This window comes from Struthio camelus, chromosome 7, assembly GCF_040807025.1.
Source record: "Struthio camelus isolate bStrCam1 chromosome 7, bStrCam1.hap1, whole genome shotgun sequence".
In the NCBI taxonomy this organism is placed as follows: Eukaryota; Metazoa; Chordata; class Aves; order Struthioniformes; family Struthionidae; genus Struthio; species Struthio camelus.
Genome location: NC_090948.1, coordinates 26,069,431 through 26,141,519, shown reverse-complemented (window position 1 = coordinate 26,141,519; position 72,089 = coordinate 26,069,431). Strand labels below are relative to the sequence as shown.

The following is a 72,089-nucleotide window of genomic DNA, read 5'->3' as shown; positions in this document are numbered from 1 at the left end:
TCACATGTCCATCTAGTTCTATTAGATAAGATTTTCAATAGTGATTTGAGATTTGAAGTTCCCACTTGGGGACTCCCTTGCTCTTTTAGGTTCAGGCTTTTCAGGATATAGCCCACACGCAGTGAAAAATCAGGTTTCTTCCTCTTGAGGCATTTTGAGGTAGACGTTAGCTGGTTATGTATAACCTGCCCCTTGGTCTCCATCAGCAGAGCATCCAGATAATAAGCTTTTCTATTAGCAAATTGGGCATGTCTATACTGCAAAGTAGCGCAGATACTCAACATAGCTTTCAGTTTAGACTGGCTACCAGCATTAATACAGCCGTGCTGTTGCAGAGCATTGCAAAAAAGCGTTTACCTGGATTTCCCTGTGCTGCTTCAGGTAAACAGCTTCTGGTGCCTGAGCAAGCCCTGATATGTCCATGCTATGCAGCAGTCTCAACCACCTACATATTCTACATAATTCCAGATGAAATAACTGTCACCCGCAGTGCCTGTTCAGATTTTGTTTTGAGCCTAAGCAATGTGCACTGCTGTCAACAGAAAAGTATTAGAAATTGATTTAAGAGTTGCTCTTAGTTATTATTAAGAAAAAAATCCCACTTTATAACAGCATGATAAGTGAGATGGCAGAGAGAATTAAAGACTGAAAACAACGCGAAGGTCCAAAAATTCACATTTTAAGTGTTAATTAAAAACAAACCAGGAGAAATTTTTCATGAAAAACAAATTCAGTTACAACAAAATAAAAGTTCTCAATCAACACAGAGTAAGCTATTAGCAAGCTATTAGCACTGAGGCTCAAGTACTACGCTGAGTATCAAAGCACTAGCGATAAACTAAGAGTATAGGTGAACAAATAAAAACCCAACCATCCACTAAGTTCCAGAAATCCACACACATTAAAGTGATAAAGGAAGCCACATAACAGTCTTAGACTAGTAATAGAAAAAAGAAAAAAAAAACCCACCATCCACACATTTTTCTACTAGGGTTTAAATTCTGACACTTTTCCAATACAGCTTAATACTGCTTTAAATACGACCAGAAAGGTACATGATAACTTGCAAAATACAAAGTAAAAAAAAGAAAAAAGAAAGTTTTCCTATCTCTCTCTCAGTGCTTATGCAGAATTTAGTCAGACCTGATTATTATACCTTCTTTGATATATTTTCCAAGATAAAACAGATAAATGAGAAATCTTAGGAGAAGATCTTTCATTATTGAAAGAAGATCAGATTATTCCCTTACCCAAAAATACTTCTGCATGTGTAAGAGGAGCCCTAACAGAGCACCCGCTATGTTGTTCTTCCACAGTAGGAACTGGGGTTGCTACCTCAAGAAAAGGAAGAAGGAGTCACCTCCCCCAACCTCACGAACCTCGGGGAATAGCAGGGGCGGGCAGCATCAGCCAAGTGGGGGCTCTACATGCTATCAGTGCTTCCACCTGTCCTTCCCAGTCACGTAATTCCTTCCTATTTCCCTTCCTTCTAGGAGGGCTGCCTACCGTTTCATAAGAAACTAATACAATTCCAGATTATGTCTCCATTTCTATAGAGCCAAGGAAGAAGGATATACTTCAGTTCTTCTGTTATTTTACCAAACTACCTTTGGAGTGGTAGGAAAGACAAATAAAGATGAGCAGCTGCTGGGAGACAGTATACACCTTGCCAGGCCTTGTTAAGTGCAAGATCCACAGATCCTGCTGGGCCACGAATCAGTCAGATTTAGAGTGAATGACAGACAAAATACATTATTTTATCAACGCTGCCTGAATCTGTCACCTCGGAACAGGATTCCTCAGAGAATTTCCGAAGAATTCCTTTCAAAGATTATTTTGTTTTACAGAAATAAAACCGAGATTGTTAAATCTCCACTAAATGACAGAGTCTTAACATTCAAATAGCTTTACTTACATCTTCAACTGTCTTTATGACCAACAACTAGCAGGTAGATAATTCACTTCACAAACCAAAGCACTCACAGGTGACTGAGTCAAGCTTACAAAGCTTGGGGAAAACGTGAGCAGAGATGGACCCAGGTTTCCATCCTGAGCTACAGCTTGAAGCCTTGTGTTAACAGGAGTTAACTGACTGCTGTCAAAGGCAAGCCTTACTCACGGTGCTTCAAACAGTTGCTTCATGACACAGACATCAAAGATTTAACATTGCACTGTATCAAGAATGAGAGTGGGTTGGGATTTTTTAGGGGAGGGTGGGGGATTAAGATCTCTCTTGGCCAGTTCTCCAGCTGTTCCCCATAAGCTATCTCAGAAGCATTATGTCATTAGTTAAATAAGAATCCATCATGTAAAATTTAATCTGAAGTTCTGAGTACCCAAATTATGTCATAATGAGAACCACTGTCATCCTTAGTTGCAGCCTTTCAGAAACACTATTCTGTGAATTTTATTATAGCAAAAAGGATCGTGTATATCATCATGTTTTCAAACTGGCAGGACCCTAAATGAATGATCTCAGGCAAATCAGTTGACCTTCCTATTTTCCCAAGAAAGCACTAGATGAAAAGCGAGATGGCTGAAGCACTGCACCAAATCAAGTTTCTTGACATCAGAGCCAAACATGATGACTAATCTAATTCATCATAGGATTTGGATTTAATTCACAGCGACTCTTACCAAGTCTAAAAAAACGACAGAAGCTTCCTAAGAGGTGCTCGAAAGATTCAGTTTAGAAGGAAGACAGACAGTGATGAGAGGAGTTAGGATGCAGAAGGAGGCTACAGGATACTGACCGTACTGTTTTCAGGTTGGTATAAAAGAAGGATTACTTCAGTGCCAGATTTCACAATTCAACTAATATTTACCCATTAGAAGATTTAACAAAGCAATTCTGATCCATTATACAGGTACAGAAAGAAGATTCAAGGTAAACCTTTAAAACAACAACAACACTGTTACACTGTAAATCAACATAGCCATCCTGACAGCGAAGAGAAACATTCTTGTCTAAGCTCTACTGCTGTCTACTGCAAAAGGGAAATTTCTTTTGAAGACTGTGTCATCAGTGGTTCAAGGGAGGATCTTATTTCCAGTATCAGGAGAACCAAACATGATTATGAGTCTCATCTATTAAAAGGGAATTGGATTTCATTTACAGCAATTCTTCCCTGGTCTTGAAAGATGAACTTGCAGATTCAAGTTCATGAATTCAGTTCCTCAAGAACCCCTAAATGCTCAAAACAGTATTTCATACTTCTCCATTTGCCCAACTATCCACACCTTTTACTTGACTTAAGGAAGCAAAAAATGTAAAACGAAGATGACTGATCTAAGTATGTCAGCTTCACATGCTTTAGCATGAGAAATAGTGAAACCATTGCAGATGTAATGCAGATAACTATCAAGCACTTAGCAAAAGAAATGAATTCCACTATATCTCCCATAAGGATTTTTTCTTAAAGACTATAGATAAGGATGACAACAGCACTAAATGAGACATATCTTATTTGGAAATTTAAAAATCCCTAGATTTAATAAGAGTCTATCATATGGAACCAGCAAAAAGATCAACAAAACGTAAAGCATGCACACAGGAAAGAGGAGACCTAAGCGACTGAAGCAGAGGAGGAAGAGAAATAGAAAAGGAGTCTCCAAATAGCTCAGTAAATAAAAATATATCCAAGCTGTCAGGATTTCTTGTTTGTTTTATTTCTTCTTTGTTCTTATTTAAGGGACCTAGCTACTGAAAGTAGAATCCATTATATGGAATTGAAGAATAGTAACTAGATGTAGTATGTGAGTAAAACTCTTTTAAAAACAACAACAAGAAGCAACATGCACCCACAAAAAACAAAAATCCTACCACTCTTGCATTATGAGAAGTTGGAGAGAGACAGACAACTTAAAACTGCAAGTCAAGATTATCCAGATCAATTTAATACCAGGGACTAAACATGGTAAAAGAGGAAAGCCATTAAATTTGTCTTCAAAAGTGTCATGACAACATAAACGTATGATTTAAAAGTCAGATAATGATACGATAGCTATCTCATGAACAGGGAAGGAAATCCAGTGACTTCAGAGTTATTTTAGATTTACACTAGTGAAGCTTAGATTAGAATCCATCCTTCAGTATATTGGCTGCTCAGGCATAAATCTACTCAAAGAGAAAAATATTTATCTTCAGGAAACCATAGAGCAGTCCTTAATACCATTGGTGTATTTTTAAAGCTGTATGCAGGATATGAGTAACATTGCTTCCTTTAACTTTTAACGATTTGCCGCATAGCTCTGCCCTGCAAAGTCACTGTAAAAACGCCATCCTGAGGTTCTACGTTTAATGTCTTTCAATAACTTTAGGTAACAAATTTGCAAAGACAAGAAAAATATTTTTTCTCCCAACCACCAGAGCTGAAAACTCACCCCAAGCTGAGTTTGCTCTTTTTTTCACTCTTCATCCTCATTATTAATAAAGATCCCACAGAGCAGGCCAGGACTCTGGTAAAACTCCACCACGTTCCCATTGTCCTCTGTAGGTTTATACAGGTGAAAAAGATCAGCCCCATGACAGGAACTAACTAACCAGTTCTGCAGATGCGCATGAGGAACCCACTCTAGCTAGCTCCTCTCCCCACCACCCCGGTTGCCTTGGCTCTGCAGTGATTACAGGACTGAAGAATAAGAACTTACTTTCCTTATCCATGTCAACAGATACAACTGCAAATGCAGCAGCAGGAAGTAGCTGTTTGTATATGGCTACATAATACAGTTACATACTCAGTAGCCTCAAGTATTGGATCAAGCACCTTAACAGATGGTTATACTTGTTCTTTAGTATATACAGTTCTCAGGTTCAAACTAGACATAAAATAAAAAAACTTGAGCATGTTCTGCTCATTTTTGTTCAACCACTACAGACTTCTCTACTGGACCACCCCTGCTGCAAGGTATTCCAAGGGACCATCTGGTAGTCAACGGCAGCCCCTACAAGCAGCATTCAGGCATCGCCTCCAGAAGTAGGAACTTCAAGGCCACCTTTGCACAGCTCAAAGTGGCCCAAAGGAGCTGCAGAACCTGAAATTCTATAAGCTTTCAAAGAAGGATCTCAAAGCACCCCAGCACATAAGGCTACTCTTCGCTGTCAGGTAGACAGCACTCAGACAACAGATTAGAGCTTCTATTTCAAAATACTTCAAGGTATGTCACTGACAGACAGCTCTACTCACCAATTTGAGTAGAAAAACAGACTAACCTTCCAAAATGGTTTTGGTATATTCTGCTGACACCGAAATTGAGTAGAGAAGAATGCCTTAGCAAGTTTGCAGATTAGAGAGCTTAAAGAGCAAGATATTTTTTGCTGCTAGCAAATTGTATATTCCTACATAAATCTAGAACAAGAAATATTTCTGCACCTATTTTCATTTATATTTCTGTGGTACGTGAACAGTCTTGAGATAAAACTTTCTGGAGTAGTACAGTTTATAACACCTATACAAAACTTCTCTCAGGAAACCTGGGAAAGGCACCTCACTTAATTCTAAATAAAAGGTCGTCTGCTAATGATGCTGTTAAGGACAGTATGTTATAAATGTAATTTGACTTATAACTTCTGTTATAAGATACAGAGTTATGAGATCAGTTAGCTGCAGGGTATAAAAAATTTGAAAGTGATTGCTTGGTTTGACAGCTCTGCTGTATCTTAACCTATGTAAAATTCCTGAGTTTCTGTAGAGGAAAGCACATAAAGGGTTAAGTGGTAGTGTGAGCGATAACACTATTTGGTCAAAATTATTTTCTTTTTAATTTATTTAGAAATTCATGTTTGCCATTAAAAAAAGAATTCATTACTTTTGCAAAGTACTGTCAATATGATAAATGAGAACAGAAAGATGAGAACATGGAAGAGTAGTATGAAAGTATATAGGTTATATAATATGGCTTCATCAGTAATGAGAAAGAAACAATTTTCATGAATCAAAAATTATTTAAAACTTTCCTGCTAGGTCTGTGACTTTATAATCCTGCACAGTTTGGCAATTCACTTAGAGTGAGAGACAGAGAGCCTTGTCTCATAGCCCCATCTAATTAGATCCATCTTGTAGCTTCTGAGTAGTGTGATATTACAGCTAACATTGATGAAGGAATGAAATACTTTTAAATACAAAATAACCTTCAGTCAAATAGGTCTTTCCTTGCATGATATAAACATGAACAGTTGAGTAATAAAGCATACAGTATAATTTGTGCCAATGTGCATGACACAGCATCGGAGTTATAGTTAGAAATGGCAATGAGAAACTTTAAATAAGAATGGAAAAGGTGCCTCTCTAGCTCATGAGTGTAAATGTTTCCCAGTAGCCAAACTGCTGATTCTCTTCAAAAAGATCTGGAAATGAGATACAGCAATCAAACACTAAGCACAGAATCTCCAGGCTAATCATCCCAGACAACTTGACGTCCCACTAGACTATGAATTTCACTGCAACAGGAATTGAGGAGCAATTTAACAATAAAACTAGCTAGGAATCTGTTCTTCTTTAACAGATGCTAACGTAGGACCTACAAAAATATCTGAGGGAGCATTTAAGATTTGCAGACAGTTTTGTGTCATTAGACGAGATAGTTTAGCAAAATTTTCATTAATAATGGGTTGTCATCCATTTTATTAAGGCAAGAAGCCAATATTGCTCAGTGTTCCTGGAAGGCTGATGTTTTTCTTTCATTAAACAATGCACGCTGGTGCAAAGCTTTAAAATAGACAGCGACTGACCTAATGCTACAGGGTAAACTAATGAAAATAAACTTTAGCTATTTTGCCAGGCATAAATGTTTTTATTCTTGGGGCAGACCTTGTACAGAATGCTGGTCCTGTAATAAATTCAACTTCAGAACGTTACTATTTGAATGAAACCCAAATCTACTGTTTGCATTGGAAGATTCTAATGAGACCTGTCATCTAAATGGATAGGATTCAGAACGGAGACCCAGAAAAAACATTACTTTTGGTTAAAAGCCATGTTGCCGATGGGAGTTCCAACCAAATCAACCAAAAACTAGTTGAAAGAAAGATGCCTTACACTATCCAGTGAACAGAAAAGTACCAAAATAATCAGCTACACCACCGCAACTGGAACACTGATACTGGTTTCTGTGATTTACGGTAATATGCATCTGTGCACATGTAAGCAAGCAAGAAGTTCTGGGAAGTGTCACTAACATGATTTTTGCAGCGGCTATGAAAAAAACAAACAAACAAACAAACAAAAAACCTTTCACATTGGGAACCAAATATTCCTCTACTGAATGGTCTGTTTGACCTCAGTGGAAACTGAGCCTGAGCGAAGACTGCAGGAGGAAACTTCTGATATTACAGTGAAGGCAATGAGCAGGCAAGACAAAGGAAAAATTAAAACATTTGGTGACAGTTTCCCAAGTATATAAGTAGAACTAGCAGTTGGATATACAAGCCCCCTTTACTGCCTTTGAAACATCATCCCTTAAGAAACAAGAACTTTGATAGCAGACTCCAAACATGACACACGTTAGTACTAAAGAAACGCAGGAGCTTGTGATCAATGCTAGATACAAAAGAAAAGTAACTCTGATTTGACAACTTCTATGAAGGGTAGCTAGACAGTAATAAAGACGTCGAGATCTTTGTCATATGTCAACAAAGAATGGATGTGTTCCAAGGTGCCAAATTCCTAAATAATTCTGTTCATCAGAAAATATTTTGAAAAACCACTAGCAGAATCTGGTACTATTTTTATATTACCTCCCTCCCCCTCACACACCTTTTACACGTACTTGGGATTTTAAACTTTAACATTGCTCTCTTGAGACCTTTAAAAACTGGTAAGAATTTCTCAAAAATTAAAAAAAAAAAAAGGAGAGGGGAAAATAGGCAGTACAAAAAATTCCTTGCCTATTTTGCTAATTTGGTTTTCCACGTTCTCAATGGCATTTAACTGATTGTTTCTGAGCCGAGTAAAGTAGGATCCACTCTCAAACTAAATGGCAGCAATCCCCAATATTAATAGCTAGAGCCAGACAAACCATTCACCTAGTAAACCTCATAGTTGCATCAATTCTTAACAGTAACTGTCCTTTATTAAAATTCTGATCTGTTAAGGGTTTGCAAAGTAACCTGAAATTTGGAGCATCTAAAGTTAAAGTTACTCATAATGTTTCAGAGCAATTTAATTAATTCACCACACAAAGCAATGGATGTGTTATGGTTTTTAATCAAGAACAAAACAAACCTAAGTTCCCAGGACTAGGGCTTTTTTGTATAATAACAAGAGCATAAAGAAGCCCTACCATTTGTGCACAGGGGACAAAGTACAAACAAGACTTCAACTCAAGGACAAGTTTGCCTGAAGACACTTACACTGGCAGACCTCAGTCTTGCGCTGTAATTCTGTGCCTTGGTGTTTCTTGTCTTTCAAGCAGAGGAACCTCTGCTTCCTTCACCGTCATGCTCTGAAGACACATCTGTACAATGTGAAACCACTCTATTCTCATTAAGTATAGCCAGAAGAGAATTCTTCTCATCTGTCCTAGTGAAAAATACAACATGAGCCAGAATAGACCTAGCTTAGAAATTTGATATTGGGTACAAAGCAATTCTCTTCTAAATCAGTGTTTCAAATCCAGTTCAACACATTACTGATGAAGATTCATCAGCAAGTGGCTTTTTAGTGGTTTTCCTGAAAAGAGTTGACGGTCTGGAACACAGTACTGAGCAATTCACAATTAAAGCTAGTTAAAAGATGATTCAACCAGAAGAAAAAAAAAAAAAAAGGTTTTCAGATGGGAAATACCATTTTGTCAACACTGCAAATTTCTGAAATATTGATTTCAATGATGGAATATTTAAATAGAATATTTAAATTAACTTCCTTGGTCTTAGCTGTCTGGTTATATTTCATTCTGACTTTTAATTTTGTATTGCATTTTGAATTACATTTTATTATAATATTGGCATATATGTTTTCATGTGATATTGGAATGTTCCAAGACGAAAGCATTCTCGTATTTTTTGAATGAAGTGTTTCTGAATGTTCATGCTGTGTTTAATTGCATACCCTTTGCAGGGGGTGGAGGGAGCCACATTTCAAAATACCACATTTACCTCAAGGACAGAATTTCTTTTCCCAGTCAGGTATATTCACCAAGAACAGTGACTATATTAGCTTACTAGTTCTTGATACACAGGAATCCATTGAAAAACATGCCACTATTTGCATGCCCTACTGACAAATTCCAGAATCAGGGATCTGGAAATGAAATAGTACTCTCCTTCTTTCTAGTGATGGTCTGAAGTATTATGAAGTATTTTGCTCATTTTGTATCTATTCTCACTAGAGAGGATTTTGGAGAGGTCTCTAGGACCTTTCTCCAATAGCAAAATTCACTTTACGAGCATAAGGGAAGAAATGACCTTTGCAGGCAGAACATGTTGAAAGCCAATCCTTTCAAAGCTGCACATTACAATTTTGTCAGCTGGGGAAATTAAAAGACATTTTCTATGCTTTGTGGAAGCCAGTGCCCAGTGGGTGTCTTCCAGCTTTCAGTGAAGACAGTCATCCACATGATAACACAAGTGTTACATTATGGCTCAGTAACAGATCTCAAACATATATTTGAATGAAGTACAGTAGCACATACTGTGACCACCATTTGTCAAGCAGATGACAAAAGGGAGCATCAGAAAAACAGAATTTCCTCACACTTGCTACTATTTCGTAGCCTTACAAAGCCAAGACTCCTCAGAAAGGAAAAACTCAAGTAACATACTCTTATGAGCAGGCTGATAAACGACTGTTTCAGATGACTGAATTCCTTGATATTACTGGCACGTTCATTTTCAGAGTCAAGACAAAATGAGCTTTTCCCAAAACTGTTAGTAAGGGGTTCCTGCTTTGGAAACGTATACTCAGACACTGCTGCAGACAACTCTTGGAAAAATAAAAGAAAACATTGTCCAGTTGCCACCTAAAGTGTGTTTTATGAAAACAGAAATTCAGTTTCAATGCTGTCAGCTACAGTATATTCATGGCATTGATGATATTTCCCTTGAACTAGAAGTCTGCGAATCACCTTCCTGGGGACAGAGTGGCATGGGCTGTACAAGACAGCAGGAGTGTCATTCTCTGCTGGAGGAACCCCCTTAGACTCATAATCAGTCAGACAACAGACTTGGCTGTCTACAGATAAACATATCATTATTCTAACAGTCCACATCATACATCTTTGTGTAGACGCTGCCCTTGATTAATACACAAACCTTCAGTAAGTGGTGACAACTTTACAAGGAAGCTTTTAACAGCTGTTGTCCTGATATAATGGCCATCTTCTTGGCACGGGGGCCTCTATAAAGTAATAAAAAGATGCAAAGAATAAAAGTCACCTACAGTAAAGAGTCAAGGAAAAGCAGCTGAAATAACTATCTTAACCCAAACTACATTATTTGGTATTTGCAAGTTCCTTGGTTGAATATGGGTGAATTGCTGAGCTTCTCCTGAGACTCACGCACCACTACTGATAAACTGCATTATTTTCTTTTTGCCTCAGATTCTACCATGCACAGCTGAAATACCTTCCCCTCAAATTACTTTGCACTGTGCTATTACTTAGGTTATTTTTGAGAAGAAACATATTAGACATCAATTACATTACCTTAAGCCAACAACTCTGAAACACAGTAAACAGATTTTTTATTATTTGGATAATTAAAAAATCCAACCCTCTGCCATTCCATGAACTAGCATGTTGTCTGAAGGCAAGTATAAGTTTCTTTAAGACCCCGTGAAGAGTTAGAGGAAACTATTCCACTTGGTGGCAGCAGTGGTCTAAAATACAATGAAGTTCCATGTCCCAAAACTCCAAGAGTCACATCTTCTTTGCATTCATTATACAGAGACAGAAAGAGAAATCTTCCTTTCCTTGATAACCTCCCATACCTCATTCTGTCTTTTAAATACTAATAAGGTTCATGACCCCACTGATTTCTTCCCTATGACTTTGAGCTTCAGGATAGGATTGGAAACAGCTTCCAAGAAAAACCAAAGAAGCTTTCTGCTTCAGTAAGGTTGGCAGAGACATAAAAATAGGCTCAACAGTAGTCTCTGTGAGAGGGAAGTGACTTCATTATCCAGTACATCCCACTACACTGCTCTGTCAAAATTTTTACAGGGACAGAAATATGGAAAAAAGGTCACCTTCTCAGAATACTCAGTGGATTAGTGTTCTGGCAAGAGAAGCAAGACTGACAGTGGGCTATACCGTTATATGTTCTTTGACACCAGCTCCCAGACGAGTGGTGTTATGGGCCAAATCCTTATCCCTAGAGCAAATCCTGGGTATGAAGAAAATGTGCAGGGATTCCTGCCTGTCAGCAGAAAAAGTACAATACCAAACTCTGGCATATTAACAAAACCATTCCATGATAACTATAGCAGCTCTCCATAGCACCGTGTTTCCTTCAAGGTACATATAACTTAACAGTAGTTTACACAGCTGCAGACTAGTGTAACACCTTGATTTTCTCCTCACTCAAAAAAAGACAACTCATGCCACGCAGATAGCCCGTGCACAAGTAATCTGCCTTTTTCACTGGGGGCCTATCTTTGCTTTAGCGCAGGTTTTTTGAAAGTAAGTCTCTACACTAAGAATATAGAAACTAATCACTTTGCATCTTTAACTTTATTCTCTTGTAAATGAACTGGCTCTAGGAATTTGCTGCCCTAAGCAAACGAGGAAATGAGCACCATTTCTACTTCAGCGGCTTGCACACTAAGCAGTCACTAAGTATTTCTCTGCCCTAGGCAACCACCTGCTCTGAATGCATGGCAGTGCCAGTCTAACCCTTGGAAGAGAAAATACATGGCACTCGCAAAAATCTCTTCCGAGACGTACACCACATATTACCTATGGTCTTCCAGTCATGAGACAGAGGCTGAGGAAGGGACAAAAGTTTATTAGGGCATAGGATTATTGATATTTGGCTATTAGGCAAAAAATCCCCCCCAAACTGTTCTCCATACTTAAAGGACTTGAAGTAATCAAATTGCAGAAATAAGGCTTTCCTATATAGACTTCAGTATGAGAGAAGAGAATGCAGAGTACTGGAGAAAAAGTGCTTAAACCAGGCCACATTTAGCCTGGGCAACTACATGCTCTTATAATTGTGGTCCTTGTACTTTGTCTTTCCTTGGGCTTCTTACACCTGCTCTTTGTCAAACTTGCTCCTTGGGTTTTAACTTAAATTGGACCACCCTGATCCCCTGAAACACTTTATTAACTAATAACAGAAGTCTGCCACCTTGAACAATACACTTACGACTGAAACAGAGCTCTTTGCTCCTGAAAACACAAGCACCTACAGCCTGAGCTGAAGAGCAAGCCTTTCTGAGTCCAGGGCAGCTACTACTTTTACAGATAAACACAGAGGAGAACCCATAACTTCTAAACACCAGGGGGTGGGTGCAAATGAACAAAGTGAGGTGCTACATACAAATGCAAGCGACAGTAAAAGCCTTGATGAAGGATCATTGTTCTTCTCTGCACCTGCAAAGACCTCTGGACCAACGGGACCTTGATCACATCCTCCTGGGACTGCTGTGACACAGTTCCTTCACAATTACTGAGAGGTTTCACAAGTGGAACTTTTCCCTAGTTCGTAACATGAGAACATCCCTATTCTCCGTTACATCCCTGCATTTAATTAGCCTGCAGAAGTTTTCTTTCAGGATGTGCAAACCTGGAAAAACCTCAGTTGTATTGATTACTTTTCAGGTCGGGGGTGGGGGAGAAGAGATCTTTTAAAAGTTTAGTAAGTGGTTTCAAGCTCATTTTCCCTTTTACCTTCATACTGGTTTGTTCAAAAAAGCAAAATCCATTTGTTACCCCCAATTTATCATCAAAACAGGCCTGACATTAATTGCATTCTGTTATTACAAGCGGAGGTCATATGTGCTTTTCTTAATAGAGTTTGCAGCTCTTATTTTTATAGATATTCCATGTGGGCTAAATAACATTAAGAAAGCTAAGGTCAAAGCCCAGTCATTTCAAAGGAATAAAGGGAAAGATTTACAAGACATCTGGTGAGAACAGTTTATAAGGGGAAGCAAGGCTTTTCTTCTGAGATTACACCATTTGAAGCCTAAATTGGGGAAGAATTCCCAAAGGAAGACATGCTCCACTTTGTAAATCAATATTGCTCAGAGATGCAACTGATTTGATCTTGAATTTTAAATTGGTAGTAGCTTCTCACACTCCAGAAAGCTTTTCTACAAACAGGAAGTTTTGATTTCCACAAAGCACTTTGGGGATTTTTTTTCCCCTCAAGCTTAGCAACAAAGCCGCAGTCACATGTCCCGTTCAAGGGCCTTGAAGCCCACCCCAGTTGTTTGTCACCAACTCATACCTGTCCTCATAGGCACATCTCTCTGATCTGCTGGCCTAACTGCTTGTGAAATTGTTTCCTGCGCCAGTCCAAACAAAACGATTTGTCTGGCTTTTTTTTCTAACCTAACTGATTTTAACCATGTTAAACTATATGAGCAGTTATGCCAGCTGATCATAGGGAGGGATCCCCCATGGCAAATAGCCAGCGATAAGGAGATAAGGATAGCTCCGTGGTGGTAACTTGTCCATTTAGTATGGATTAAGCCAAAACTGGGCTGAAAAAGCCTGATCTTGCAGTGCCAACTTTATTTCTATTATCACAAAGCAAACAAACAAAGAACATAAAATTTTTTCTAATATCATTAAAAATGACTTCTTGCTTTTAGAGCTTGTTACACACTACCCATTTTTGCTCCTAGATGCTACTGATTGCTTGCCCATAAAGGGCAGTGCAGGTACTGGCCTGAATAAAGGCAAGCACTTAGCAGATGCCTGACCTGGGATCCAGAATGAAGTCAATGGGACCTAACTCGTGGTTCACCTTACAAAGAGATTTTGTGCTGTTTTGTTTCTGTAAAGGCAGAGCAGTCCCCTCACCCAGGTCACAGCACTTCCCCCTGAAACAGCTCGGCTGGTTGACGAATGGCAGCACATCTTTTCTGTGGCAGCAGCCCTGGTTTAAGCAACTTACCCTCACATCAGCTCAACGCTGTTATTCAGCAGCCTGGATTGGGGCACTGCTCCAGCTGAATCGCCGCTCCGGGAAAGGGCTAGGGTGTTTCTCAGCTGGATCAGTTAAGCCAGCTCAAGTGGCTCTGCTGCTGAACATGAATCTACTGCTGAGGCAGCAGTGAACCATGGGTGCAGCAGGAGTAAGTGACCAGCCCATAAGAAACCCAGCACTGCCACAAATATTTGTACTGTGTAAACAGAAACTGGACACACAGAGTCCATATACACTTTTATGAGTCACTGTGTCTGTCATATTTTCTTGATATAATACAGCAAGTTAACAAACAGTCAGAGAAGAGTTTAAGTGCAAAAACATCTTTTTAACAAGCATTTCTCCTATGGCTTTACATATGGGCGCCAGACAAAATCACAAGCAAAATCCTCAGGTTATCTGAACCTCAAGTAAGCCAGTGCAATCTTACCTCCACCTTGGGCTGGAGGGTCACAGTGAGAGAGACATGTTGCTATCCCACCCCAGGAAGCAACACAATCCTTTTGCCCCAGCTTTCTTGCTTACCTACAAATGCCAAGAGGTAGGAGTGGATGTGATGATGTGGACAGCTGCTTACTGAGAAGTGCGCCTGACATACCAAGCTCTTAAAACAGAACCCTGAAACAGTCATCAAGTCGTGGTAAATTTTAGCTACTGCTGAACCTGAGCTCAGCTGAAATTTGTGCACTAACCTGGAGGTGGCAAGGTCTATCCATCCAGCTAGTATTTGCTCTCCTCACACACCCTGCAGGGGGTAGTACTGCTCCCAAGGCCCCTGGTATCTGACCCAGAAACAGCCATCAGCACTCAGCTTCTCACCTCTGCAGCCCACCACCTGCAATGTTGCACCCCATGAGCCCTGCACATGCATTGGCAACGCCGTTGTGTACAGTTTCTGTGGCAGGACAGATGCTAGATGGCAGGTTGATGATAAACGGCTTGATTTGGGCAGTCCTAGGATACTGGCAGGGTGAGCTATGGGTGAGGGGAGCAGAGTACTTACTCAAACTATATTGCCCAAAAAAGCTAGTCAACAGAAAGGAAGCTCCAAACTTTGCACTAATTCTTATTAAAATTGAAGGGGGGGGGGGGCAGGGATGACTGTGCCTGAGCCATAGAAGTCTATACACAATAGCTCAGGAGCCTGCAGTGTAAGGTACAATTCTTAATTTGTTGAAATGCTGTATGCAGCTTTATATTTTGGTTAGGTGGAATTTAGTATTGCTGACGAGGCCTTCCATTACTTTGCCTTATTTGAGAGTCATAACATTAACCCTGTCTCTAATCAGACCTCTGCGCCTTGGCACTCTTCAGCTCCTCCTGCAGTGTCATCAGCCTGGTCTCTATTAAGAGAGGTCATAGTATCTTCTTTGTTCTCTCGTAAGTGGCACTATAGGGATGGGAAAAGAAAAACAAGAACAAACCAAAACCAAAGCCAAAGTCTGGTCTGTATGACACAAAAGGAAAATGAAAAGCAAAGCTGTTTTGAGCTGCCAGCTTTTTCCTTTTGTCTTCCTCTTCCTATTTGCTTTGAAAATGTTGTTCCCTCTTCCCTATCCGACACCTCCTCTCTAGCTGCAGGAGAGGATTTTGCCCTGCAGCAGCCCTCCCCAGAAAAAGCAGTTCATCCCCAGAAGAAAGGGAGTTTTGCCCATTAGACTTCATTTGTCTTGGTAAAGCTAAAAATTGCTGATATTAGTCCTCAGTCATTACAAGATCAGGCTTCAACAGGGTCCATCTAGCAAACCTGCATCATCTGCTTTAATTACCACAGTTTGATTGGTTCCCTCCTCTGGGGCTATGCCCCTGTAATATTTCCCTTGCAGTAGAACCTGAGACAATTTCATGTGCATGCTCAGTAACTCTGCAATTCAATATCCTGGGATAGCATCTTGCCCTATATAAACTACGTTGTTCCACTGGCTTCATAACACACACAGATGCTAAAGATTTGGTGGACAACTCCTTTTCTCCTCTCAGATACCCATTCAGCTATTACTGTAAATCTAGTGCATTGCCTGGCTCTCTTCTTTATAGCACTTATTTCAGTATAGCAGCCAAATATCTATTAAAGACTAAGAACTGCTATCTTGCCTGGCTTCAAGTTTTTCAATTTCAAGCACTGAAAAAATTTCAAGCACTGAAACTGTACTTGGCCAGCTGAAATACTTGTAGCCTGTGGATTTGCCTCAGGCTAAACCATCTCCAGCGTAAGTAGTCAAAATAAGAGCTTTCTCATTTATTCAAAATGTGTAGCGTTCACATATACCAGGCAGCTGCTGTGGCTAACTGCATATGGGATGAAGTATAGTCAACCAGCTTGGATAAGGTTCATATCAGGCTTTTAGCTCCCTTACCAAAAAGCTAGTTATAGAGAGAAAATTGAGTTTAGATTTTTTTGATTTGACCACTATGGAGGTATTTAGAAATATTCACTGCAAATCTGGGCCTGGAAAAACAGTGCGTTATAATACAAACAGCCCAAAATTCACAGATCTAACAGAGACCTCAGCCCAACCCTCTATCTAAAACCTGCAGAATATGAGAACAAATGCAGTACAGTCATGTTAAAAGTGTAGCCTTTAGGCCAGCGTCTTTAATTTAGCAGTCTGAATTTAAAGATTGTTATGGCTATGGCAAGGTCCTTTCTGCAGCTACAGGCATTACTATATGCAGCAAATAAGAAGACATTGTGTTTCATTTCAGTTACCCAAGTATTCCTGTTCAGTTCGTCGATATTTCTTCACAAAATTGTTGCAATATGTATAGAAACAAAACACCAGATATGTGAGAGGCCTGAACATTTGTAAGCCGCGTTCAGAAGACATCACTAACCATATTGCTTTGCCAACAGCGTAGCCCGATTGACTTCAAGAGAGCAACTCATAGGCTTAACGTTAAGCAAATGCTGAACTGGACCTTAAAGGGTCCTGCAGCCCTCTTTCTGGGTGTGGTGTGTCAGAGTCCCACTGCTGTACTTACTGGGGAAGTGCTGACTGAAGACTTAACTAGTTTTTCCCATGCAGTCCCTTTCAAATTCAGTGGTTTCCACCTTAGATAGAGACACCATTCTAATATACCCTCTGGTATAACTAGAGGGCAGAAATATATTTAACTTCTTCCTCAGAATTTCTCTCTAACACCACCATTTATGCAGCAGTACTTCTGATGCTAAGTCTTTAAAGCAGGCAGAGGTAGAGATTTTCCTCCCTCTCTCAGGTACTACTCTCTCTAATACCATGTTCTCTGACTATGCTCCTTTAGGACCTCAAAATCCTAAATTGTTTTTAGAACCTCTCCAAAACTCCATCTATTTATAAGGTCATGTGAGGGCAGAAGCCAATCAGCCTAAATTGCATAGCTTTGAAGGGACAATCACAACATTAATAGTCTTCATGGTCTCACACAAAAGCACTGAGAATGACCTCAGGATTCTCCCACAGCAGGGCATCTATACCTACACTCCTTGACGCAGGGTCTTGTTTTTGAGAAGCTGTTTTGCAAAACAGCTAGCAGAATTTCCACAGCCTTCCTGCATAACCCGTTTCAGCACTCGGCTGTCCTCAGCTGGAAGGTTCTCTCAGTGTCTCAGTTAATTTTTAGGAGAACACCATTATTTTGATTTACGTGACCAGGAAGTCTGGTAGCACAAGGCCAGGAAAAACTCAAATTTAACATCTCAGCTCATCATCTACTAAAGAGGTTTTTTTAAAAAAAAAAAAAAAAATTGCTGAAGTGCACATTTTACGGAATAGACCCAGACAGCCTATGGGAACAATGGCTGCTTGCAGAAGCCAAGGATCTGGTCCTTAGCTCTAGAAGAAAATTAAATTCTTGATGTTCATTTAAGTGTGGTTTAATATGAATAGGATACAGAGGGGCTAACGATATCCTTCTGGAAAAAAAAAAAAGGCAAAGATAAAGCTTGAGGGAAAATTATCCGATTCATTTCAAAGCAGAAAATATTTATCATCTGATAATTCTGCAATGGTAACTCTTCCCCCTATTGTCCAGGATGACTAATATACTACAGATACTATATTTTATCCAGTGAATACAGACTCAGTACAGTGAAAGCTACTCATCACAATATTATTGAAGAGGTGCATGCTGATAAGCCTGGAGATGGTCTTGCTCTGTAGCTCAGGCAAACCAGAAACCAGCTTGCTCATTAAAAAAAGCAGCTCTTAAATAATTGCATACTGAATTCTTACGCATAGACTAGTTTGTGATAAGCAGAAATTCTAGCAATATACCAGCTGACACAATCTGGTTTCATGTCATGTGGGTCAGAGTCAGAATTAGAACAATGATTTTGATATGTCAGGGAGCTATAGCTGCATTAAATCTTTTTTTTTTTTTTTTTTTTTTTTTACTGTGTCTGTACTTAAGATTTTACATCTGAAGCATCTGAAGGACTGTAGCAGTACTGGGAAGTAGGTTTCACCAGTTTTTATATCGTCTTCAGTTGACGTGATTTACCTTCAAAGGAACAGTTTCATGGTGAAGATCCTAGACCAGAACTTGGATTCGTTTCTTCGCTCTACAACAGAATTGCTGGGGAACCTTAGCCAGTCATTTAACCTTTTCTAAGCTTGGGTCTAAACTACTTCTATATCTGTCTACTCAATTTCTCTGTTTCTGAAGAGCAGAGAGAGTACTTACCACACCTTGCTTTTGATTGCCTAATCAGATGGCAAAACTTTTAGAGCAAGATAAGGTTCTTAAGGTTCTCTGTGTCAGTATAGCACCTGGCACACTGAGGCCCTGGGTAGGCAGCTAAGACCCCAAAAGCTCAAAGTGTTGCCTGAGAACAATAAATTCACCTTCACAGACTTTTTTTTCAACCTCCCTTTTTTCCCCTAGTATCTTCCAGGATCCTTTTATGTTACAGAACACAGTAAATCCCACAGTAAATCCCACAGTAAAACAAAGGAAAATCCTTACGTATTGAGTACCAAATTCCAACCCACCTTCCTGCTGGATCTATGAGCCAAGTTGCTCTGTGGATCCAGAGGAGGAAACCAAGTTCATAATGAATAGAATCAACACATATGGTCCAGAAGAATCAAGCGCAGAAACGCCTTTTGAGCCTCAACAATTTCAGGACCATCAATTTTGAGTGATTTTACAAGATGACATATCTGAGACTTCTGGACAAAACCAACATAAGTTTTCTAACCCAAACACAGCAGATGTGATAGCCCAAGAGGTGATCGAGGTATACAGAGATAGCAGATCCTCCATTTACTGATATCCTCACTGATTACTACCTTTCTGCCAGATAAGCCTTAGTACAAATGCAAATTACGCTTTAGTCAACACAAGCTACTGGATTCTGTACTAGGGCAACAGAGTGAAATGTAATGGCCTATGGTATACAGGAGGTAAGATGAGATGACCTAAGGGTCCCTTCTGGCCTTATTCCTCAGCTTATTTTACAGAAGAAATAGGCTAATGATGTTTAACCCAACATCAGACCCTGGCTACTGAAAGCCACAGGATGGCTTTCTACAGGTGCTCCTCTTCTCCACCATGCAATGGTCTTGGTAGTTGCTAAAGGTTTGGCTTGTTGCAGACTGTTCCTGGTAAAGCAGCTTGATTTGAGGGTTCAGGCATACCTGAGCATCCCAGTAAACCTATGTATCCCTTTAAACAGCTATTTAATCAATAGTTTCTGAATAGGACCACGCAACTGCTCTACTCAAAACCTCCTAAGAGGGTCCATACTTTCCATCTACAATAGGCCTTGGTAGCCATTCTTCCTTGCACTACGATTGCATTATCTAACTACAAAAAGGCTAAAAAGGTGAAGTGATCAGAAGTGAGACTTTTGCATCCTTTCTCAAATTCATAAAAATACAGTCACCTGAATTTTGAATGCCACAACTGTAGTTCCGTTATTGATTTAGCAAGTGTACTACAAAAATACAGAAAAAGAAGCTGTGCCTAAACTCTTCTGAAAACAAGTCCCTAATTATCATTCAGATTCTAGCATTCAGACAAATGCTGCACTGTACCCAAAATGGAAATCAAACTTAAGGACCATTTCCCGTGCATATCCCACTAGTAAGACATGAAATCCTTATCTAGCAAACGTATGCCCTGCAACACAGAGGCACAAATAAAAATCTCTTCCCAAAGACATTCCGTAGGTATGACAGGAAACAGAGACAAAAGACATAGGCAGGTACACAAATTTTAGGAATGAGCTACTACACCTGTTAAATTTTACAAAGATTCTTAAACATACGTAATGAGTTATCATATAGTTTTGTCAAGATCATTTTCTTTGAATTTCTTCTTTCTCTCCTGCAAGAATCTCTGTAGTTATTTTTCTAATAAACTTTTTGCTTTTATCAGAAAGTAATATGGCTTATCAGAGCAGATATAGTGTGATGGTAGTATGCTAAGATAATGCCCCATGTATAATAATTTACATTAAATCTTTTTGCTAAATACATATTGTTCCCATCAGTGAACAAACAGCCTATCCAAACGTCCAGATAATTTGTTTTAACAACATGTTACTGTTCTTGGGTAATGCAACAAAGCAGGCAATCACAGATGAGTGAGCAATATGCCAATAAAATTGAAAGAAATAAATTAGTATCATGGTAACACATGTGTCTTCACAATTAATAAATTCCACTCCATCAGTCTATGATTTAATTATGCATTATGTATAGGGCTACCATGAATCATTCATGTATCCTGTTAACTAAATGGCTAGACATAAAGCTTATGAGGAGAATATTTACATGAAAACATAAAGTAAGTGTTCATGAAGTTTCGGACACAAAATGATCTGAAATTAGTTTTCAATTCCTAGCTTATTTTTTTTTAAGTTCTTATGCTTGTATATTATTTTTCTAAACAGAAGACCATTTTAGAGCTTTCTCAGCTGTAATGAAGTAAGTTTTTATTGCAAGTGTCCACAGTTAAGGTTACTGAGTTACTAAGCAATTCCTTAACATGCTCCTTTTCAGGAAACCCAGCTCTATCCATCGTCTGCCAACAGAGCCCTAAATGAGGTTGATCAAAGTAAGATCCCTCCCTGTGGTCTCCTCATTCTCCCCACACTCTATTGCTCTTTTCTGTCAAGAAACATCTCCATCAGGATTTCCTGTCTCCTGACTGACTGACAGAGCTACAGAACAAGACCTAACGCTTCCCAGAGAAGAGAAATGCACATGTAAGAAGAAGAGCAGAATGCTATGTAGTAAGACAGGACTATGTGACCTGTATCTACTGCCTTGCAAAAGAGTAACACTCAGTCATTTTCTCTTTGGAGGAATTACTGTCTTTATTCTCAGGCCTAATGAAGAGAAGGCCCCTTCACAGGGTCTGCTTTAAAGATCACTAAAGCAAAGAGCCTTCTGATTGACTTCAGTGATTTATAAATGAAGTTCATAGTTAGCAAACACTGAGACAGGGAGGCAGGACTCGATCTCTTTAGGACTCACTGTCGGCCACTAAGCCAAAAGGTATCTGAAATCATAGTAGAATTCAACAGGATCAGGCCTCATGAGAAGCAAGAAACCCTTGCAAAGGCAAAATAGGAGCAGGGGGTCCCCCTGTATACTTCCTTTACAGCAGATTTTGATCCCATCCTATTAATATAAAACTTCAGAACAATTACACGAAGATCTAGGACGATCAGGAGCTACTTAACACAATTTTAGTATCTCTCTCTAACATATGTGAGTAATGCATTGATGAATGGTTCAGAGATTTCAGTCAGATGACAAAGAGCAGGGTGTTTCTAGACATCAGTGCCATTTTAAAGTTTATCCAGATTCGCCCTCATATTTCTACCAAGTTTTCCTGCGACAAGAACTTCATCATTTCTTGGCTAAAGCTGGTAGAACAAGAAGCTTTTGAGCCATGTGTGTTAAACTCGAGTACTACACTTCTCTGAGTGATCATTACTTTTGGATTTAAGCAGGAACTAAAGAGAGAACTTGGCTGAAGCTAAATTTGGATTTGTTGACCTCTGTCTGTCCAAAAATATTGAAAAGGCATTACCAGAGTGTCCTGTACTGAGCTGCAAAGTAAAACGTGTAGTCTGCACTGACTCTCTGCTCATCTGGTTGCACCTGAAACCTCCTGCTTTAGAAGAGTATGCCAGATATTTATGCAGTCCATTGGATCTAGCATAAACGGTCTACAGCATATCCCAATAAAGATCTCTTTGTCATCTTTACAGCTACAATGCTGCCTGTAAGGTAAGTCCAGTGTTTTGCATGTGAATGTTATGTTACCACTGGAAGGTTCCTGCTAGTACCTCTGGAAACACACAGCCTGACCTGCTGCAGGATTGAGAGTCAAAGGAATCTTGTAATATCTGGAAAGAATTAAAAAAGCAGCCTATGCATTAAAGATACACAGTAACTGGAGGTGGGGATGTGCTGGAGAAATAGCAGTTGTAAGGGTCAGTTTGTGTCAATAATCACCCGTGCTCAGAGTGCCTGAGTTAAGAAGAACCTGCTTAGCTGACAAGGAAATCCAAAGGCGAGGACAGGGCATATGCATATAACATTTTGTTATTTTTAATCTCTTCTCTCTGTTTGCAGTGTTTCTCTGTGATAAATAAATCATTGCATTTTCAACAAGCTATTTCTGCCACTGCTTTTTAAAAGTCTGGATCAAAGAAACCTTTCCAGGAGCTATGAAGGGGGCCAAATCCATTTAGGCCTGGGAGATGAATATCCCTGCCAGAAACAGAGATGGAGTACTCAAGCAATTCAGTCTAAAAGCAGAGTGCAAACTGCAGCCTTAACAGCTCTAAGAGAAGGACAGAGATGAGACTGGAAAACGCAAAGTTTTCTCCCAAAATTAGGATGACAGGTTCTGATTCTGTCAGATTGACCACACACACATCTGAACCAACAGGACTGGCTACGAGTGGGTGAACATTCAAGTCCTTTCAATCAGTTGCTGTTTTACTGTTAAAAATGGCACTAGTTTCTTTGCTTTTTGCAGGATGGAAAAGAAAAAAGAAAGTAGTTCACAGTTCTATAAACAATCAATGGAAAACCCCGGCAGAGCAAAATAAACAGACCAAAAAGTCTATCTATGCAGAGTCAACCAGATTTCTTCACTTGATTGTGGCCATCATAGATGTCAGCCTATCCACCATATACCATACTTATTCGTGGACAAGAAAGGCAGGGGGAAGAGATAAATTTAGAACCGAAACGCCCTTCTTCTAATTTTGTTCTTTCTCTGCATCACCACTTCTGTTTAACAGAGTTTTTCAGGTTGTTCTAATAGTGCTACAATTATCATTTATGATTACTCCTTCCTGCAGTCTGAGAGTTTCTCGCTGGAAGGGATGTTGTATTTTGTACAGTGTAAAACATCTGTAATGCATGCTGACATGCAATATACTTGTCAGGGGAAGGTATCAAGAATGAGATATTGGGACTCTTTTGGACAACAGAGTAAGGTCGACATGGACAGAACAACTGATCCAGGCTTTCTGCTTCATCTGAACCCCCAATGATTTGCTTACGTAATTTTTGAATACTGCCATTCTGCAGCTCATATACAAAAGATCAGGTTTTTATCCCCCATTTTAAGATGCAGGCATTTTTAGCTTTGGGCATGGTCTTGCTCACTGGTGAGTAAAGAATGAGTCAAAAACTTTTCAGACGATGAAGTATAATCTCAGCAGTCTCTAGTTCAAGCATGAAGAAAACGGCATCATCTGGGTTAGAGGAATGCCCAAGAGCCAACGAAGGTGAAGCAAATGTTCAAAATAATTTTTCTTGTGCATGAAAGAAAATGCGCATAGAAGGCAGAAATCTTCATCACACACCTAAAAAAATTCTTCCCCAGTTACTGAAGAAGAATAAATATAGTTTGTGCCCAACAGCTATAAGAACTTAGGGAAAAATGTCTTACAAGGAAGATAAAACAGACTCCACGGGATATAGCATGGGTAACCTACTGTGGGCAACAGAAGTTGCCTGCAGTGTGTTAATGCTCTGTATTGGATCAATGTTGAATTTTCAGTCTTATCCAAATATTAAAAAGAAAAAAAGAAAAAAAGAAGCTTAATAGATAGATATTACTAAACAGCTTTGGACAATTTCCCTTCTGTGCACTGAGGCAGAGGAATTTTTTTTTCTAGACCAGTTGAGAGAATTAGTAGATAATTCTTAGGGAAAATGTCTGTAGTTGTACCAGTTCAGAAACATGGGATCTCCAGCTTCCCAGGATGCCTTGAAGCATAAGAATGATGTGTCTTAGCTTATTAGGGAAGTGAAAATGGAGGAAAAGGCTTGACAGTTTTCTGGCTGGGCCTGACCTATGTGTATTATGCCAAGCCTGTTCTAGCAAATCACTTTAGTAAAGGCTGCTTTATGTTTCTGAACTAGTTTGGTTTCATGAAATATTAAAAACCAGCCGTCAAAAGGAAACATGTCACTGTGAACATTCCTTTCCCATACAGAAACATCCTACAGTAAAACGACAAGACACTAATGTTACTTTCTTGCCCTATTCCTTTCCCATGACTGCCTGCCGCCTGTATCTTTGGAGAAGTCACACACTGGTTTCCAAGGTCCACTTTTTCCTGGGCCTTTGTGTAACATAGAAGAGAGGTGGACATGGAGCAGGCAAAGTTTTCCAGCAAGAGTAAATTGTTTCAGCTGATGAGAGCAATGAAGTCTGAGACACTCCAGCTGTGCTGAAACACGTTGGGGGACCAGGCAACACATTAGCAGATGAAATTTAACTTGCATGAATTTAAGCTAACGTACGCTGGCAAAACAGTCTTAACTTCTCATGTATGCTGATGGGTTCCAAATACAGAGACCTCTCAGGGGAATAAAGGCTGAGAAGCCATCTTGAAAGTCACAGTAAAGTTACCTGACCCGTTCTAACCCATAAGTAAAGCTTATTGCGTCATGCTTTCTTGGCTCCTTTAAACAAAACCTAGAAAATATCAACAATCAGATAGAGAACTTCTAAATCAAACTGTCATCTGAAATACCTATGCTCAGTCTTGCCTCTGGAGAAACAGAGAAGAAGCCAAGGCAATCAAAAGGAGATCTGTGAAGATGAGTAGAATCAAGGAAGATTATGTTTGAGGAGAGGCCACAAGGGAAATAGAAATATTATTTTGTCTGTTACAAATATTATTATTATTATTACAATATTATTTTGTCTGTCTGCTCTCCCACTATACAAGGACACATACTTGGACTCACATAATATCCTTTATTTCCACTACATTCGTCATACAGTGGCTGAAGACAGTCACATCCTTTATACAGGCTCTTAGGCCAAGCCCTGCTCCCTGTCAGCATCACAGCCATTCTTGTTATTGCATGCAGGGCTAAGGAGAATGGAATAAGAGCAAGGAGGAGACAGTCCTCCTCTCCTCCACGGTGTCTAGCAGACATCCTTCTTATCAGGCACATCTGAACTCTCAGAGGGTTCTTTATTGAAAAAAAATACTCAGAACTTATTGAGGCTAGGCAGAATCACAGTGTTCCAAGTCAAGACGAGCCAGGGTGTATAAGCATGCATACATTTGGTTATCTTATAGCAAGGAACCAAAGAATGGACTGAACTTCAAGAGCTGTGAACAAATGCCTACATTTAACATAGGCAGATGAGTTTTCCAGTTAGGCTTGCGCTGCTGGTGACTCCAACACAGCCCACGCATGGGAAAATTCTACGGACATTTTAAACAGTAAGTAGTAAGTCAATCATCCACAGTCATTTAAACAGAGAAGATGCCACACATGTCTAAGCACCAGGCAGCAAACCATTTCTGGAACACCAGGTAACAAAAAGACGCACACAACCAGACGCAACTTAGTGTTTCCCAAACCAGAGCACAAGTAGAGTGTTGGAAAGGGATGAAGATGACCTGCAAGAGGTACGCAATACCAGACATGAAGCAGGGGGACAAAAGAGGAGTTTCAAACAGTAGAGCTCATGTGGAAAGGGCAGGAAGCAAAAGATCCAGGGTAACACTGGCTCCATTGGTAGAGTTCCAGGGCCAGTCAGAAGGCATGTTTACTATTCAGACACACTGTCCACAAGCAGGACCTCACCTTATCTCTGTGTATCTCCACGTCCCATCTCTCTGTATGTGTGCACTCCTCTGGAGGTAGAAACTCTCTGTTATTGTGTTGATACAGCATCTCGTACAAAACGGCCTCATCATCTACAAACTTTGTCCAGAAAGAGCTGAGGAGAAATATGGATCAAGCACCTCACTCAGCCAACTATTTGCCACTTTCCACAAGCATTATACCAATGATAATTTTTTGGTGGGGATAGGGAGAAAGCCCAACTTCCCTATTTTGTAAGCAGCTGGAGTCTGAACGACTCGAGTTGCCCTCTGTAGAGCTCCTCTATCTCAGCTGAGTAAGTTACAGTAAGAAAGGTTCACTAACAAAGTTAATGGCAGACAATGTAATGCTGATTACCCTGACACGTGCTTTTGGAGCAGAGTAAAATCTAGGACCAGCAACAGACTTCAGAGACGCAAATGAATTTAGCATTACAGATTTCCAGTGTAGTAAGAAATTAAAATCTACTAAATATAATTCAAAGATGATATACAGGGGATGTCTCATTTAAAAAGGACAAATACATGCAGAGCAGCATTCATATAAACCTGGTTATCACACAGTGGAATCCAGCATCTTCCTCTCTAGATTAGAGGTCACCAGCACCCACTACATCTAAAAGCGGCTGTCAGATTTATAATTAACCTGTGCTGACGGATCCATTAATTGGATCAGATCACAGTGCTCAAGCAATGTAGGTCGTAACACTTTGCATGGTACCGACTCAAAGCCGTCAATGTTTCAAATGACCTCACACGATAGCCATTCCTTATAGAAAAAAGGCCTCCACAGAGTGGAATCCTTGCACCTTTCTCCCTTCCCTTGCTTTGCAATCTCCTATCACAAGGCAAGATCAAGCTGAGGGCAGATGTGGGAAAAAGTCATTTGCTATGCTGGTAAATGTTAGAGGCAAACGCTGTACTGTCAGTTGCAATTTGATTTTACAAACAGTTTCATTGGAATTTTTATGTATGGCAGTAAGATTTCCCTGCTGCACCAAAAATAAATCTGTCCATCCAATTATCACTAAATTATCAACCATTAACTTCATCAGTGAACAGAATTTTTTCCCATCCCACAGGGACAGAGGAAGCTAGAAAAATCCTACACCTGTCTGATTTCAATTCAGTAACAGGACAATCATTCTCAGTTCATGACACTTACTGGCCAAGAGCGAGTTCCTCAGTCATTCTACCTGGAGTGGCTTTGGAAGTAACTCAAAGTCATGGAAACCTGTGGCGGCAGCAGCAGTTCTGTAAAGAGTATTTGAGTAACTCTATTCAAGTCATATACATGCAGCTTCCCTTCTGGCTGCACTGATACAGGTTCCTCACATCAACCTCAACAGAAATTCCTTCCTCATCAGATAGAGCCGGCCTGAGGACATGACACCCCTGCAATGGAAGCAGCTGCTCCGACTCCCAACGTGTGCTTAGACTGCACTCAAGAGCTCAAAAAAGTGGGAAGGTTAGTAGGAGCAAGCTTGCAGCTTTAACTCTGAGTGCTTAATCTTCAAGGGATTTATCAGCAGCTAACCCCTATCTATTCCTCGGGGAAAGCAGATACTATTAAAGGCACACTAAGTAGAGAGGTTGAGGCCAACCTTTGCACAAGTTTCCATTAAATTCAGGCACTCCAGTTTTGCATGCCTGTTAAGATGCTAAGTCATACATAAGACATTAAGTCATACCCAAGAAGCCATTTGGTCCTACAAAATGACTAGGCACCAGCCTGCATGTTCTGGATTGCCACCTACTGGCATTCTACATATTAAACTAAGGCTTACAAATAAGCAGAGAAACTAGGTGGCTTCGGGAAATCTTTGCTTAAATGCCTGGGATAAATCATTTGCTCTGTCATTTTCAAAGTCCCAGTTAAGTGCCATGGGAAAAAATAAAATCAAACAAAACACAAGAACAGCCTCACAAAGCCACTACTGGATGACTGATTTGAAAGATTCTAAAATGAGAAACTAGATTTTAGAGACGACATAAAGAGTCCCCATAATTTTTTCTGTCAAGGATTACCTGGTTAACAAAAACTTCATCTTCTTGCTCTACTCCATTAGAAATTTGAAAATACTAGGCTTCAGTCTGAATTAATGCTTTGTTAGCAACACAGAGAGGTAGGCTCAACAGAACCTACGATTGTATGTAGCACTTTTCACCAGCACTTTTCACCAGCAAATGAGAGTACAGACAAGTCTCTTCCTGGTAAAACCAAAAGCAGTGGGAATGCTCCATGAGAAGGATTTATATACTGATATTTCCCTTTGGATCTTATAGGAAACCAGAATCCTCAGCCCCATTCAGCAGACACAAAACTGAACACAAAAAGTGGGAACAGCTTACTCCAGGCTAACTGGCAAATTAGGAATCAAGCCAAGAACAGAATATAGGGCTCCTCTACTCACTCAATCATGTGACATGTCCCAAAACAGCACCTAGCCTATCTTTCCAGCATGGGGAAGCTTTTTGGCCCAGTTCAACAATTGCTAATTCTGTCACTACAGCAAATAGATACGATACAGACACTAGAGCCTCCATTGGAGGCAACGGTTTTTACAGACTATCTTGACCAGTGATGGAGCCAAAGAAAATACATGATCACTTATTTTCAGCACTTTTATTATTTTCCTGTCAACTTTTCAGTGACGTCACAAGATTTCCCTCATTACATAACTGTCCAAGGTACTCTTTCTTATCTGTCTTTTCCTAGCCAATGAGATAAACCAATGTACCAAACTTCAAAGTTCAAACTTATCATTGGTACGGCATGTTAGTCAACTTATTTTCAATATATTTATTTGCTACGCATGCATATATGCATTCTGTTTTAAAACAAACAAACAAATCCTGCAGTTTGGAATCTGTCTTCTAGACAGATTCCATTCATAGCAGGACCCATTAAATGTTCTCCTGGTGGAACTGGGGCACAGACTTCAATATTGCACTCACCCTACACAACACTTTTTTAATATAGTTAAAAAACAATATACAGATTTTAATCTCCATATTAAGACACATCCATTCAAGCAAAAATTGAGTTAGCCAAGCAAGAAAAAAACTCAACTTCTCATTCAAACTATTCTGCAGATACAAGCACTGGAGTCTCCTGTGAGCCACAGGATGTAGTATTTACATACATCTGTCCAAACTGCAACATTTCTGAAGTTTTATGAAGGAAACTGAAACCAGGAACAGTCAAGCATTCAAAGCTATGACTCACTTTTATCTGATTATCTTCCCAATTAAAAATTTGAGAGACAATGGAATATAATTACTATAATTAGATATTATGCAAGCAGCTGAATGACACTGCAGTGCATAATTAATGATCGATTCCCCACCTGCCTCCTTATTTCATATTCAGACATGGGGCCCCCACTTTACAAAGACAGTCTTGCTAATGGCAAAAATGGAACCTAACAGAGCATAAGAAATGTACTCCCAGACTGCAGTGAGGAAACCAACAGTGAAGAAATTAAATGGTCTTAGTTTCCTTCAGCTGCTAAGTGATATATGACTCTCCAGACTAGAGGCATGCAGCTTTCACCAGGAGTTTCACCAAAAGTTACAGGTATTAGGATGTGATCATCCTTTGACTGTACTGACTTTAGCGCAGTCATATCTGGGGTAGACATGGCCTAGCTCTACACATGGCTATTTCAGAATAAGGCTTCAAACCAAGCAATGAGATACAGTCCCACTTGTGCAAACACGTCATACTCTGGGATTACCCTTCACTGTTTCAGTATAGGAGCCCCCTCCACGAATACTTCTCTTTGTCCAGACTGGCATTAAATTATTCCAGAAACATAGTTCCTATCTAGTGTCTGATCAAAGAACCATAATGAGGATGCAGACAGCTGGAAAAGTGTTGTACACAACTGTATTTTACTATCTGCTGCAGTATCCACTTATCTAACACCTACCATCCTGTTATCTGACTGCACCACAGGCAAAGTCAGACCTGTGCTGCTAGGCAGACAACGGATTTCACAGGTGCCCTCTTCAGCTCCTGCCCAGGCTCAAAGACAGTCTTCTGAGGTACCTATATATACATGTTCATGTTGCATGTATACATAAATGCAAACGCTCTCACTCAGCCTGGCTTCCATGCAGCTCTAAAAGCATTCAGACCCTGAATTTGTTTATTTATACTTGTTTATAAGTACAGGATGTTCTGGAAGGTGGAGAGGGACAAGTTTCCAGATTCCTTCTGGGGCACTATACACGGAGACCCTCAGAAAAAGCCAAGGTGCATGCTCCATTTACAAAAAAGAAAACTTCCGCTGCCCCTAAGTCCTCAAACTTATTAAGGTAAGACAAACAAAAGGGTAGAGGGAAACCAGTAATACTATTCAATTTTTTTGTCAAGCAACTGAATCCTGCTAAGCTCCAAACCATGCAGCTACTATCACAATTAGAACAACAAAAAAAATCTGAACTTGCAGAGACAAGCAGTTTCCTCCTCCTGTGTTGCTATTAAGCAAAACAAGCAGGATTGTGGGGTGTGTGTTTGTGTTGCACACTAAGGTGGGATGTGAGTTCTTCCCTAGTGATTGTTTGCAATTTTTTCGGGGGGGGGGGGGAAGAGGGAGAACAGGGGGAAGTGTGCGTGAATGTAAGAGGAAAGTGAGGAGAATTTACTGAAAGAAACCAAACTTCTAGAACAGAGGTTCTGTTGGTTGCTAGTCCTAGGAGCCTCCAAAAGGCTGGCTTCTTAATCTAAGTGATTCCACTTTGGCAGCTGACAGTCCTTTCAATGAAGAAGCACCTGAGTATTTAATAACAGAGAATTAGCGATCTGACAATAGGCAAGGTACTCGCTCAGGCATTAGTAAGGAAACAGAGTGACACCTTACACGAAAAGCTACTTGAATGCCATTTAAACTTGTCAAATTGCAGAAAATAGAACTGCAAATTGATAAAATCAGGGTTATTCATTATGTGAACTAATGTCTAATTTTCTTAAATTGCATCCATTTTACACAAGTTAAAACAAGAGAGATTCTCTGCCTGAAATACTAACGTATGGGAACAAACCTGGACAGGACCAAGTAGCCAGTACTGCCAAGAACTGCTGTAATGCATTTAGAGATCATGAGGCTAGAAGACACCAAAGCAATCTCCCTGTCTGACCTCCTAAAAAATACAGATCTTACTACTCCCTAAATGAATTCCCTGCTTCACGTAGAGTACGCTGTCAAGAGATGTTGACATTGCCAGCAACAAAGAAGCCAGGACAAACCTTGATAAGCCATTCCAGCGGTTAATTACCCTCATTCTTTTCAAACATAGACCTTTCCTGAAGGCTAGATTTGTCCAGCTGCAACTTCCAGCCAGCAGCTATACACTTGCCAGCTAGATGGAAGAACCCACTATCACGTTTCTGGTCCTTATGTAGGTACTTACAGAATGGTCAAGCCACCTCTAAACTTCTGTTCAATAAGCTAAACAGACTGTGCTCTCAGAGCATGTCACTAAAAGGCATGTTGTTCAGACCTTTTAATCATTCTGACAGATTGCCTCTGATCCTTCTCCAGCTTCCCAGCATCCTTCTAGCACTGTTGAAACAAGACCTGGGCATGATATCACAAAAGCAATTGCACCAGTGACAGAAGCGGAGGTAGCATTACCTCCTAACTCTCACTTGACAATCCCTTGTTTTTACATTCAAAAATTACACTAATCCTTGTGCTAGCTGGAACTGATTATTCAGCAGATGCCCCACATCCTTCTCAGGGCCCTCCCCTTCCCAGAAGGGTCTCCCACTCTGCAAGCATAGCCCGACTTTTTAGTTCCTAGATGCCCATATGTAACATTTGGCATATTTAACATTAGGAGGCTCCACAGTTGCTTGCTTGCATTCTAGTACACAGTACCGCTGGCTTGGAAACCTGGTGTCACATCACCTGTTGACACAAGACCTGGGAGTAGCGGACTTTAATCTACAGACATCAGTCACCAATGATCCAGGATTTCCTTCCAGGTTCACCCGCTTTTAAAAATGTTAAACAATATAGAGCTAAGGACCAATTGCTGCAGGACCTTACTAGAAACACACCTGCTCAGCAATGATGTCTTGCTAACCATCACATTTACAGACCTGTCACAACTGGCCAGTTTGTAATGTCATTAGTGTGTGCCATGTTAATTCTGTATCATTTTTTGTTTCAAAATGTCCTGTGGTAGCAAATCAACTGCTTTAGAGATGTCTAAAGTGCTTATTTTAATCAACTAAATTTATCAAAAAAGAGATATGGAGTTAGTTTGACAAGATCTATTTTCCATAAACCCTTCTTGACTGACATTAATTATATTATTCTCCTTTAACTCTTTGCTAATCAAATCCTTTTATCAGCTGTTTCATTATTTTGCCCAGGATTAACATCAAGTTGACAGGGCTATGATTACTGGGGTTGTCTTATTTACCCTTTTTATATACCGACACAACACCAGCTTTCTTCCAGGCTTCTGGAACCCTCCCACAGATCCAGATCCAGGGATGAACATTAATGGCCCAGAGGACCTGACATGCCGTTATTTCACAAAGTGCTTACAGATGCATGGGGTGAGTTGCCTCCAGCACCTTCTTACATGGCACAGGATGTGTGTGCATCAAGCACCTCACCAAAGCATAGTTAAGCCAGGAACGAGCCCTGGGAAGGGACAACAGAAAGGCCAAAACACTATGTGGTAGATGCAGTTTAGCACACCTCTGGGAACTTGAATTACCACAAGTGAGCAGGACTAGAGCTTCGATACTCCTTGGAGAGGAAAGTCCTCTGCAGCTGCCCACTGACCTTTCCACCCAACAGGAGCAGGCAGAGGACCAATGAATGCCACCCCATTCTGGGTGGTTTGGGCTGCGACTGCAAACCAGAGTCACTGTGAGTGCCGAGCACAAAGTGGGCATGTGTGAGAAGGTGGTGACAAGGCCTCACTAGCATGAGAAGAGACACCTGTTTGCTCTAGCCTTCCAGGCATGCATCCTAATTGAAATTAATGCACGACTCTCGAAGTCAGGAGATGGGGAAGTTTAGAATTACATTTTGCTGCCATCTCTTATAAAAAAAGACTAGACAAGTGGAAACCAGGCCACAAAGAGGCTAGAGGGCCTGGATGGAAATGATAGCTGATGTAAGCGATGGGGACACGTCAAAGAGTAGCAGAGGCATTGCAGAAAGGCAATAAGGCAGCAGAGGGGAAAGAAGCAGTTAACTTGGAGAGGAGAGGGAGAACAGGAAGAAATTAAATTGATGGTACCATTGCAAAGTGAGATGAAATTGTATGAAAACATGGTTCTATAATCCCCTCTCAGCCTGCTCCAGTCAGCTTACACAGCCTTTGCTCTGCACTTTCAGTACGTGAACGAAGTACCGTCAGGACTGAAACCTGGGTCTCCTCACCACTCACTGCAGTCATGCAACTATAGCTGCTCTGCTCTCCAGGGGCTCTAATACAAACCTCATTGACTTTGGGCAGAGCTATGGCATTTGGCTCCAACAAAACGGTAGACAGCAGAAGGCTTGTTGCTAGAGGTGCTGCAGGTCACGTCCGTTATTTGCCTCCCGAAACAAGCAGAGTTATGTCGTTTTGAAGAGGGCAGCTCAGGAAAGGCAAAAACCGAAGAGACTTATTTTCAAATAACCACTCTTACCTTTAAAAGCTACCTTGGGCTTTAATGGTGTAGAAGAAACATTGGAAAGGGGGTTGAGTCTTATCCCACTACACTGCCTATTTTTCTTTTTTTTAAGTAGGAAGAGGAGAAAGGGAGAAATGGGATTTCTGCCTCAGAAAAAGAGCAGGATCCTGAGCAGTGAGGCAGTATGGTGAAGAACAGAACAGAGATGTATTTTCAAAGCCCAGAGTTAACCGTACTTAAGGCCAGTAACTCAACAATACTTGACTTCAACTCAGGCAAGGGTGACAACGCTGGCAAGGGAACGCTTCTTGTGCCTCGCTTTCATGGTAACAGACACAAGCACAAGAAAAAAAAAATCATCAATTTGCTAGCTTTAGTAAAACTTTATTCCTTTATGTTCAAAGCATATTTGTCCATATGTAAAACAGCATCAAATACATTGCAAAGCTGGCCAATTTGGCTGGCAATTGGGAAGAGACAGCATAGCTGACAGCAACCAAGCCAAAATTCTGGAACTAAATCAAACTGACAGTGTCCCTTTAAGGGAACAAGCATAACCAAACAAGTCTATTTTTAAACTACTTTTGCAGAAGGCTGCGGCCATTTCTGATGCTGTAACCAGCAGCCAAGACACCATCTGTGGCAGTAACTTCTGGGAGATAGTACAAGGGGACGTTGCTCCTCCACATCCCTCCCCAGCTCTGTCTCAGGAAAGGAGCAGCAAAAGGATTTTAATGAATTTTTTTTCCCAACAAACTCAAAGCAAAGCAACCAGCATACAGTGCACTCATCAAAAGGAACACAGTAGCCACGGCCGTGCATACTCAGCGCTCTGTTCCTTCATGCTATGTTGCTATTGTCAGTCAGACCACTTGCAGCTCTAGAATATAAAAAGAGGGAGAGATAGGCAAGTTATCAGTAAGAAACAGGCATGATGAAATCTACAACCAGAGTCACAAGGTAACAGACTTCTGCCCCCTAAAAGCCTACACAGGAAGAATTGCTCTCCAGAGAGCACTTCCCCCTCTTCTCTACCCAAAAAAATCTCATTCCTTTTTCAGGAAATCTGTTAGGTGTTGAAAAAAAATCTTTTGATTATCCTGTGGGGAAACAATACTACTCCTAGCAGAATGATCTAAAGGATACCCCAAGCTTTCTTTGTTTAAATAGAATTTGCTTTTTCTTAGGACTTCTGTGGTCATTCCTATGCAATATTAGGAAATACTAGTCTGAAAAGGATATCTAGAGCATCTAGTAAAAGGGCCTTTTTAAAATACTGAAGCCCATATTAGACTTAAGGGGGGATGGGGGAGAAGCTACAGAACAATTCTGCAGCAAGAAGCTTTTTACTTTCCCACTCCTACCAATTCACTAAAGCACCATCATGGTGAAGTGTCAATTGACCTAACTTATTCAGAACAAAAATCCAAAAGATATTCCATACATCAGGAAGGCTATAGTTTAGATTCATAAGTTTATGTTGACACAGCTTTTAAAACAGAGCTTGCCCATTTGCAGCCTGTATTCTCATAAAACAAGGAAACAGCTGATAATTAATAGCAGTACTTCTGAGAACTGATTGCACCCAGTACTTGCGACATTTTAGGTATTCACACTAGGGAACACATCATTAACTGAGGTCAAGCCATCTCTGCAATTCTTAAAGCTTCTTTCACATTGCAGAACCTAATTTAATAGAGACATAACCTCCTTGACATCTTCCCCACCTCCCATTAACAATCCTCTAACATCTCTGTGGCACCTAGAGCAATTGCTTACAGAGGAGTACTAGCAGGGAGGCATTTAAAGCATTTTAGCTGTCTTTGCATGCAGTTTTCAACACCATGCGATCAGCACTCTGTAGACCACTGCAATCCACAAACCGTAACTTCATTATCTAGGGCAAAACTGGAAGTTTATACAGGTTTCAACAGTGTAGCATGGACTTAATAAAGCATCCTCTTCTAACCTCAGAAAGCATAATTTCCACAGCAGAAAGTGCTCCCTTCTTCATTAACATCAAAATGTCACTAATGGTGCCACTAGACATCAAGCAGCATCCTTCTGAGAATCTGGCATATCCTTCACTCATCCAGCTTTCAGACAAGTACAGCATTCAGCTGAATAGCTTTTTCAACAAATGACATGTCACAGCCTTGACACAAAAATACTTGCACCTTGTCAATCATTCATTCACCATTAAGTTCAAATGCTCATATTCAGAGATTGATTTTATGTGCACTGCACTTAATGTTAAATACAGACTCTTAGAGGGAAAGATGAGTGCAAGTAAAAGTACAAAGCAAATGTGGCAAATTAGAGAAAATATAGTGCCATTTGTACAGTAAATAGGCAACGCAACTTCTGTAGCACATGGAATTCAGGCATTAGCTACACAGAACAACAAAAGCACTGTGTCAGATGACAAAGATGGAAATGTAAGTTGGTATGGATGGTCTCCAGTTTTAAACTGGTGACCTAAGAGTCCCAGTCCAAAGGTTAGATACTGTTTTAACCATCAGGGTTGTTACACTGCAATCATCACTATAATACAACATAGCAAGTCAGATCCTTTATCGACAGAGAGAAATCCATGTGTCATTTCCAGCACCCCAGTTATTTCTTTGATAGATGTGTAAAATAAAGTGCTATTGTGCAGAATAAGTTGCCTGTACCAGCCAAGGCATCCTTCATCACTTCCTTTATGCCAGTTTGATCTGAACAGAAACTATGGGAAAAATTAAACATAGTCACTTTGGAATTATTCAGGCAAAATGACAGTAATTACAAACTTTTCCACTTAACCTCTCCAGGGCCACGTCACAGAAATAACTCAAATATCTTAAAGATGCCTGCAAGGAAAGAGCAGAAGCTAGTTTGGGATTTCTGAAAGGTCCAAAGGTATTAAATTCAAAAGAGCTGGATGCTTAATACCTGTATTTCACTTCAGAAACAACAATCTAAGATGCCTGGAATAACCAAAAAAGTGGTCTCTACAAAATCCAGATGCTAGTGGAACTGAAAATAATACAAGACAAAAGCTTTAGGAAAGGTATTGTTTAGTATTATACTCTTACTGCTTCTTGGAGTAATTTTAAAAGAGTTTTCTTGGCCTCATCCCTTTTCTTTTTTTCTAGAGGGCTTTACAGTATGTGGTATGGTGTTTTACAATTACATTTTTAAAGAAAAATTACATTTAATTGAGAAGCCCATTTTCTGGTGTAGCAGTGCTTTGAAATGACATTTTTAACCAGCCTCTTTCCAGACTTTCCCCAGTCCTCCCAAATCACCCAGGGAAGCCACTTTAACCATCTGTGCACACTGTCTTGCATGGAGACCCTGCCGGGCCAGCTCACATACCTGGCAACAACTCAATTACGCTCCAGCTATGTTTCATCTACAGTTAAGGATTTGGATCTATTATTCCTCTCATTTAACTTGCTTCTTTTTATCTTGGTGTCAACCATCTTAGACAATGAACAATTACATGAACTAGTCAGTCAGTATATATCATCTAAGCAGATACACAAAAGTTCTGAGGTTATTGATTCTTGTAGATTTTAATATCCCATTGAACAGCCCAATCTGATTAACTCAATTTAATTTAATGCCACTCATTCATTACTTTGTGCTCTTAATTGCCACATGCTAAGTTAGCTGCTTCTGTCTCTCCAGTTTTCTTTTCATCCCTCTTTCATGGATCAGGTAACTCTGTACTGTATTTGCAGTCAAAGACCCCAGGGAATTAACTCAAGAGTAGCAATCTTCAATCAGCTGAGTTTCTCAGCTAACGTAGGCTCCACTTAATCGCTGCTTGAATCAAGGCACTGCAGCTTCAGCAAGGAGAGTGCCAGTGCAAGGCATTCCTGAGACTCTAGGCAATGGAGAACTGGCACACAGAGACATAAAAGCTTGTGTAAGCGACGCATTGGGAGATTGTCTCTATGCTCAGTGACAGTAGATAGTAGAGGCTTGTGGCTCCCTCTTCTAGAGTTTTGATGCTCTTTCATGCTATTTTTGGAAATGCCGAGGCACTACACATTCTGCTTTTCACAATGGCTTGTACATACAGGGCTCCTTTCTGCTTTACTATGCCAGTGTAACCATTTTAATCTAAGGAGGTCTCTTGGAAATGAACACGAGCATGGGGGAGGGAAGGAATATAATAGCAAGTGTTGAAGCTCTCAAAGTAGTGTATTTTTCTCCTGGTTCTAAATGATTTTATTGTATATCAGATTTTCATCACATTACCTCAAATGGCAGTAACTGGCCCACTGCTCACTTTCATAGCATCGCCATTACTGCAAAGTAGCATCTCTTTTAATAGTGCCAGGGTTAGTGGCTCCAGATAGAAAAAAGGGATTATGGTAGGGTGCCCACTTACCCACTGCTACTTCATTTCCTCAGCCATTTATCAACACATTCTTCATTTGGAGAAATAAAATCTATGGTAGGCAGAGCTCTTCCAGTGCATTTAGCTTCCCTGGCGTGATACAGGTGGTAACACAGCTGAGATCAAACACTTCCATCTTTTCTCCAGAGCCAGCTTGGCTGTAGACTAGCTGCTTTTCAATTAGAGACTGAAATATTTCTGGCAAGGGTTAAGCATCCTTTTTGCAGCTGGGATTTGCCTGGCTGTTGCTGTCTTACTTAAAGAATATTCACTTTCTTCTTAGTAGCTCATTCAATTTTTCCCCATGGTCCATAAAAAGAGAAAGGCCTGGCTCAAGTTATGAGTCACTCACAAACCTATGGAAAGTTTTAAGCAAATAAGGAGACCTAGATATTAGAACACTGCTGCTGTGTTACAGTTTATAAACCTTGCCACATATTGCAATAAATATTTCTCTGCTAGTTTCCTACAAGAAAAGGGAAATAACTACCTTGTGGACAAAGCCTGAGAAAGCTTCAAGAGACCTCTTGGCTTGTCGTTAAGTCATTGCAACTCCCTGAATATCTTTACTCCAAGCAGGGATAACAACTGTTGCCATTCACAGGGATTTTAGCAAGTTTAATTTCTTGAGACATCTGTGAGGACAGCAGTAAAAGGTAACATCATTCCAATGTGTTGTAGGGAGGAGAAAGTACTGTAATGGCTTGTTCCACTTTCAGAAATCTTTATCCCTCTCTGGGCTTTATATTTAATATGTAATGTAGCAACAAATTACTTGTGGCTATTCTGTCTCTAGAAGGCTTAAAGACTGTGGAACCAATGTGTCAGTGATAGAGATTTTCAGAATGTAAAGCACAAAACATGGAGCACAACTTTCAGATCTGTACCTAACTTTATCATAAATTTTCCCTGTGATCTTCAAGGACACCTATTACTTAACGTGATTTAATACCCACCAGAACACTTCAAATCTTTGTTTGCCTCCATGCCTGGCTCTTCTCTACATCCTGTTAGATCCCCTGTAGAGTCCACATGATGACAGTATGCCACTCTTAGTTCCTTTAAGCTTTTATACATTTCTGCTGACGTGCTAATATTTGCTTCACTGGGTCAGCCTTTGCTATCTGACTACTCTTTACAAGTTATGATTCAAAATAACCAGGATGTCTGGTTTTCAAGTTTAAAGCCAAATGACTTGTAGTCTCACTCCTCATATAAAAATCAGTAACAGTTGACTGACAGGCAACATACCAATTTCCATAGTGTTTCTAATAGCTGTTTCTAATAGTGTTTAGAACTGTACGTACTGGAGACTTCTTTTTTCCTATTCAGGCTAGCTTCTCATCCCAACATACACATTGTGTTTTGCACTTTATGAATTCCTAGTATGCATGTAACTTGATAAATCAGCAATTACAAATCAGCCACACACTCTTTGTGTTACATCTGTCGTTCCACTCCCTACCCTGAAGGGCTTTATCAGCAAAGTTTTGAGACAGTGGTTCTGCAGGTGCATGTAGATCAATATTAAACACATGGTAGTTTACTCTGCAGTGACTAATATTAGCTCTGCTTCACCAGTCATTTGGAGAGTGCAGTTACCTAGGTGAGATTTCCAAAGCACTGAATGCTGACCAAAGTCTGCTTTTAAGCAAGTCCATGGTACAGCTCCTGTTGAAACTCAGCTTACAGGTCCCAGGTTAAGCACCGATTATTCTGGCTGACTACAGGCCACAATGTTCCTTAGACTTTAGTAAGCAGGACCACAATAAAAGAGCTGCCATATGGTTCTGAACAAGTTGTTGGGATGCACCAATAGCTCTTTCACTTGCTAAAACTTGCACAAACCTTGGCTGTCCTGAGAACAGGCACAATGGCACTGCCACATGCCTGCTGTATAAAACATAACTATTGGATTCTTTTTGAAACTTTCCAATGAAAAAATGGGCATCTAGGGATCTCATTTCACTGCCCTTCACTAGTATTCAATTCAAAATGGAGTCAAATTCTTCCACTCATTTTAAGCTGTGCGTTGCTCAAGACTCAGTGAAGAAGAATGGAACTGTATCAAGAAAGGAAAGACATGTAGGTCAGAAAACGGGCTGAAGCAGCCCAACTTCACATAAACTGTTCCCCTCTCCATAAGCAACCACAACTACTAATTGTATCAACTTAACATTCTCTTGCCAAAGAGCCACGATATGGCTTTGCTGTTGAAGGATCCTGTGATTTTAGATAGAGTATCATCATAAGCTGGTGAAAAGCAAAGAGTTGAGGTACAATGGAAACATAGATTATTAGTCAAATTGGAAGAGATGGGGAAAACAACACTATTAATTCCTTTCCTAAGGAGGAAGCACCATTTCAGTAATCAGTGTCACAACTTAGTATATACTCCCAGAGCAGGCATGAGAAGGCAGTAAATTGATGTGATGGAGCTGACACCATTAGAGACCATAGCTGATGCTTCAGACCAAGGAACCATAGAGCATACAAAAAAATGAGAGACTGATAAAGACAGTGTCATCAAATTTTATCTGCCTAACTTGATTATGTGGGCAGGCAACAAAAATAATTCTTGCTGCAAAGCTAGTACCTCTGTCTAGAGAGAAAGTTTGCCTCTCACAGAGTACCCTGACATCCCACAGACAAACAAAGCACTTAACAGCATGGAACTGATAGAGAAACCAAATACGAGAATTTTTTCCTTCACCAGTGGAATGCAGCCTCCTCTGGAGTGAAACACAGAAAGGATTTAGCAGGAAAAATTTACCTCCATGTTGTGGTTATAACGTCTGAAGGAAACTGCAAAGATAGGAGAACTGAAAGCAGCAGTCTGTAATAAGCATATCTAGAAAACACCCAGGTACTGGAGATAACTCCAGCTGCACACACCAATGAGAAATAACACATCATGTTAATGGCCACACCTGACTCAAGTCCTTGCCTTAGCACATTACTACGAGCTACAAAGCAGTGCTGAGGTAACTGGATCAGTTTTGGACTGGCACCAATTCAAAAAAAAAAAAAAAAACACCTACACATGATCACCCACTAAATCAACACCCCATTTCCTGCAGCTCCCAAGGTTTCTGTATCCAAGCACTCACCAAGCATCCTCACTCACACTCATCAATCACAGCCTGCGTATAACTTTTAGATAGAGATTACAGAAAGGCCAGGGAAGAAAAGGGAATCTCCAGACCGTCAAGAGAAGAGGCAAGACTTTTATATGCAGTCATTAGATGCTATGAATGCTCTATCACAGTGGATCCTTGTTCTGTACCAAGGGCACCCTTTTACAGTCCCCACCAATATGAAATATGCAAGTTATTACATGTACATACTGCCTTCACATTCCAGCTGCTTTAGGAACAAGACAATAGTCCATGGAGAATGCCTCTGTGCTCTTTCCTCTTGTTCTTTTGCATACCCTTGAGCTGGACTGCTCTCAGCCAAATGCCAAGGAAACCGGGCTTTCATCCTCCAAGGCAGCATTCTCCCTCAGAGGGAAAGACATCAAAGCTGTCAGTCCCACATGCACACCACCATTTACTAAGAAATTACTCTCTCCTCTCACCCACTCCTCAACAGATGAGCAACTTCGCTGCATGTATGTCAGCCTTCGAAACAAAATGGAAAAGTCTGCAGCCAAAGCAACAGCTACCGCAGCTGATTTAGCCATTGGTAAAGAAGGAAGGGAGGGAAGGAAGGGGAGATGACAAACTCTTTCGTCTTTGCTGTTATGTGTATTACAGAAGGCCTTGATGAGCACTACTGCAGATACAGTACTATACACACTAAGAGTCTGACTCAGGGTGCTCGCAGTCCCAGTACAGGAGTCAGGCAAGGGAATTAGTATTTCCCTTTTTACAGACAATGAAGTCAGTGGCCACATGACACGACTAAGGTCACAGAAGACAAGCTAGGATTTGCAACCCTTTTATGACATTGATCAGCATCAGATCTGGGAATTAGGGAACTCTCACATCCGCTTGAGTGTGAGACTGCTGGCAGCCCAAAAGGAGCCTCTAAAGAAGGATGTCCAAGGGACAAGCCTCAAAACTGCAGTTGTCAAAACACGCTAATGCTGCTAAACTGCTTCCAAGCCTTCAGCTGGCTCAGAATGATGCAGTGCAAGTGAGGCTTTGAACACCTGACCTGCACACAATTTCAGCCCCTGCTGCCCAGGAGTAGCTTTGAACCATGGACCTTAAAGTTCTTTATCCTCAGTCCTGAGCTGTCTCTTTCATTGCTCATTTTTCCCTGCCAAGAAAGTGCATCCACAAAACATATTATCTGCCTCCTTCCGCTAGTATCTCCAATAAACCAGCCTTTACCAAAACCCCCACAAAAACATTTTGAGAGGAGGGGACTTTTTTCTTTGTAAACACTTTTTTTTAAACTGTCCTTGATACTAAATCCCTGTCTCAGAGGCTCTTGTCCTTCTCCTGAATTCTTTCACTGCTCTTCTCCCAAGCCTTCAGCAGAAAGCTCTACACAAGATCTCAGCCTCAAGTTTTGGGGTCTTTTTTCCTGATGGAGCTGAATTTCCACCCGCAGATGATCCAACATGGAGAAAAAGGAAGAGCATTGGAGCGCTGCGCTCCTATGTTCCAGGATGCTGCTGAAGGTACACAACTTCACAGCCCTCTCTGCTTTAAAGGATATATTTGCCCTGTCCTCTGAGAAGATGTGTGTTTGTACTACTGTGGTGACTACTGGCCCCAGCCAGAGGAGTCCATGATGCCAAATGCAGCACATAAGCAGAATAAGAAACAGCTCCTGCCCCCAAAAGTCATCACAGCCCTAATTTAAAATGAGATGTAATGAGGGGGATGAAACAAACATAGAAGACAGGGTAAGAGGATGGAAAAGCTATTACATGAACAGGTGTTTTCATTAACTGTCTCTACCTACCTCCTGTTTTTCAGAGAGCTTAGCTTCCTACAACCAAAGCACCATAAAGACTGAAACCATGAATCAGGGTTTGAGGCTTCTTTTGGTCCAGAAGAGGGCAGGAACACAGCATAAAGCTCTGCTAATCCAGGGAAGTTCAGATGTTCCAATGCATTTTCAAGCAAGCTATTATAAGTGAGAAAGTGACTCTCTAGAGAAGCGTTAGGGGAGGCAGCGATTTAAATGCTGCTCTGAATTTTACAACAGGTGGAGGTACTTATCTACCCTGACCTGGCCCTGCTTTTACGAGTCTGGCTTACTCCATTCTCAGATGCCTAAAAAGGACAACAGAAAGAGAAAAGGAGGGAGTATCCCTCTTCCTATGCCTGCCTACAGCAAAGGCAATGTTTAATTTATAGCATGCCCACTACACACTCCCCTCCACAGCTTGCATCACTTAGAGTCCATACCAGAAGGGCATGACATTTCCTCCAGATTGCAATATGCCTATTCATTCTCAGATACCAGTGCCACTGCTCAAGATGACTAGTGCACACCAGAAAATTACTAGGGAAAAAAACAAAACAAAAAAAAACAAACAAAAAACCCATGTGCCAAGAGAAAGGGAGAAGTGCATGCCAAGCTCTGTTCCAAGAAGATTATGCTGGAGAACTGGGCAGTGATCTGAAAGGATAACTTCAGATGAATAGACTCTCATGCAGGCCATGTACTTAACCTGTATGCCAACAAGCAATATAGCACAGCTCTGCTATTCATCCCATCTGATTGTAGAAGGGTGGGAGCTGGAAGCTTTCTGCTGCCAAAACGCCAGCCGCTAGCCAAAAGGTACATTTGGTTGCTTGTCAGTGCAGCAGATGTGAAATGGGCATCCTTTCCCTTCCCTGACCTCCTCAAGGACAGCAAAAGCAGCTTCAGAGAAGGAAATAACAGAGGTTAGCAAAGGTAATTCTTTTTAAAGAGCTCCGCTTTTTGGCATTATTTCCACACCATATTTTTCCACCAGAAATTTGTCAAGAAAATTTTATTCTTTTAGTACTTATCTTTTGCATAGGAAGATCCAGGTAGCTGAGGAGATTCAAATCAAAGGAAAAGACAGAGAATTACCAACAGCAGCAAGAAGGGCTTGTATTGAAAGAATTAAGAGGAGGGCTGGAACAGCACATGGCAAGCACTGATCATGAAGAACCAAGACAGCACAGAACTGTGAGCCCAGCTGAAATCTCTCAAGTTCCCCTAAAAAATATACCCTACTAACTCACTGCCTGCTGAAGAACTAAAACACGTAATGGGTCATTCCAAGCCTGGAGGCGAGTTCTTTAAATTTAATGATCTTGAAAGTCCTGGGGTGGGCGGTTGCTCCAACCTGCTATGCAGCGTGGAGAAAAAGCCACAGGAACAAATACTGAAGGAGAAGACAGGAAGGAATGAGTTCCACTTCCCACTGATCTCTTTATGCCTCTACAGACATCCCTCTGTGGAGATACATGGTGCAAATGGGCAAAGGGGAAGTCTTTATGTAGCATTTCTGCCCTCAAAGGAGACTCCTCTTCATAAAGATGTAATGAAAGCATGATTCTGCTGCTTCACATAACAATAAAACATCTTCCAAATCCTACCATGCTATAAAAACACTAACAGCAGCAACTATAAGTCACGTTTCAGAGTATGTGAAAATGTCAGAGAAAGCAGACACCTGAGCAGACCTAGGGTGAAGAAGCTTCACAGAGTTACTGTCCTGAAAGAGGAAAGGACACTTGCTTCTCGGTATTCTCACCACTTACTATAAACTCTATCAGTCAAAACCTCTGAGCTAAAGATACTCATTTGTAGTCTTTCAAATTATAAAATTCTTATATCTGCCTGCCAGAAGGAACTCATATATTACAGATACTTTAAGCAAGCCAACTGGATAAATCCATTGGTTATGAGCTCTTTAGACGTTACCTCTTTAAATCAGCCTTTGTAATTTCAAATGCATAATTGCATATAAAGCCACTGGGACACCAAAATTATTAAAAGTAGGGCTTATTTACTGAGCCATTTTTAATGGAGTATTTATTTAATAAAATGTATGTAAATTGTACGTACTATCAATAAGCTCATTAGAACAGATAACACAGTATGAACTCTTGTTCGTACTTCACTTTCTGTTCCTTCAGTGATCTCCCCTGTTTTGAGCTGGTAGTTACAACAGCTAACTTTACCCTAGTCGCCTGAGGCTATCTCTATAGTTGGGGCAGAGAAAAGGCATTCCCAGTAAGCAATTCAAAGCAGATTTTTTAACTTAATACAGTAATCCATAGCCTTCTTGGAGAACAGCTCTCCTTCTCCTAGTAGTACAGAGCCCTTTCAGAGTCCATAGAGGGAAAGAGGCACTTTTAGAACCAAATTTGCTCACGCTAGATTTTTGGACATCTACCTTAAGCTGAGATGAACTGTGCCCCAGAATATCTGTTTCTCTCCACTGACCACAGAGTTTAGACAACTTACTCAGATGTTAAGTGTCTAAAGATAATTAAGTTGAACCTCTTCTGAATTTAGGTTTACAGAACAGTTCTTCAGAGACAAACTGTAGTGGGAGGAAAGATGTTTGTCATTCTGTACAGAACATAAAACTAATGATTCCTTAGCTGGTACCAGAAGTACACCTGCAAGTAACATTAAAAACGCTCACGTTAATCTCCCAACTCAATTTATTTGTCACTGTTGCACAGCCTTTAGGCTCAGCTCAGAGTCACAGACAAGGATACCCGTTTGCTGTCCTGCACATGCACATTCTCTTGCATTTCCCATGAACAAAAAGAGTCAAGTGTCCAGTCTTCATTTTCAGGCAATCCCCTGCTCAAATTTGACCTGATGATCAGATGCAGTTCACTCCTTCAGTATCTGTTCTCAGAATGCAGACTTGAAAAACTGATAGCCCCTTCTTTGCCCAAGAGAGTATCATATGAATGATCCCTTTCTGTTAGAGTTCTGTATCAGGCCGATGATTTTTTTCCACCACCTACTAGACAGACAAAAAGAGAACCAAACTCCATATATTCTAAATGGCTTTTGCAGTCTCAGAGGGGAGGGTGGGGGGTGAAGGGGAGAAAAGGGAGAGGGAGGGAGGGAGGGGGGGGGAGGGGGAGCGGGAGGGAGGAACAACCCCTACACACATATGGACATCATATGTAGACAGTCATGACCAAATAATGACGAAAGAGAATGTTTTGCTTTTGTGGACATATAAGAGGAACTGAAGGCTGAGTCTGTGCACTGACTTAACAGGAAAGTAAATCCCTTTATATTGAAGGAAAAGTAGCAAGAGGAAACAAGATTTTCTACCTCTACTCTTCCTACCATTACCACTTGCATTGCTCAGGTTCTGTTTTGTGCTGAAGATACTTAAAGTACTTCACTCAGAGAAACTGTTGTCCTTTAGGATGGATTACAGAGGAATCATCTTGCTACTTAATGCATTCAAGGCCCTAAAAAAATCTATGTTAAACTTAGAAGAACAGAAGCGAAGAATGGCTGGCTGCAATTCTACTGAACATAGAAAAAGGAAAGGAGCAGCTTTGGTTGGGTTTGATATATTTTAGAGAATGAAACAGAAAAATACACGGCATCACCCTGCAACTCCAGCAAGCAGTAGTCTTTTCCAGGGATTCAGGAACACTCAATACACTTGTTTAGACAAATGTTTTTACATGCACTCATACCTACCAGGAGGCCTTGGCATCCTCTGAGTGGAACTAAACCTTTCAAGGTTCTAGAGAATTTCCAGGTACTCCTGGATTCTCACACTCTATCCAAATCTGCTGGGTGACAAAAAGAGCGGCTCTCTAACATGTATATACTTTATGGACTTGTAGCCTTCTCCTTTGCTTTACAGGTGGGGCCTCAGAACAAAAGGTAAAACTTCTTTCAGAGTGTCTAGATTGCTCGTCTTTTTTTTCCTCTAACTGTCATTCATCTGCCCATTAAGAACAGACCAGTTGCCACTTTTGTGCTTTAAGACAGGAAATAGATCCAATTCAACATCCAAAACTAGAGCCAGTGAATGGTGAATATTTGGGTTTGCAAGTTTATTTTAGCACCAGAACTACTCTGACTTTTAAGGATGTGTCAATACAGAAACCCACGGAAGATTTATAGAATTGTGAAGGAGCAGTCAGCCTCACGTTGTTATGGGCCAATACAACTCTTGGTCCATTATGTCTCTTGCCCTTTTAAGTCCAAGTTGATTGCACAATAAACACCGGGTCCACATTTCATGCCTTATTTTAGGTATACAATAACTCTGTGGGTACATAAACATCAAGAAACTAAACAGTCCATGAATGACACTGCAGCTAGGCTGAAAGAGTTACTAAAACCCATTCGGTTGGAGACACTGTCTCTGACTTGGAACCAGACAAATAACTTTGATTTTCCAAAAAGCATTTCATCAGGAAGGTGTATGGCATGCAGTAATTACCTATGTTCTCTAAAGCTGTGAGACAGACGACCAGCTGCATACCTATCCACCTCCTGGCCTAGCTCCCAAACACTCTGGCATTTTCCACTGCCGCCTGGATGAATTAGACAGAAGACAAAGGAAAATCACATTAAGGTTTCTGCCAGTTGGGTAGCATTTTGGGTTTTAAGGACCGCAGTCTAGGATTCAGTAACAATAGTTACTGTTTACAACATGCTACAAATACCGTGTTAGGAAACATAACAGCTCTGTAACTGCAGAATTGCTCTGCACTATAAAATATGTCAGTAGGGCTTTGCCAGGGTATAGTGTTGTTAAGTATCCTGCATGTCCTTGAAATTCAAATATTCACACCACAAAATCTGACTAGCCTCTCACATACGCTCCCTGGATGGCATATTACAGGTGAGTAGATCCACTTCTAACGTTTTTTTTTTAGCCAAAGTTTTGTACCAAAATCGTGGATTCACTGTTGTGCGCCATGGCTTTCTTTCCTCATAAACAACACGTGTCAAAATCCAGAGGCAACAAGGGCAGCTTCTCTTCAGCGATCTGATGGGACCACAGCTTCAGTTTACCTTCTGCAAGTTGCCCGTTATCTCTGTAGCCTCATTCAGAGATATGGTTGCCTCTTCTTGAGGCGAGAACTTTTATCATAATAAGCAGCTGCTGACTCAATTGTCCCATTACAGCTGCTCCCATTATCACATGAGATTGGACCGTTTATTTCAAGAATTCCTTCGCCTAATAGAGTCTTTGCTGACATCATGAAGGTACAGTCTACCTAATTTATTTCAGACAAAAGAGATGAAGAGAGAACAGAAGTAAAGTTCCCATGAAAGAACATAGTGTGACTGTTTCTCCTGTGGCAAACTGCAACAACTTCAAGAACCAAATAGCCCCAGAAACCACCTTTAAAAAAACAAACAAACAAAAAACCCCACACATAAGTGTATAAAACAAGGGGGGAAAAAAGCAAGGTCTAGCAGTTCTACAGCTATACTTGCTATCCAGATGAACAAATATAAAGAATAAGAGACTACATGTGAAAGAAGCGAAAAACAACAGGGAATGTAAGGTGCAAAGGACAACAGGGAATGTAACACGCAGACAGAAAACTCAAGTAAATGGACACACGTTGCTCCCAGACATTTCCTCAATGAGCTTGGAAAATTCAGGAAAAGATTCCATACTGATTGGGCAATGAAAGCCAAGAGAGTCAAATGTTGTCCAGGGATATTTATGATGCTTTATACAGAGAGATTATTATCGCTTAGAATGGACTATAGAAGAATCATTTTGCTGCTTCACAGGTCCAAAGCTCTAAAATCTGTGTTACACTTAGGAGAGTAAAAGTGAAGTATGCAGAAGTGATCAAAGGAGAACAGGCTGGTTTTATAGCCTGCAGGGGAAACAACTGATCATATATTCTTCCTGTGACAAACAACTGAGAAAGTAATTGAGAGCCTCACAGAAACCAATGTTGTTACCTCAGCAGTATTGATTTTAGGCAGACATCTTAATCTAACACACGACAAAACTTTGGTCATTGCAGTAAGATATAGCTTTCGAGGAAAAAATGATATTTACAAAGGTAGTTTATGGTTCAGTTAGAGATTCTTATGAAGTCAAACCCAGACTATAAATGAAAGGAACGAAAGGGACCTTTTAAAAACAAAATGGATAGAAAGTTCGATTAAAAAGTGAAAATACAATTGAAGTATACTCAAGCAGAAGTATCTTCCAATCTTCAAAACACTAAAAGGAAGCAGTAAAAACCCTACTCTAACATACCATCCTGAGGAAGCCTTATCCTTATCAAAGGGATGACTGGCATTCAAAAATGCAGAGTTTGCCCAGTTTTGGATTTTGTGAGAAAGCTCTTCCTGAATTTAACATAAATGTTGCAGCTGCTTATATTAAAAGGAGAGGAGTTCTGTTTTTTCTTTAACCAAAACGTTATAGCAAAATGAAGCTAGAACAGGATAAGAAAGAACATAAAAACCTATATAGTCCTTTAGTGACACTCAAAGTAATACAACAATAAATATTATTAATAGTAATAGACAAAACTATATAAAACTGTAACAATTATCAGATTTTTACAATGTATGTAAAGACGACAATGAGTTCTGTTCATGGCAACTACTGAGAGCAGGTTTTTAATTAAAAAGAAAAGGTCCCAGGGGAATAGGGAAGGCACTGCAGGCAACTCAAATTCTTTCCTGCCTTCCCGCTGGGTTTCTTCTTCTTGATGTGGGCAGAGCAATCATATCTGCTCTTGCCCTTCGCAACATTAGGCCAAGCTTGTTGCACCTCTCAGTCTGCCCTGTTTCGCTGGGTGTCTGAATAGCATCCCCTGCACCTGTTCTGTTTGAAGGTAGGTAACTAACACCACGCATGGGCCTTCAGATGCCATTAACTGGTTCTCTCCAGTGGAAGTATTTTACCCACTAAATCCACTACTACCTTCTTGACATCTGTAACACATTAGCAACCCACATAGGTAGTCCCTTCTCTATTCTTCCCAACTGATGAATTCTCAGTATAGTAGAAATTGTCAGGTTTGGTCCCATGGTCACTGACCTGGCATGTTTTCCACATGCTTGAGACAAATTCTGATTCATGAAATGGCAATCTGCGCAGTAGCTCTCCAGTGACCACATCTAGTGAAATGAATGTTCAACGCTCTTCAATATGCTTGGGGCGCACTATCTAAGAATCCCCCCAATCCTCCATCTCTCCTGTTGTCATGCTGCTGCTGTTGCTTTTGTTCACTGGAGACTCCAGCACAAGTGCCCTCAAAGGAAAGGAAAAGGCCCTGGGCTTCCAAAACCAGCCTTCACCTTTTGCATCTTTTCACACAGCTGGCATGAAGCAAACACAGTCTGTTGGTCTTCAACATAGATTTCTTCAGATATTAGGAAAAAGAGGCATTGTAGGGTGTGGCTGATGAGGTATCATACCTGCGGTTGATTTATTCACTGCTTGCCTCATTTTACTACACGTATCAGGATGATAAAGAGCAAAATTTCTTACATTTTGTTTATGCACTATACAGTTTAAGGCTTGGCTGGAGCATCCTGAGAATCACAGCAGGCTTTGTAAGTAATGCAGACGACTCCACTAAGTTGTGCCTATTCCCATTGCACAGGGACCATTTGCAGGAGCAAATTAATTCCAAGTTTTATTCCTCAGTAGCAAGCATCCATTGCACCACTGTACATACAATGCTTCCAAAGTGTGAGGCTAGGCCATGACCTGGAAGGAGATCATTCACAACAGTCTGTCACCTGTTTGGAAAAATCCAAAGTGCCTCTGACCTACAGCCTTCAATGACAAACCCTCTTTGTCCGGAGAACTGCTTCTGTCATTGAATCCGTCAAGCTGAGCCATTGAACGGGCTATTTTATTGGGTCTCCCCCAGTCAAGCTCAATTTGAGTTTTACAGTCCTTGATACTTCTGGGATATTTTCATAGAAGCCATTAACTTACTTTGCACTGGGAATTATGCTGCTTGGCAGTAGCTATCTCTCCTCACGATACCTCCATGTCCAAAGTTGAACCTAGTCTTGTAATGAGATGGCAAAAAGTAGCCATATATATTCAAAATGTTGGCCTGTAAGCCAGTAAGACTTGAAAATATTTACCAATATGTCAAAATGCTTCTAGCTGAAAACTGTTTCTAAACCATTCGCTGTTTGCAAGTTTAATGGCTTAGGGCTTATGGGCTCATGAATCACCAGCTTTCTTAGCAGCAGCATTTGAAATGTTGATACCTTAGCCTTGAAATAGATGTGAAGGTACCACAGCCTTTACAAGCTGTTATCGAAAGACATACTTTAAAAGCTTCCACAGAAGACTGAATGCCATAGAAGTAGCTGAGCAGGATGAAAGTAACAGAACCAACTTAGCTGAAGTCATTGTTCATGTCTGCGTCCCATTTTAGTGATTACCCTCCAGCTGGATAATGAATCATATTAAAGTAAGCTTTGATACTTACAGTTTGTCTGATAAAAAATCCAGATGACTTTAGAAGCAGTGAGGAGTATTTGGGAAACTATTAGTCTTATTTCAAATTACTGAATTCAACTATCTGAAGAAAATTTTGGAGAACAATTCGATTTATCACAGATGAAAAAAGATTATACCATTCTTACTATCCCAAGATTTTCAGTTGAGAAGACATATGAATACTCACGGCAAAAAAATTGCTACAGTAGATACACGTGCAATGAATATCTCTAAGGTCAAAGGGGTTATACTGGTAAATAGCAAACACTGAACTGCAAAATGAACAGTTAAGCATACGCTACGCTGGAGAGGGAACAGGGATAGAGCAGGCAAATACGATAACAAGTTGAACTGGAATAAAAAAAAAAAGAATCTCAAATGCAAATGAAAAAAATAGCAATTCCCTATACAAAACTCTAAAATATGCTACCTTAAACTGATTCACCTAGATCTTCCAAGAGGATATACACTGTAGAGTGCAGTGTTTAAGTTATAAGGTATATACATGTTATGCCAACAACACCTATGTTAGACAGTTGAATGAACTCATAAATATGCAAAAAAGTTTTCAGTTTTAACCAAGAAGATTATGAAAACCCATCACGGTAACAAAAAAGAAATAAATACAAGAGAATGCTTATAGGCTTATTTATCTGCTAATACTATAAAAGGTACACAAATTCACTGCTTCCTGTATCTCTGAGCAACTGCCCCAATACAAACATTCATCTACCATCTCTGCTCTGACAACTTGTAGATCTACCCCTTCACTTCTATCTCGTTACAGCCAAATTAAAACCTCAAATGCCTTCCAACACCTCTCAGAGGATGTCTAGGATCAGCTCAACCTCATCTCTCCAAATTTTCTCCTCCATCACTACAGATTGAAAAAAATGACCATTTTACCTGTTACTCGACTCCTAACTTATCACTTTCAACTCCAATTTCTCTCCAGATCGTCATGTCCAAACCATGCAAAAACAGGAATATTTTGGTTTCTTACCATACCCTCATATTCAAATAACGCAAAAGCAATCAGAAAGATTTTGACAAGTCCAAGATGATTTTTTTCTCCGTTCATCTTCACACCTAAAAACTTTTGTCCAAGCTCTCATCACCTCGATTTCTGCAACTTCTTTCACCAGATCTAATCTCGTTCAAATCTTATCCGCTCATAATGCTCTCTCAAAGAACATTTTCAGCAATTACTCTGACCATGTGAATGCACGAATGCATTCTTCTTTGGTTCCTCCTCCTGTTTGGGCTTTGACATATTCTGCACTCCTATTTGAAATAAACTCCTTGTAAACAGCTCCAAATCTCATTCTCCTTCCTCAAAAAGTCTCCGTAGAACTTCTTTGCTGATTCCTCCCAAGACACTTGCCAGTTAGGCTACCGGCAAGCATGCTGACCAATATAGCCTAACGCCTCCTCACACTTCCAATTTTGTCCATGGACATTTATCTTACATTCATGTTACAAGCTTTTGAGGGCAGCGATCACTGCCTCCTCTTCCTTCAAACGTACAGAGACCCTGAACGCACTTTTACGTTATTCACTGAACTAGATATGTGTTGTATTTCCACTGTACTTCTCAACATTTTATGCAAGTGCTGCTGTACTTCAGAAGACTGGGTGACCGCTGTCCTCATGATATACACAGGGGGACAACGTGGGGGCAACCGAGGTTTGAAGTGAGCACCATTCAATAAATTACGTTTGAACCCACGCCAGCAATAGCTCAGCCTCAACGAAGCAGAGACTTTCAGACATAACAGGTAGCTCCACTGAATTCTTTTCAAGCTTCAGACCAGTATAGCTTCAACATATGTACAGGGATTGTTTTCAGTGAGCTGTGCTATTCAAAGAAGTCTACATAAAATTATTTCAGGATGTCTGTGATGTACAGTGATTTTTCCATTACAGGGTGAATATCATTCTCAAAAGAGTCATCTGTAGTCACCTTGGTCTAGTAAAACCATGTTAGCAGCAACTATGGTTTAGTATGCATGTTGCCAGCCGGCTTTCAATCACTACATGGACAACCCCTGGCTGAGCAGCCCACACAGATTTTACTCCTCTACGGAGCAGAGGTAAGAGAATCAAGATGTCATATTTTGCACTTTAACAACACCTTGGAGCAGACCACAGAACACCAGCTATGTCCTGGAAGGCACAGACTGCCAGAAAACATGGCTGAGCTCAAGTAGCTAGCACACAGAAAAGTCAAAAAAAAAAAAAATAGTGGAAGGGAATAGCCTATTTTGAAACCCACCACAGGTCATTTAGCATTTTACATAGGCGCTCGGTTACTATGTATTACTGCTCTCTATCCAGAAAAACCCAGGTTGAGCAATAGCTGCAAATATCTGAAAGACAGAAACCAAGAAGTGCGAGAACAGCCTTATCAGCAGGCTAATGTTTCTCCGATCCTATTTCTAATACAAGTTTAGGCAGCTAGATGACAGCAAGGTGGATGGTAGGCCACATTCCCAATACAAGAGCACTCCTGGCAGGAAGGTTTTAGTGAAAACCTGACAATCACAGACATCACTTACCCAGTGACTGAGAAGACGAGGGATGGATTACTAGCATGAATGAAATGAGGATCCACGCATCCTGAGGTCAAACACTGACTAGACGGTCTGAATCCTCTCTCTCCTATTCCTTATGTTCCACAGAAGTGATCATGTTCTGGCTCCAGTTTGAAGAAACGGTCAGCAACCTGCCCGTTCAGGAACAGAGTTCCAGGGATAAGGTGCTCTCAAGGGTAGCAAACACACTGAACACAATACAAGGAAAAATCCTGACCTCATGTGAAATATGTGCAACTGCTCTGACTTTATGGATATAGGGAGCAGTGAGGTTTGTACCCAAGTCCACTACACAACACAGTTTCCATCTCTAGCTGGCTGTCACCTAGCCAGCATAAGAAATATGCAGCTATACACCAAAATCTTTAAGTGTTCAAGTAACCACAGCACACTGCAAAGATGCATTTGAATTAAAGCACTGGGTAACCAAAGTTTCTTGTTCTGTGATAAATCACAGAGCTGTGCTTTAATGCTTTAACTCTTTTGCAATTCTAAGATAGACTCAAAGAATAACTGTTTTATCTTGAGTTATATATCTGTAAATCAACTTCCTTCCTATAGGAAGCAATACATAGCCTAATATACTGACATAGAACTCCTTCTTTAACTGTCACCACAAGTAAGCTGTTATTGCATAAGAACTCGGAGCCAAAAAAACAAACAATAAAGTCCAGGTGCAGATATAAGTCTGTTAGCAATTATATTTGCATTGATTTCAGAAATCTGAAGTTCCCCATGAGCTTCAAGTGAGGCAGGTCACTGAGCTGTGAGCAGAGAGGGCAAAACAACGTTCTTGTACACAGGCATTCTCGGGAAGCATTGGGATTTACAGACTGTTTCTTGTAAACGGAAGCATTTCCCGCAGTAAATCTCTCCCTCTTACTGCAGTTATAGAGAATAATCACTAGATGGAGCTACAAAGTCACAAATCTGATTTACGGCCCCTAGAAGAGTTTGTTGCCATGAGACTGTCTCCCACAGTTTTATTTGGCTCGAAACTGACATATTCCAGCTTCCTGATAACTCATCTTCTTAAAGATAGGATGAAATGTCTTCATTTACAAAAGCAAACGTACACAGAAAGTGATGAGATATTTAAGAGAAAAAAAAGAAACCAACAACATTCACAGCCTTCAAAAATCAAATACATTTTAAAAGAGAACTGCATGATATTTTATCTGCCAAGACATGAGATCAGATTTCTTGCTTTGCTCTGCAGGCCAGAAAGCACAGCAGTCTCCTTAGGTGCTTGACATGATTAGCTGTTGCAAGAAAAATACAAGAGCTCTGAGCTCAAGTCTTTGTAAATAAGGTCTAGCATATACTAGAAAAGCACAGACAGGCAAACCCATTTCCCATAAATACAGCTTCTGCCTCGGCTGACACACGTAATCCTGCACTTAAGATATACTTACAGAGAATCTGTTTCTGCTGTGTTGACACTGAACAGTTTTGCTAGCATAGGAGCATCATTGAAAAAGTTATCATCCTAACTTACTGATGCACAGTTCATCTAGTTTTATGTAGATTAACTATATGCCAAAAGGGAAGATTCACCTGTTTGCATCCTGCATCCATAGAGGCCAATTTGCAACTCGTTCCATGCCTGCATGTTCCTGGTCTGTGTGCAACGCTGCTCATTTCAGCTCCTGCAGAGCGACAAAACAGTACATCTTAGGATCTTGCTAAGACAATTGCCAGCGCTTTGCAAAATGAAAACCAAATCCCAGAGCAACCCCAGCACCAAAAGGCGCTGCAGGGCCCTTTCAGCACGCATCTGCGCGTTCTGCAGCGCAACAGAAGCACCGGCAGGCTTTTTAGCCAAATTTCTAAGAAAACAAGAAGACACAGTCGCCGTTGGCCTACCTACCTATTTCCCTCAGTCAGTTTGAGCCCAAGTTCAATAGGCAAACCTTGTTTCTCATCTCATTAAGTTGTGGGAGGACCAGCAACAGGCCAGGGCAGAGAAGAGCTCTCTAACTTGGCGCTCCCCAGCAAAGCGTCGCACAGACATCAGGTACCCGCTGCGCGGCCCGGGCAGCGGCCTGGGCGACCAGCCGGCGGCAAGCACCGGCCGGGGCGCCGCGCTGCGACGCGAAGGGGCGGCAGGGGAGCGGGCCTCGCCGCCTGCTCGCGGAAACCCGCCCTGCTTTCGGGGGCAGCTGGCTTTGGGAGCTCGCGTGTTTTCTGGCGAGTCGCCCGCGCCAGGAGCGGGCAGAGCCCCTCTCCCGGGCCGGCCGCAGGCCCGAGCCCCTCGGAAAGGGCAACAGGGGCGAGCAGCGCTCCTGCCCCGCGGCCAGCTCAGGTAAAACCAGGCGGCGACTGCCCAGCGAGGGCCGGGGCGGCCGCGAGGGAAGAGGCTGGCAGCTGCCGGGCCGGGCACCAGCCCGCTCGCCCGCCCTCACGCCTCGCCGCCGCCCGGGCGGGCGCCAAACCGCCCCGCCCCGCCCCGCCGCCCGGCCCCCGCCCGCCCCCGCGTGACCGGGCCGCCCCCGCCGCCGCCCCCGCCGCCGCCCCGCGCCGCCGCCGCCATGCCGCTCCTCAGCGTGTCTAAAGACATGGCCGTCGGGACGGCGATGCTGGGGGTCGCCTTCGCCACGGGGCTGCTGGCAGGTAAGCGCCGCAGGGTAAGGCCGAGCCGGTCTCGGCGCCGGGTGGGAGCGCGGCCGGCGGCGCCCTCCCGGCGCGGCCCCCGCGCAGAGCCGCAGCCGCCGCCGGCCGGCCGGGCCCGCTGCCGCCCCCCTCGGCCCCGGGGCGGGCGGGCGTCGCGACGCCCTTGGACGGGAAGGGCTCCTTCAGTGGGTGCGCGGCTACATCTCCCAAATATCTGGCCCCTCCTGTAAAAGAATTCGGCTCTGTACGTGAGCAGGCAGGGGGTAGTCCTTAAACTTCAGCTGTCAGCGCCTACTTGCTTTCACCCAAGCCGGTGACCCCGGCGACGGCCCCCGGCCGGGCAGGGCCCTGTCCTTAGGGAGCGCAGCGCTCCCGCGCCGGCGTCCGTCCGGCGGTCCCCGAACGGAGGAGACAGCGCCCGTCGGCCCCGTCCGAGAGAGGCCGCTCACCGGGACGAGAGCCTCGTCGTCGTCGCCGCTGCTCTCCCGGCTCCTGCCCTTTGAGCGCCGACGCGGTTACATCTGTGAGAGCGGGACGGCCCGTAACCTTCACATCAACCACTGCGCATCACCGGTGCCCAGCCCCTCTCCCTTTCAGCCTTGGGCTGGAGAGCTTAGATGTTTAAAAAGCAAACAAATGAAAAGATTAGTCCACTGAGCTGTCCAGGCACTTGGCATCTTCGCTTTTCACTGCATTTTTGCAGAGCAAGAGAACCTTTAACCTTTAGTAGTATTTGACTGCTTTCTCCGTTTAAGCAGGAATATGACTGACAATTGCAAAATCTCATCAGTGAAACTTACAGTTCTTACTCTCCCATTATTTTTTGTAGGTAAAAAATACCCTTCTTTAATTTTTGGGACACCCAAATCATCCAAGGCTGTTCTTGGAAAAAGCAGTCCTCTCTGGCAATACATACTGGATCACTCTTTGCGGGAACACCCCATTCTAAAGAAACTGCGACTGGTCAGTATGTTTCCCCCCACCTTAGGTTCCCTGTTCCATACATTTATCGTTCCAGTAGGCCCTTTCGCTATTGCCCACGTCTAGTACAGAACTGCTAGCTTTCTTGTGATGTTCCTTCTTACGTCTTACTTGTACATGCCTGGATTTATAGGTGGTAGCCAGTACAAAATTGATAAATCATCCGGGAAGAACAACAGGCAGCCTTGATTGTATAGCTCTCTGTTCCTTACAGAGACAGCTAACAACATAATCCCATAGGGTTTGTCTGTTAGTTTTTAATCCAGAACCCTGAGGTAGAGACCAAAATCCTGCTTACTTGTGAAGACTGTTTAGTCCACGTAAGTGGGAAGCTGGCTCAAATCCTCTTTGTTCCCCTACTCTTTGTGCTTTCTCCTATTTCCAGACCTTAGAGGCCAAGGTATATACACATTTATACTTGCTGATGATGGCTGGTCCAGAAGAAATCCTGGCCATATCCCCTTCCTTTGGATACAGTTGCTACACTAGGAGACCAGTGGAACATTGTCCAGTGTATTAAGTCATAAAACAGACACGAGAATTTGTTTAGAAGTGGTAGTACCCAGACTCTTTGATGTTCTAGGCTACCCAATGAATACTTTATAGCTTTGGCCTACCTTTTGGACACATCTTATCCATGCCTCCTAATCCCATGCATATGGGCTTAGGACTTGTGTAGATGACTTCTGTTCATCTTAGCTGGCACATAAGGAAACTGTAGCCTAGAGAGGTGATGTCCTGCAGCATGCTGCAGTGTCAGAGCTCAGGACAGGATAGCTTCTGACTCAGTGTAAAGTCCCATCAAATGGGACAAACTATTCCTGTATAAAAGGAATTTAATGTTGAAGGTAGCTGATGCAGCTATAACGGGCCCTAGTGAAAGAAAGGAAATGGGAATGGGGAACAGAGGACCATCTCATCCATTGAACTGCCACTGCACAGCCCTGCTTTTCCTGGTATAGTCACAGCTCCTCCAGCTCTGTCCTGCATAACCAAAGACACACAGTCTGACCTTCTGCAAATAGGCTTTAACCTAGCAGTTCGAAAAGCCATCCTATAGATCTTGGGGAAATAAAGGCTTAAAAGTTGTTTAGAAAAGTGTGTACAATATAAATGCACACACCACCACAATTTATATATACAGGAATAAAGGACTTTCATCATCAAGGTTCCTCTATGGCTTTCCATAACTCATTGCTGAGTCTGCCACAGCCGTGGTAACTTTGGAGCATATTACTGCTTTGAATGCTTAGTCACTGCTTATGACTTTCCCCCCTTAATTACTGTTAAATTCCAAACAATTCTGTCTCATGCATGGAACGCAAAGCCATAGAATGAGAAAAGTAAAAGTACCTCTGTTCTTCCTGGATTTTTTTTCCTCTTCAGGATATTGCTTTGGAGGCTTTGGGATTTGTTTGGTTTTTGTCTTCATGTGTTGATTTCCCCCTTTCTAGCTCACCGCAGATCATCCCTGGAGTAAAATGATGGTGTCCTGTGACCAGGCACAGCTTATGGCAAATTTAGTCAAACTTATCAAAGCCAAGAAAGTTATTGAAATAGGTAAGAGTATGCCACTTTGTCTTCTGCGCACTAGAATAAAGCTCCTGGCTGTGTTTCTCCAAATCCAGATCTGCTTAAAATGAAATTTCCAAACATAGTAAAGCACTGCATCTCTGTCTTAGCAAACATTTGGGCAAATTACAGTTTCCAAAGTAGTGTCTGATTTCTACTTATTTGCCACTTTGTCTATCTGTGCGTTCAGTAATTCTGGCATCAGCAGGGATGTCTCATTTCTTTAGAGAGAATCTGAAAAGTTATCTGAAAAAATGACCAACACATCACTTGGGTCTCCAGTGCCAGCCAGTCGCAGGGCAGGGTGCACTCTTATTTTCCTATATCATTGTCATGCCAGAAGAAAGTGGTTTGCTGCACACACTCTACCTCCAGTCCACTTTCTTTCATGCTCCTGTATTAGAAGGACCTCCAAAAGCCAAATTCATGCTGAACTGCCAAGCATGGGTTCCCACCCATCTTTTTCCTTGGCTTTCCCTGTTAAGGGAAGCCTTAGGAAACCCTACTGTTTTGCTCTTTGATAGATCCAGTTCCTTCACTTTGGGATTTAGCTCCGTATTTAAATAAGGATGTTCCTTGGAAATGCAGAACTAGACTTTGTTGTGTGTGTGCAGACTTTTGGAAAAAAACTACTCTAAACTTTGCAAAAAGATTGATTAAAAAATAAAAAAGAAAACTCCCAATCTGCAATGTGTTATTGGAAAACCTTTTGAGTCCATTAACAAACTGCCATCTTTGAGTCTTCTGGGATTTTTATTCCTGAAGGGAGCCTTGTAGTTCACTATTTATCAAATTTTCACAATATGCAAGTGTTGATGACTCCTATGGTCTTGCCTAGGTGTTTTCACAGGATATAATACCTTGAATATGGCACTTGTCTTGCCAGATAATGGCAGAGTTATTGCCTGCGATATAAACGAAGAGTACGTCAAAATTGGAAAGCCACTGTGGAAAGAGGTAAGTAGCATCTCTGCCATTGTATGTTTGGGACAGCTTCAGCTGCATATCCAGGGATTTTGGTATCTTAGACTTGCACAGCCACCCACAAGCATTCCTGTTATTCAAGTCAGTTGAGGTATCTCAGTTTGAGAGGACAAATAAGTCCCATCTAGAACCTGGAAATAACAGGGAAAACTGAACACTAGTCACTGCCCAAGTGCAGCCCACTATCAGGTTATTTCATCAGCTCTGTTCTCTTCTGTTCTAGGCAGGAGTAGAGCATAAAATTGACCTCCGGATTAAGCCAGCAATTCAAACACTTGGTAAGTAACAAAAGAAAAAAAAAAAACCACACGCACACACGCCGCACACTAAAAGATAAACGTCACGCTAATTAAATCCAAGACCAGCTATACTAGTAGTTGAGGCCCCTTTCCTAACAAGGGGACAGCTTCTCTTATATAAAATGGTTAAAAAAAAAATTAGAAGTTCAGTCTTCATATATGCTAGTAGAGAGGAAGAAAATGCCTATCCTGTGCAGTGGGCTGTACTGGTCAGTCACCTGTTCTGTCCATTGCCTTGTTTAATCCAAGAATTAGTATCGTCAGCAGCTCCTGCTTATGGAAAAGCTGATTAAAACAGATTAATTTGACAAATCCCAATTTCTCTTATCCCATGTCCATTTTAAGCAAGCATTTATTTGTTTAGACTGAGTTTTCTAAAACAGCTGAGGTGCAGCAAAAATACAGAAACAGATAAAACTTTAGGGTATAAAAGTTGAATTTTATCCAGAGAAGTTCACATTTAGGACATGACAAAAATCACATAAAGCCATTAGAAAAGCAATGGCTTTTCTCGGTCAGGACAGGAGGGGGTGTGGGACAGAGGGCATATTTGTTAGGAGTGGAGGAGGTAGAAGATAAACTGAATCACCTTTGCTGCAAGTCAAGTATTTGGGAAAAAAAATTATTAGTTGTTAAGGTAGAAGAGGTTACCCATGAATGCTGGGGAATTACCCTCTCTAAAGGTCTTAAGAATGGATTAAACAAGTACCTAATAAGTGTATCTGGACCATCCTTGGCCCTCCATCAGGACCAAGGATTGGACTAGGTGTTCTCCGGGGTTCCTTATCAGCCCAGTGCTTCAGTACAAACTAAAATGGTGGGAGAGTCTATCCAACCTGGGTGCAGTATGAAAACCAGCGCACTCTGGAGGAGCACAGTTTATTCTCCTTGCTAGAATAGATGGTTCTACAGATCCATCTGTCACCTTGTATTACTTCCAAATTCATGTTTCCTTTCTAAAGGAGAAAATATTAGCATTCTGCCAGGCTGTGCTGTCCTTGAAGTCTGATGGACACCTATGTCTAGGCAATATTTCAGACAAAAAGATCCTCTGCTGACAAAGGATAAGAGCAGCTGAGAGGGGGTGGTGAAGAATCTTAAGAAAGTAGTCATCCCCTTTGCAACTGACAGTTTTGAAGCTCTCGGTCAAGAAGTCCCTTTAAGAGGGCTTTAATCTAAATTCCCCTTGCCTTGGCCTAGAGAAAATGCTTACAGCTATCTTTTGCTGTGCTAGAGATTGCTGGCAGGGTTTGTTCGTGACCTATATCATTGTACTGGATCATCAACTAGAGCTTAACATTTAGGACCTGTTCATAAATGTGAGAAAAATCCTGATCCCCTTAAAACAGTTCTTCTTAATCATAAAAAAAAAAAAGAAGAAGAAGATGCAGAGCGTGTCCAGTTTCAAATTGCTTAACTTGTTCTTACTGCACCATTCAGCAGTCCCAGCTGTATCCTGCATGTGTAGGACTACTCCATGAAGTTCATCCAAGTAGACAGAACTCAGTAACTGGGCAAGTGTTTTATGGCATAGATTACATCCAGATTGGCTTCCATGGGATAAGTTTTTCCAGTAAATAGCTGTAGAGGAATAGCCTGCCTGGTCAAGGCACCAAACATATTTAATGAAACCTTTAACGCAAATGGAGGACTTCCTCCTTTTACACAGCGTTAACCAGGGCATAACAACTCGCTTTGTTGCCCATCTAGATGAACTGCTGGCTGGAGGAGAAGCAGAGACCTTTGACTTTGCTTTCATTGATGCTGATAAAGAGAGCTACAATGAGTACTACGAAAAATGTTTGCGCCTCATAAGGAAAGGGGGAATAATAGCTATTGATAACGTAAGTACCGCATCTGTAGTGGTAGTAGCACAGGGAGTTACTGCCTTTTGCCTCAGGAAAAGCCAGGGGAAACCACCCCTGAGATTTTAATAACTTGATTTCTGACCTGCAACTTAGTTGCCAAATGCAACATCACTGTTTCACGTTACTCAAAGGAGGCTTTTAAAATTCAACATAAATTATTAAAAAGTAAACTATATGCAACATTAATAAGAAGGAAAACCAGATATAAGCAATAACGTGTTAAATTTGTATTAAAACAAACAGCCTCTGATAACAGAAGCTGATCATTTTTCGCAATTCATTACAAAGAATGCTCTCTATTAGTCTAATTTTTCTTCTAGTGCTTTTTCCATTGCATACAGTACATGTGCAAAATCGAATGTAATCTGTTACAAATAAGTTATCAATTAATAACTTCTACTAGTAACAAAAAAACAATGTTAAACTTCAGGCACCTTCAGGGTTATGATGGCAGCTAAATAGGGGCTTTTAAAAATACCTAGATTTCTCATATTTCCTGTTTTTTAGTTTTTAATCTGCAATAGAAGTACAAACATTAGCCAGTTCTGTGGACTCCCATTCCCATTTGATGACAGCTTCATGTCAAGGAGCACTAGAAAGTGTGAGATACTGTACTCAGTATCAATTTTTAGCAAGTATGCAGGACCTTTTCCAAAACTACTTTTTGTGTTTTAAGGAACATATTGAAACAAATGAGGTGCATGACTTTTTTTTTTTTTTGATAGGTTCTTTGGGGTGGAAAGGTACTAAAACCAAGAAAGGATGACTTGGCAACCCAGAGCATTCACCACCTCAATGAGAAGCTTCTCAGAGACACACGAGTCAGTATCAGCATGATCTCAATGGGGGATGGAGTGACATTAGCATTCAAGTTGTAACTGCAGGAATCTCAACAGATGGGAAACAGCAAGCAGCATCAAATCATCAGGAAAAATAAAGGCAGAATACTATCAAAAATGATCATTTAACCTATGTCTCAACAGGATAACGTAGCCTGGGGAAAGCAGACTTTAGAATCAGCAGGATCCCTAAGGGCAGCTAAGTTGAGAAGAGAGACTTATTTTGAGATCTAGTATGGCTTCTTATTTTAATTACAATAAAGGAAGGAAACTTGCATGAAGTTGTCCTTGTAAGACAGTAGTCGAAGGAAATCTCCCTGTGTAGAATAACTGAGTAGAGTTCCAAGTGAGTCAATATCACAAGACACATTTCCTGTCCTGAAAGGAGGCTCTCAAGTCAGAGAACAAGACAGAAAGTGGGGGTTGGGAGTAGAAATATGGACATATTAAGTGATCTGCACAGGATCCTAGAGAGAATCAAGATCACTGCCAGAAACAGAATCTTCACTAATCTCAGTCCAACACCATAACCCTCAGGGCATTTTCCTCCTAGGTTTCCACTGCCTTGAAGGAAAGTTAATTGTGTCTTCCACTACTGAGTGGGAAGTCTTGAATATCTGTATAGCAGCCACATAAAGCACAAGTTAAGCTGGGGAGAAGCAGATGTAACTCAGCACAGTGACACCTTTGCATCAGTAAAGGGAGAGAGGTCACACTTCCCACACAGCTAATTATGAAAAGTAAGAGAGCTTTTATACTACCAGGATTTCAAGGTTGAGCTTGTTGGGGATATTAAAAAACAAAACAAAACAAAAAACAAAACAAAAACACACACACACTTCATTTGGTTGGCTCCTTGCTGCTGCTGTTTTTTGGGGTTATTCTGCAGAAGACATAGCAAGATGATAAAAAGGAGGGGGGTATGGGAAATGTGTTGGTGTTAAGAGTAGAGAGCTGGACAGACACTTTCCAAATTAGACTGAGTGACTGTGATGTGACTCAATGTGTGATGAGTCTCTAAAAAGCACAAAACTTGTTGCACAGGCCCAGTACATAATAGTAGGTCTCTTTGGGCTGTTAGTACTTTTTTACATGCTAAGAATCCTTGCAGGTAATGTTTATCAAATTGTTTCTGAGGGCTCCCATCTATTGAGAACATCTGTCTCAATGTGACTGAAAGAGCAAAGGTGTGTTTTTCCCCCCCTACTGGAACTCTGCAAGCATCCTGCATGCTTCTAGCAAAACAGGACCAGTAAAATTCTCAGTGTCTCACTGTCCGAGACATTTTGGTTATCTTTTCCCTTGCCCCCCCCCCCTTTTTTTTGGCTGGGACAGCAGCTCCCTTTTTGTATATAGGCTGAAGGGTACAGATTCATTGGAGAAGTCCAAGCAAAAATATGTTTGGGTGAGCGACTAATCTCTTGTAATGGGACCAAATAAAAGTTACAGCCCTTCTCTAGAAAACTATTATGTTGATATTGAGATATTTGCTAGGGATCATGAAGAACTTCAGAGTACCTTGGTCTTTATCTCCCTCCAAAATAAATGGGTAACAGAAGCTATAGTTTTATACAGAAGAAATGCATGGTATATATCCCTGGCATGCTGCAGGACGTGGAGACCAAGCTTTCAGTAGTGCCAGACAGCAGGTGATGCTAACTGTGCTCAAGAACCATATACTGAGTAGTAATCAGTCACTGTCAAAAAGAAGAGAGATGGAGCTCACTAACTTCACAAGCCACAATAGAAAAATGGGTAACCTTCTCAAACCAAATATATTGAAAGTCACTGGTGGCCTTTGAAGGGTACTGAAGCAAGAAGCCCTAAATATCTACCATCTGGAAAAAAAAAAGTGATGTTAAAGGACAAGACATTCAATACTGAGCACTCCTTGAAACCTTTTTGATTAAGAACTGGATCACTTTAACCTACGTAACAGTGCAGGCAGAATTTTTGAAATCAGAATAAGGAAGAACAAACTGGCAAGGAGTTTGGGAAACCAAACCCTACCCCCCAGACCCTCCCCCTCAAAGAAACAACTTGCCAGGCTGTTATTAACAGAGGCGGTATTAAGTCTTCCTGCCATTGAAAGGAGCTGCCCTGGGCTCCAAGGTGCTGATAAACTGTCCAAAACAGACCCATAGGCTATTTTGTTTTGTAAGTTTTTTTTACTGAAGAACTCTGGCAACTGTTGTAAAGTCTGATAGAAAGTGGCAGGCACAGAGAAAGGTGATGGAAAGGCTACAGAAGGAAAGCAATGATTGTATGAGGATGCAATATAGCTGTTAACTGGCTATTCAAGTAATTATTGCAAATACACGCTCTCTAGGGAAAGGAATCTCTGTAACAGAATGATGCTTTCTCACACTCTTTCATATACTGTTCTTAACTCCTAGTTATCTGAAATTGCTGCTGTCATCAATTACTCGTGCTCCATTTTGATGCCTTCTGTGAAATTTGTGGCAGCCATTGTTGAAAGAGCTCCCCTTTTACCTAGGGTCAGTAAGGGCGACTTAAGGAGCGGAGGTGAGAAGCATGTTCTGTTCAAGTTAGAGAAAGAGAATCTAGCTGATCAGTTATTTCCATGGGAAATACACTATTACAAATAGTATTACTAACTAGTTTTTTAAGGCTTTCCAGTTCCAGCCTGAAATTCTTATTACTGAGAAAACCCAATTAAATGAGAAAAAACAAACTAGCATGTTAAAGCCAAAAGCTCCACTGGCTACTGATTTGTAGGGTTGATACATTGGAAGACTGTCCACGATATGTGTGTATTGAGGGAGGAGACGATCTTAAGTTTTGTTGGCCTCCTGTAGGGAAGTCATGCCAGAGCTAAGAAAATCCCACTTCTGCCATTTGCTTGAATAACACACTTGAATGACTTGAGGCACTGGGGGACAAAGGTTTCAAATCACATAAAATAATTGTTAGAACTGACAATGGAGCTCTCATTTTTGAAATTTTTAACTGAATAGCTTGGGTTCTGACAAGGGGCAGGTGTCCCAGGCACAAGTCTTACCTGTCTCAAACATGCGTGGTAATATAATGGGAGAATAATGAAGAAAGAAAGCACTGTCCAGCGACTTCAGTGTGGGGTAAGGAGCAAGGAAATCTTGATTCTATTTCTGTCACTTCCAATTAAAACCCTGATTCAGCAAAGCATGTCAGGATGTGCTTAAGTGCTTTGCTGAACTGAGTACTGGTGGCTGTGAACTAAAATCCATGCCTGGGAGAGAGCCAGGACAAGGTGCATGTGGCCTTTAAACAAGATCTTAAATAAGGCATAAAATCTGTCCAATTTCTTTTTCTAGCCTTAGCTCTTCAAACCTCTGCGTGCCTAAATATTCTTACCTGTATAAAAGAACCAACACCTTACTGAAGCCTTAATGACTAAAACAGCTTTCAGATGGAGTCACTAAAAGAATACACAAGATCATTTTACATTTGCATTCAAAGCTTCTGGCTATATTCCACTTTAATGATTTTTGCTTTTCAAGTAGATAACAAAAATTTTAGGGTTACACACACAGTACAGGACACTTTAACAGCTGGGACACGCACTCAAATATTCCTGCTCTCGGAGACTCATGGGAAAGCCCTTTAGGAGAGATTAATAGGCTCTGTTTATTGCTGTTTTAATCATTTCTCAGAGACCAATTATGATAGCCGTAAGAAATCTAAGCAAGGAACAAATACAGTGTTTTGACACTTCCTGTTAGATTGTATTTTCTCATAAAGATACAGATCCAATGATTAATCCTGATGATGCTCTTTAGGCTATAACCAAGTGTTTAAAAAAAGAAAAAGAAAGAAAGAAAAAGAGAGAGAGGGGGAAGGAGAGAAACTGCCAAATACTACAAGCCTCTCAGTATTTTGGCCATACAGGGTTGTGTGGCATGACTTTTCCCGTTCTGTTTTGAGAAAGCTCAGTTCTCCTAAATTAGCTGTAAGATCTTCCAAATCATTTAATAATGTTAATGACAATAATTATGGGGATGATTATCTGAAGCTTGATTGGTATTCCGAGTCCTAGATGACAGGAAACTTCCTCACTGAGCTTCCAAACCAAATCTGAATAGCTGTCAGGCTCCAAATCTATAGTTGCACAAAGTCCCTTTGATTTTATTGAAGTTCTGTACGAGCGCAGGCTCAGCCCCAGGAAATGACTGAAACAAACATAAACCCACCTCTACCTTCCTCCTGCCCAGTGAGCTCAACATAGAGACAAGACAACAGGGAGAGAACAGCGGTACCTGGTTTTACAGATAAGACAGAGCTAACGGACAAGAGAGCCCATGAAATAGATCGCCAAAACATATTTAAGTACTAACTTAAGGGAACAGACATTCTGGCCCTAAAGAATTTAACTGGTCCTAGCTAGATCTTCTGAGCCTTATCAAAAGCAAGCTTTAGAGACACTATCTCTGCTGAAAAGAGATAAAGATCATGTTGTTCTTTACATTCACAGGCATGCACAAGCATTTCACAGAGCCAGAGGTGCAGGGAGCCAGGGTTTCAATGCCCACTTACTGAAAAGCAAACAGATACACCTAATTTTATCTTTTTCATACAAAAATTCTCAAGTAACACACTCTTCTGTTTTAGTCGGATCAGTATGAAGGCGAAGTGAGATTGGCTAAAGCTCAGTAGAGACCAGAAGCCAGGCAGCTAGTCATTATTTCACTGTTCTTGAACGCTGCTTTGTGGAAGTCAAAGAGCAGCAACATGCAAGTAACAGCAAATCAGGAAAAAACAAAACAAAACGACCACACACACATCATGTTGGTTTCTCACACGTGAGACTGAGTTTGGTTACTGATAGATCACTCCAGTAACGAAAACAAAACAGAAGCTGAAGCTGTGATTTCAAACTTGATGGAGTTGTTCTCTACATCTACAGTAGAGGCCAATAATCAAGAGCAAGCTACAAGCTGTTAAGAATGCACACAGTGGTCCAAGAGTACCATTATGCCTTTCCCAAAGCTGCAGAAACCAGTGGAAGATTGAGCACAGACTCCGTAACTGTTTTGCTAGTCATTTCCAAGTTGCAAGAATCTTCTCAGTAAAGCTGATCCAAAAGTCAGTACGCACCGTGAACAATTTTGGAAGAAACAGACAAATAGCTGCTTTTGAATTTTGCTGAACAGCTACAAACTTCATGACTTCATAAACTCCTCCCGAGTAGAAGGGCCTCCAAAGTCCCTATAACCCGTGCTAGAGGCGGACACTAGTTTTGCTCACAGGGATTTCTCAAGCACCTGAGGCTGAATCTGCATGCAGAAGGCTAGCATAGTGCCTCTACTCTGGACTCTGCTCCATTTTAAATATGCAGAGCATAGTGCGAGCGTTTAATCAAACCTGTCTCCATCCTGATCACGTAATTACCATTAGAAAGAATAGCAATGTGTCCCTAAACTATAGATTGATGAGCCATCTGTAAGCTGAAACAAAGACCAGAAGGAAGCTTAATTGAATCAAATATTTAGAATACATTACACTATCTTTTAGATACTCAGAACCTGGCCTTCTCTTCAGGCTTCTGTCCTATGCGTCTGGAATTCATCACCACTAATTGCATTTAATCCTTCAGCCTTACTATAAAGTGACTGCTGATAATATATAATTATGGTTTAATTCAAGTGGTGAATCAGCTTTAGGGAGTTTGTGGGGACAATGGGAATTTAGGCTTTGATTAGGTGGTAGAAGCGGACCACGTGATAAAGCAGCACCAGTCTTTGTCTCTCTCTAATGGTGAAATCATATATCGAAGCTTATGAGTTTGTTCTCGACTCCCAAATAACACCTCCCTGAGCTATTGCTCATACAGTAGAGGCTCGTGTTTTTTCTGGGCTCCATCCCAAAAGGGGAGCTGACCTGGGGCACAGCTATTGCCCAAAGACCCCCACCCAGACGTTCATGGACCATTGGCACCATTTACAGGTGCAAGGGTTGGGCCCAGAGAGGGCAAAACAAGTGTCAAGCGTACAGTTGGTATTTGCTCAGAAGCAGATGGGGCTGAAGGATAGTACATAAAAACATATTTTCCCCCCAGTGCAGTACCTCCCAGAAGTCACCATCAGAATGAAAGCACATAATATTGGGTGCTGATTGGGTATCTCGGTACCTGCTCCAAAGATGTTACACTCAAAACAGCATGGTGTGATGTTTGGATGGGTGATGCAGAGAGGAAGCAAAGGCTCTTGCAGAACGTGCTTTGCATTGCTACCACGTAATTACACGAGTAGCCAGCACTCACTCAGCAGTGACTCCACGTGCCCTCTTTGTGCTGGCCCTCTCTGATTTACCTCAATGAAAGAGAGCAAGAGCTCAGTGTTATCTACAGCTTGGAAAACACCTAAGACTTACCCGGGTACTCGGAAATCTAAAACTGACCCCCCTGCCCCCACACACAGGCACACTTTCCAAAGCTCAACACCGAGGTTCCCAAATTCTCGAGCCACGTTTCTGCTGCATTTTCAACTCTGTAGCTTTCAGCCCCACTGAGACATTCATCAAACCAAGTGGGGAACAGAAGTCTGCAGTGCTGCTGCAGCCTAAAGGGAGGGCTGGGTTTTTGGTGCAGCATTTAGAGGCATTTGTTTGAGCCCTGGGCGATGCGGTCTTCCATGATCAGCAGCAGGCAGGATACAACCTTTATGGCATAAGGAAGGGAACAGTCCACCCTGATCAAGGTCAGCCCTCAGCTAATTGAGGGAAATCTCATGCTGAAAGTTTACTGAAACTGAGGATGCCGCCTCCATCCCCCGCACCATCCTTGTACTACAGCAAGGACATGGCCACACTGAACGGCTCCCTTCTCTGCTCCAAACAACTGATAAGAGAACACGTTCAGACAACCAAAGAGCTCCCCATACCTGGGAACTTTGGACCCGCCTCGAGGTGGTTTGAGTCATGGTTGGTTTTACTGCTATCTTAATTCTCATGGCAGCAGCTGCGCTATCGTGTGCTTCCCAGAATGAACCAGTTGAAAGACATAAATACAACCAGAAAGGTCTTTTGGGGAAGGATTTCTGACCAGATCCCAAGCAAGAACTTTTGGTCAGGGAATGACTAAGCTCTTTCTTCCTTCTTTTCATGCCTAGAAGCTGCAAATAAATGAGCACTTCCTGCCACTTTGAACACTGAAGTTTCTTCAGAGCAATTATGCTAAAAGGAACTTCTGTTTCCCCTGCCGTCGGTTGTGCTGCTCTCTAGTCTGCCAAGTCCTACCCCAGAGGCAGCTGCATTTCGCTGCCACTGCCTGTTCTGCCCTGTGCGGTCTCTCGCAATTTGCATTGGGCTGAAAGGCTCTAAATACATATAAAACATTACCTCTGCATAATTCTAATCACACACAAATTGGTCTCATGTATTTGCAGCTACTCATGGTTTCTAAGTCACCTGTTCCATAATAATAATTTTAAAGGCAATGCTTTGAGAAAGGAAATGAACAAACATAAAGCCTGTAAAAGAGGGAAATTAATGTGGGATTTTAGACAAGTTATTTATCTTCTTTTTTTGCCTCTGTGCAATACTGTAGGGATAAGCACATAACTAGCTGCTTTAATATTTATTCCTATTATAGGAAAAGTAAACATTGCTGATAAGTCACTGCTTTCCAGGATTAGATTTCATATTTTAGAGACTGCTTTAAATTAATGCAGAAGCAAACATTATCTTTTCTTCTTATTCATATATTTCCCTAATGAGTTCCAAGCAAATTGTGCCTACTTATATTTTATGATTTTAAATAATTAAAACATTTTATGGAGGCAACTAAAATTCTCCCCAGAGTTAGCAGAAAGATTATTGATTGAACAGATCTCAAGCTACAAGGAAAAAATTATTATTTAGTTTAAAGGCTCATAATTTTGTTTCTATTCACCTACTGAAAAAAAAAATCAAGAGATTCTGTGCCTTTTTTTTTTTTTTTAAAGCAGCCTTATGAATTATGCTGGGATAGCAGCTTGAGTTTTGCTGGTAAGCGGAAAGCAGTAACTTTTTGACATTGCAAAATTAGATTTGCAGAAGATAGTTAATGAGAGAGTGTTATTGCTGCTGTCACTAGTAAATGGAATGCCTAACTACTGCATAAACATATAATAACATGGTGTTCATTGACCAGAATAAAAGCTAGCTGTGTATTCACAATGCTAAGAAAAAAGCCCTGGACCAAATCCTCTGCAACAGCTCCAAGCTTCTCCTGATGGACAGACAGAGTCCATGTGATTGCAGTCCAGAACTGAACTGGCCTCTTGCACAGCCCCTAGAAACAGAAAGAGGCTCCCGCCAAGAGTGTGCAAATAAACCAAATATTAACCTCCCCCCACCTACCCCTCCCCAGAAGAGAGGAATGCATTTTAAAATAGGTGCAAAGAGATGTGGAAAATGGATGCTTGTAAATCTAAATGGAAACCAAAACCAGCAACACATTTCCCTGCTACCACAGTTGATAAAACCTAGGCCTATGCGTAAGGAGCATCAGAGCTGTCCATGATGGAAGCTAGATCTTTCAAATGTGTGTTATTAGGAAGCATACCTTTAAATAAAATAAATACATATAAAACACACCCCGATGTATGCAAAATGTTATCCTTGGGCTAGCTTAAAAAAAGAGGGATGAATCACAAAACTTAGGAGAATTTATAAAAGAGACAAAAAAGATTTGTTTTGAGCCTTGTTTGCCCTGCAGGTCCCACCTTTTTCC

The 72,089-nt window shown here is 41.2% G+C and overlaps 1 protein-coding gene and 1 long non-coding RNA gene across 3 annotated transcripts; one reads left to right on the top strand and one right to left on the bottom strand.

Annotated features, from left to right (window-relative positions):
* Window positions 1-34,200: 34,200 nt before the first annotated feature.
* LOC104141751 (uncharacterized) lies at window positions 34,201-57,431 on the bottom strand. Of its 2 annotated transcripts, none has more exons than XR_693603.2 (3): window positions 56,094-56,669; window positions 55,781-55,872; window positions 34,201-34,720 (listed from the first exon to the last, which is right to left on the bottom strand). It is a non-coding gene; the product is annotated as an uncharacterized lncRNA (long non-coding RNA). The 2 variants fall into 2 exon arrangements; XR_011142209.1 differs by lacking the exon at window positions 56,094-56,669 and adding an exon at window positions 57,286-57,431 and having other exon boundaries at window positions 34,207-34,720.
* On the top strand, window positions 56,695-63,654 carry COMTD1 (catechol-O-methyltransferase domain containing 1). Its single transcript, XM_068950499.1, has 7 exons — window positions 56,695-56,836; window positions 57,666-57,799; window positions 59,272-59,377; window positions 60,228-60,346; window positions 60,597-60,651; window positions 62,383-62,516; window positions 63,266-63,654. Exons 1-7 carry the CDS (start codon window positions 56,755-56,757, stop codon window positions 63,416-63,418), a joined length of 783 nt encoding a protein of 260 aa, XP_068806600.1. The 5' UTR covers window positions 56,695-56,754; the 3' UTR covers window positions 63,419-63,654.
* Window positions 63,655-72,089: the final 8,435 nt, after the last annotated feature.

Coding starts and splice junctions, on each gene's coding strand:
- COMTD1 (XM_068950499.1), top strand. CDS start 56,755: ATGCCGCTCCTCAGCGTGTCTAAAGACATGGCCGTCGGGACGGCGATG. Junction 56,837..57,665: donor CGCCACGGGGCTGCTGGCAG/GTAAGCGCCGCA, acceptor TATTTTTTGTAG/GTAAAAAATACCCTTCTTTA. Junction 60,652..62,382: donor GCCAGCAATTCAAACACTTG/GTAAGTAACAAA, acceptor TTGCCCATCTAG/ATGAACTGCTGGCTGGAGGA.